The 72089-nt window shown below is 48.8% G+C and overlaps 1 protein-coding gene, 1 long non-coding RNA gene and 1 pseudogene across 2 annotated transcripts; all 3 read right to left on the minus strand.

Annotated features, from left to right (window-relative positions):
- Nucleotides 1-33479: 33479 nt before the first annotated feature.
- Nucleotides 33480-37364, minus strand: LOC136496796 (trihelix transcription factor GTL1-like; annotated as a pseudogene).
- A 2857-nt stretch (nucleotides 37365-40221) lies between these two features.
- LOC136495226 (uncharacterized) lies at nucleotides 40222-42042 on the minus strand. The gene is made up of 3 exons (XR_010768933.1): nucleotides 41974-42042; nucleotides 41498-41560; nucleotides 40222-41063 (listed from the first exon to the last, which is right to left on the minus strand). It is a non-coding gene; the product is annotated as an uncharacterized lncRNA (long non-coding RNA).
- Nucleotides 42043-44689: 2647 nt separating this feature from the next.
- On the minus strand, nucleotides 44690-45079 carry LOC136495974 (uncharacterized). Its single transcript, XM_066491738.1, has one exon. The coding sequence runs from the start codon at nucleotides 45077-45079 to the stop codon at nucleotides 44690-44692; it is 390 nt and encodes a 129-aa protein (XP_066347835.1).
- Nucleotides 45080-72089: the final 27010 nt, after the last annotated feature.

The following is a 72089-nucleotide window of genomic DNA, read 5'->3' on the forward strand; positions in this document are numbered from 1 at the left end:
TACGACACCCTCGTATAACACTCGATGTTAACACCCGATGTACCATAGATTTTAACAAGCTGAATATAGCAGCGATGATCAGATAGGTGAGGAGACCGGCGGCAGGCAGCCGGCAGCACCGACGACGCGTGCGGGGTGTGGCACCGGCGCCTAGCCGTTTCCGTCCAACCCAAGCCCAGCCGCTGCCCATACTTGGCGACGCAGTAGGCGTCGACGAGCCACTGGAGATCGCCGTCATGGACATCGCCTCGCCGGAGCGGCACGAGGTGCTGGGCGAGCTCACGTTCCGTAAGGGAAGCATCAAGGTGCAGTGCAGCAGTTCGACGAGAAGAAGAAGTTCAAGCCGCCGGCGCCGTCATGGTACGACCTCAAGCAGCTGCCGCGTTCTTCCGACGGCGATGTCTGGGACAGAGAACGACAGCACGAGTTCAGGAGCAAGATACAGCTACGCGTCTACTACGATGCGGCATCGTACGCCAGCGACTTGGAGCCATCGGCGCTGCCGCTCCGGTCGCAGGCCATCGGTGTCCTCGAGCAACCGGCCTCCGGTCAACGAAGCGCCCCAATGGCGGGCGAGGGACTGTCGACGCCTACTGCATCGCCATGGCCAGCAACTGGGCTTGCGTTGGACACAGAAAGGGCCAGGTCCAGTCCAGATCCAAAACAAAATTAATTTTAATTAATTATCTTGGTGCTTTAAGATCCGTGTAACTTTTTTAAAGAGGACCATGCGAGCAAAACTCTCTAACTAATTGTTAGTTCTAACCATATGCCGGTTTTCGCGCGCGGTAAGTTCTTGTTAACAGCCTCAGCAAATTCCTGGTATCACTTCTCTGGTAAGGCCTTGTTTAGATCGCGGTAAGGAATCAGTATTTGGCACTGTAGCACTTTCGTTTGTATTTAACAATTATTGTCCAATCATGGCCTAACTAGGCTCAAAAGATTCGTCTCGTAATTTACAATCAAACTGTGTAATTAGTTATTTTTTTAATCTACATTTAATACTCCATACATGTGTCCAAAGATTTGATGTGATGGAGAGAGAGTGAAAAAACTTGCAATCTAAACAAGGCATAAGTTGGTTTTAGGATTGGGTACTTAGTTACAATCTTTGAGATTTGACATACTAGTGTCCATCAACATGTGCTCTTGCACATGCCAGATATATTAGAAGACAAATATTGGAAGTAAATACATAATAACTATAACTAATAAAAACACTTATCTTTATTCGCACTCTCTCTTTCTCTCTCATTGTTCATTTTCTAACAATAATACACATATTGATACTCAACCTATATCCAGTTGTGATGAATTTACGAATTACTAATTTTTTTTATTCATATTCATAGTTTTTTTTTGTTCTTTCTCTGCGTGGAACCCCCATATGCTTTGCATTTAATTGAAACCTTATCATAAACTGTGTCTTTTGCTGCATGAATCTATATTTTAATATTGAAAGTTTGATCTTATTAATTTATTGTTTTTATCTCCTCAATTTAAATTTGAACTATTATGTTCTATTTCTATTTTATTAAAAGTCAGGATTTTAGCCAACGATGCATCTTAATTTAGTGTAATAATCATTGCTTACACCCAATGAATTTCAAAGACCAGAGAGGTCATAGCCATCTTTGATATGCACTAATCTTCTTCACTGTTGAAGATGTTAAATTATATGCGCGGTGGTGTTCTTTTAATATAAAAAGAGTGCTTACAAACCTATTCTTTGAGAAGTCACCAAAAAAAAAACCTATTCTTTGAGCTGTGTTTTCTGTGTGTTCGGCAAAATCTGGTTTATTATCTTATTATTTTCACTCAGATTACTTTGTGACTGTCATTCATGTGCCCAAACCGCAGTTGTCAATATGAAGATGATTCGTGTGATGTGCTGAATAAATTGATAAAAAGTAATCATATTGCATTGCACCAAGTTACTCTATTAGAATGAAAAAAAGGGGGAAAAAGTGATATTTTGGGCCACAATTTCGGTCCAAAACCTGGATGGGCCAAATGAATCCTGTGGACACTCCGAACGATCCTTCCCTGATCCTTCTGATTTTTCCCTCTGGCCCAACAGAAGTCTTCAGTTGAGGCTGACAACAGGCCTTAAAAGGCCTGGTCATGTACGACTTCTTCGATTTGGTTAATAGCCTAACGCCGTATTGTGTGGAGAGTGTTCGTGCGAAGCTGTGCGCTCCTACGCGACGGCACAAAACACTGCCGTCATACCACAGCTCATGATCTACAAACAGCCGCAAAGCGTTGCGCTGCTAATGCTGCACGACATGATCGAGTGCTTTACAGTTTTTATTACCTGCAAACCCAGCATTCCGAAGCTCCGAACCAGGGAATTTATACATGACCTAAACAGATCCGTTATTGGTTAGTCGTTAGTGGTGTCCAGGTAACCAAGCTTAGCATAGAACACAACTAGTAAAGCCTACAGAGCATGGGGGAAGGCACGGTAAAACTAGAACAGAGGGTGAAAGGAGGAGCATCACCCTGTTCGCTCGATCGTTTCTGTGGCTTAGAAGCTGGCTCATGCTGTTTTGTTATGAGAGAAAAACACTGTATCATGGCTGATAAGCAAGCGAAGAGGGTGCATATTATTGGAAAAGAAGAGGAGAGACAGATGACAGATCCATAGAAAATTGGAAAAGGGCGGAGCAGACCTGTCAACGTCAGAAGACGCCACGCAGCGACGGATCACTCTGCTGACAGAGGCAGTCGAGTGAGGAGTGACCCCAAGCTCCCAATCGGCGACCCATATATAAAACTCAGTTGCGGATGCACTAACTGACGCTGAAAGCGAGGGAAATCCATTGTTTCCTCGGCACTTCCATGCTGGAGCTGCCGGTTGCCGCCGCTCGGCACTACCGGGACGCATCATCGACGTCACAGACCGCTCATATCCGACTAAAAAAGAAGAGTTTTAGCAGGAGGAAAGCGGAAAAGATGCCACCAGAGGGCTTTTGTTTATTGCCCAGCCTAATCCGAGGGGATGCCACCCCTGGTGATGATGCTGTCATGGCGATGGCAACTCACATTACCAACGGAGGAGCCCAGCTATTCGAGTTCGATCCATGGGCACGCACGCACGCATGTGATGGTGACTTTTTTTTTTATAAGGGCATGTGATGGTGACTTTGGATCAAAGCATCACTCTCCCTAGCTCAGATGGCAATTGGCAAGCTAAGCTCCGATCATGAGCATTACTTTATCAGGCCAACTCCAAAAGCAGCAGCCAATCTGGTATCTGCATCTGATGAGATGTGGAATCATTATAAAATTTCTACCTGATAAGCCATGGGCGCATGGTCCTGTCCCCCTGAATCCGAACTGTAAAATGCAAGCAGTTGTGATGTCACTACTTGCAAAACTCTGTATTGCTGTTCTGAGCTCCAAATTTTTCATTAAGATGCTCATCACTGTCTCCAGAAATTCTTGGCGATGAACTTGTAGTCATGTTGAAGGTATTTGGTTTAGCAAATCTATTATCTTATTACACTGTAGTAGTTGCCGGTCCAACTCAGTTCTTCGGAGATGCTCATAGGGGTAGAGTATACGTGCGTGCGTGCGTTCATAGGGGTGAGTGTGCGCTCGTGTATTTGGTTTAGCAAATCTATTATCTTATTACACTAATAGTCGTTGAAAGGAACACCCACTTCACCAAGAGGGCATACAAATTAACACATTATATAATAAAAAAAAAGAAAAGAACATGCACAGTTGGATTTTATGATGGTCTAACAACTTAGATTAAACCAAAAAATGCATACCTAATACAATTAATAAATAATAAATGATAGATGATAAAAATTTGAACAAAACTATGAAAACTAATAGTTTGACTTGCAAGCGAATTGGAAAGAAAAAGAATATTGTTATAGTAACTACATGGATAAGTTCAAATGAAAAATCACAAAAAATGGCAATTTGATCTCCACATGTTGGGAAAAAACAACCATATAAAAATTAATGTATTACTATAAATACAGTTAAAAAGAGTAACGCCTTTCACTCCATGGGGCTAAAAGCCTAAAACTACCACATTGAACTTATTAGGTATTTTACATCCATAGTGTAATAGTCTAGGAGGTCTATCAAAAGATATACTCCCTACATCCTAAAATACAAGGTATCCATGATTCTTGTTCTAAATTATTAGGTATTTTAGATTACTCAACTCTATCCATAAGTGCATATTCCCTCTGTCATGTAATATAGTGTATTCCAAAAATTTTAAGACAACTTAAGAGAATACTCAAATGATGCATGTACCCATGACGCACTATATTTCAGTATAAGTTTTAGAAGTCGCAATGCACTATATTTTATAAGGACGGAGGGAGTACCTTTTAAACCCCATCCATGAATGCTTTTTTAAATATCATCTTGCAAAAAAGATCCTATAATTGGTAACCAAAATTAATGGCATGCATCATGTCTTTTAAAACTATGCATTACTATGAAATTAAGCAAGTTGATAACCAAACTAACCATATAGTAATGGGCAAGTTAATATTTTGCTAGATTTTTTATTTGGTCCTAAAGTTTCTTGGACACTTTATATTTCGGAGAAAGTAAGGAAAAATCCAATACAGATAGAACAGGCATGAAAAAAGATAATAGAGTAGAATCTAATCAACATCACAACTGGATGTTATCATGATAATAGAAAAAAAAACACAAGGAACATTTCTAAGAGGGGTTACATGTATCCACAAGAATTATGCAAGTCGGACACCGATGTGTCTAGCATAAAAATACATCAATTCACTTTCGATCCGCACACTTTTTCTTCCCCACTAGTAAAAAAAATTCGGAGACTATCACATTTATTTATTTGTGTAGAGACAGGCTAAAAATGTTTTCATTTTCTAAAATACCCCGCAAATTTCAAAGGAGGTTGGCCTATTTATGAGGACATCATAGTAAACGATTATATCTCAAAATCAATTAATAGAGACGAGTCTAAGAGATTTGTCTCTATGTTTTATTTATCATACTGCAAACGAAAAATTTGTCTAGTCTTAAGGCCCCATAGTAACATCAAAACTGCAGAGACGGACAGGGAACGAGCAGTTATCCTTCTGGCCTGCCCTCGGGTCCCACGGCATGCTTCTGGGGTGGTGTGTAAAAACAGATCAGATATTATCACAACTCATCAGAAAGCAATTTGATGCGGGATGGATTAAGCAATCGAATATTAGTTAGCTTGTTTGGGGGTGATGCCGCTGGTCCACTCCATTAAACTGAGACTTGCAAGTTACATCTTCCAGGGCCGTATAATGCTGTTCTCATCCGCATGAGAGAGAGAGAGAGAGAGAGAGAGAGAGAGAGAGTCGTGACGTGCCATTTTTTTTTTTTTGCCAGCCAAGGACGATACTTGCTACAGAGGCGATTCCCTATGTTTGGCCTAAAGAAAACGAGATGCTTACATCCTATCCGATCATATGTTTACATCCTATCCCACGCATGCATGGATTACAACAGAAGCGAGCACAGATTATAATGTATCAGGCCTAATAAGGTCTTGTTTAGTTATTCCCCCAAAAGTTTATATCATATCCCATCAAATGTTTGACACATGCATGAAGTATTAAATATAGACTAAAAAATAACAAATTACATAGTTTGCGACTAATTTGTGATACCAATCTTTTAAGCCTAATTAGCTCATAATTTGACACTGTGGTGCTATAGTAACATATGTGCTAATGATGGGTTAATTAAGCTTAATAAATTCACCCCATGCGACGCTCCATGTGGCACTCCCAAACTTTACACTCTGAATTTAAACAAGAGAGAATTTCTTATTTGACACTGAGAAAATGAGTCGTTCCTTTGTTGGCCCTGAATTTTTTTTTCCCTATTTGATACTCACTTCAACTTTCATCCCTAATTTGACACTACCGTCCGTTCTCTTAGCTTCTCCCGTTAGTAACCATGGGCCACGCTATCAGATAATATCTTTTGGGTCTAAATTACCCTCCTTCCTTTCCCAGGTCTCTCGTTCCTTCTTATTTTCTCTCCAGTGCGTCTCTGCTCCAACCCTACACAAAACCGGCACGGCAGATTGAGGCGACGGCCGGCCGTCGGCTCCCTCGGGCGAGGCGAGATGGCTGCGGCGAGCCCCCCCCCCCCCCCCCCCGACGGGACGAGATGGCAACAAGTGGGTGCGGGAGCTGTGCAGCGATGTTGCGGAGCTAAGGCGAGTGACGGCGTGAGGTTTCGCGGGGCAGAGACAGGGGCTCCACGGCGGGCAGCTCGGCGATGCTTGGAGCAGAGTGCGGCGGAGGCTATGGCGCGGGGGAGGAACAAGCTTAGGCGGCGCATTGACGCCTGTTAAGGGCCGGGGCAGCGCGGTGAGACGAGGCAGGGCTTGGGCGCTGCTCGGTCAGACCGGAGAGGAGCCGGGGTGCTACTGGCGCGTGGGGATAGGTGGCGGACGCCATTGGCGACATGCGCGAGCTGCTGGGGGAGATCTTGTGGGCATTGGGGGGAGACGATTTGTGGCGGGCCAGCGCGGGTTTGTCGGGGGAGCCGGTTGGCGGAGCGAGGCGCTCGTGCGGTCATGGTCGAGTGGCGCATTGGCGGAGGCGGCTCGGCCGGTGAGGCGGTGGAGCATGGCGCGCCGGGAGCGGAGGGCGTGGGTGCCGGTTGGGCGACGGGGATAGCGGCGTCAGGGAGCGGGATAAGCGCGTTGGGGGATAGGGCGGTCGTAGCTCGACTTGTCTTGTCGCGACCGCCGGTTGGCCGCCGGCGAGTCGCCGGTGGGCGAGAGCCACGCGGCGAGCGGCGAGCGGCGAGCGGGCGTTCGCGGCGCGGCGCTCCCTGGGCGCGGTGCACGTGAGGCAGGTGAACGGCCGGTTAACAGGGGCGGGTTTGAGCACGTTTAACTTCGAAATTTTGAACTGCGCTTCAAATTCTACCTTTATAAAACTTGTAGCCCTAACATCCAGGTTTAAATCTTACAAATGGATTTTGCCCAAAATCTAAACGGATTTGAAAATATGGAGCCCCAAAGTTTGTGGGAACGCATTCATTCAAACAGACAAAAATTTCAAGTTTGCCAATTTTCAGAGTTTTGGCCAACTTTGGCTCAAATTTTGAACGGCTTCTTGTTTGAATCAGGCCAAGGTGTAATGGACAAAGTTGTTCTTTGATCTTAGGGATCAAACTTCTATTACTGACTTTTCTTAAGTTCAGTTCAACTTTGAGGAGAAAACTGCTTGCCAACTTGCATGTGAATTTGAACTCCTGGGAACTTGCATGTGAATTTGAACTCATATGAACTTGCATGTATATGTGAACCGTTATGTTTTTGAAGTTAGTGTGGTGCCGGTATGTGAACTTGCTATATCATGTGTCATTATCATGTTGTATAAATGTTAAAATAAATGTTGTATAAATGTGTTAAAATGATGTTGTATCATGTTGAAAAAAAAGAAAAAACGGCTTGCCAGCTTCTGCAAACTAGCCACCAGCAAAAAAAAAAGAAAATAAACAAAGCAGCGAAGCAAATTTGAGAGGAAAAAAAACTACGCCCGCCTCTGATGCATGCGCCCAGCTGCAAAAAAGACCATCCAGCGCCAGCATCTGTATGCGTTTAGGGGCAAAAACGTCTTTTTAACAGCCAATTAACACCGTTAGCTAATGAATTTGACGGGTGTGTCAAATTAGGGATGAAAGTTGAAGTGAGTGTCAAATAGAGAACGAAGAAAATTTCAAGGCTAACAAAGGAACGACTCATTTTTTCAGTGTCAAATAAGAATTCTCTCTTTAAACAATGCCTAAGATAGCTCGTGGCATACTTATTACACCTATATATATATATAGTCAGTTTTTGGCTTTTCGCAACAGCAACAACTATTCAGAGGATATGCATGTATATACTCCTATGTTTGTAAGAATTTGAATGCTCTGCTGTCAGGTTGGTACGCAATGCTAATAGCAGTATAGCACTAGCACAGCCGTTTCATGAATCTGATGCTCCAGGCGAAGCAGGATGAGCGGATAAAATGAACCAAACAGAACGGATTTGACTTTTTCCAAGAAAAAAAGGGGAGCAGGGAATATAGACAGATAAACAAGGGGAAAGCGACGACCACCCCCGGCATAAAAAAAGCTGCCGAGGAGGACCGAGGACGCGATCACGCGAGCGAAACCGGCGACGCGCATGTGGCCGATCCATCCATGGATGCGGGCGAACACGGCGACAGCACCGACAGCCGCCCCGCCCCGCACGCACAATCAACAGAGCACTCCGGTGACGCCTCATTACGTCTTAACCAACAGTAGCGTGCAACTGCAATGCAGAATCTCGTACGTATAGCTGTTGCCTTCCTGGCATATATAGATCGACGCCGTCTCCACCCTCACGCGACCTGAGCTAACCATTACCAGCCAGAGCCAGCGAACCGAATTAACCGTCGCCCCCGTTCGGCCTAGGTTACGTTAGGTTAATTACGGCCCGGAATTGTGGTTGGATGGCCGGCATGCCCGACGGACGTGTGGCCCTGTGGGAGGGCCGGGGCCGGGGCCGGCACGCAGGCAGGCCAGCGTCGTCGCGCGGACGCTCGATCGCGTGCCATGCCGTTTTGTTGGTGCGCGGCGTGCGGGCGAGCGACGGGCGATGGGCGATGGGGGCCGGCGGACCGATGCGTGTTACTCCGGTGGTGGGGCCCGTGCGAGGTTAGCTAGCTAGGTAGTGAGGCATGGGTTGTAATGCACTGTGCGCGTGTTTGCCTGTGCGTGCGTGATATGCCACTAGTGCCCGACGACAGCGGATCATGGGACGACGGGAGTGATCATGCCATCTGCATTTTCCCCTTTTCCTAATCCTTGCAAGCTATACTAAGCCACCATCCATTCCCCTATCTATAACCAACAGAAGCAACCAATCGAATAAATGGAGGGTAGGCATGCACAAACAATATGAGTATATAATCCAAACACAGTCACACATGGCCGTAAAAACTCAACGAACTCATATGATATTTCTGTTAAATTACTGCGCTATATGGGGTCCTAATAATTGGTGAACGAGGTGCCCGGGCGGATGGATTAGATGACGCCACGGTTGCGTGCAGATCAAATTTTCTTAACTTTAACTAGGTTTATAAAAAATACGTGCAACATTTATGTCTCCAAACAAATTTATTATGAAACTATATTCAAAGATATATCTAATAAGACTAATTATATATTATAAATATTAATATTCTATTATATATAATCGGTTAAAGCTAAAAAATGTTGAAGAAGTGAAAATGTCTTCTATTTTTTTTTTTTACGGAGGGAGTAAGTACGTAGCTCGGCTAGCTGAGCTCTCTGCGATGAGCTAGTAGCGCCTAGCGCATGCATGTGACAACTAGCAGGCTAGTGATTGTTGGGTGGGTTGTGCGCGCCACCGAATTTTTTACTATTTGGCCCTTTTTTCGAAAGTTTCTCTCAAATAGACTCCTGGCGGAAACAATTCTAGAAATGGACCCTTGGCTCGGCGTCAGAGTGAGTGGCGCCGAGCTCGGCGCCACGGTCACTGGCGCCGAGGTCCTGGGCACGAGAAAATGGCCTGCCAGGGGCTCGGCGCCAGAGTGACTGGCGCCGAGCCCCCCCTAAATATCTACCGGCCATCTTCTTCCCCATCTCGCCCTAGCCGTCCCTGCCCGCGCCGTCGCCGCTCCACCGCCGCGCCCATGCCCGCCCGCGCCCGCCCGGCCACGCCCGCGCCGCGCTGCGCCTCGCCTGCCCGCGCCTGCCCGCGCCGCGACGTACGAGGAGCAATTCCACCTGCTCAACCCGACGTACGAGGAGACCCGCCGAGGACGTCTCGTTGCGCTGGGGCAGGTAATAATCTATAAGTTTTATTCGTACATGTGTTCGTGAAGTAACATGTGACTATGTTATATTTGATGCAGGACCTTTCGCACCTTCGTTCTAGGACCCACAGTGGGTTCTTGGACATTCGGTACGACGATAGGTACACTCCTTTCCTGCAAAGAGCTGGCCTGGATGTCATCTCCTTTCAGGTTCGTCGTGGGTTGCCCAAGTTCAACTCAGCGGCGATAACTGCGTTGGTAGACAGGTATTAAAGTGAATCATTGCCTCCATTCATGGCCATTTGTTCATGCGATTGACTTTTTGACGAGTAATCTTGCTTGGTCTTAAATATAGGTGGCGGCTGGAGACTCACAGCTTCCACCTACCTTTCAGGGAGATGACAGTCTCGCTTCAGGACTGTCAGAAGATGCTAGGCCTAAGGATTCATGGGAACCCAGTCACCGGGCAGTGCGGGTCAGAGGGATGGAGAGCACGAGTGGAGGCCTTCCTTGGGCGTGAGCTTGGCGAGCAAGGGGCTCGCACTTCTGGAGTTCCCATCTCATGGCTACGTACAGAGTTCGCACAGTGCCCTAAGGAGGCAGATGAGGAGACGGTTGGGTACTACTGCCGAGCGTGGATCCTACACCTTTTTGCTTGCGTTCTCTTTCCCGATGCAACGGGTGACAATGCGTCCTGGATGTGGATCCACTACCTCAGTGACTGGGACCAGGCGAGTCAGTACAGCTGGGGCTCTGCAGTCTTGTGTTTTCTATACCGGCAGCTGTGCGAGGGGTGTCGTCGGTCTATGGTGAACCCGTCACTTGGTGGATGCGTGTACCTGTTACAGCTGTGGATGTGGGCTCATTTTCTAGTTGGTCGTCCAGAGGTACTGGCTCGTTGTGAGTGGTTCCAAGGTCAGCCTCCAAGTCGCCAGCCGACGTGGGCGTACCTTTGGGACCAGGTCAGGGTTTCGCACACGAGGATAGACCGGGCGTACATTCAGTACACGAACGAGCTAGATTCGCTGACGGCGTCTAGTGTAAGTAAATTTTATTTTCCATGCTGCTATTAAAAGGATTAGTATACCATCTAACATCTTATTTGAACATGATGCATATGGAGTGGGAGCCGTATGGTGGAGAGGACGCACTTCCTTTTCAGCTGAGCAACGTATGTGGGGCCGACGACTACTTCTATAGGATGAGGTGCCCTCTAATCTGCTTCTATGCTATTGAGTACCACCTGCCAGATAGGGTTGCACACCAATTTGGACTGAGACAGCTTTGTCCTATGCCTCTGTTCTCGACTGGCGTTGACTTACACAAGTAAGTGTTTTGATATTTCAAATATCTCATGATGATGGTCCATTTCTTATAATATGGTGCCACGTACGTGGATTAATGTAACGATGACATACGTGCAGGTTGGATCATCAGAGGAATAAGAAGATTTTTGATTGGGAGAGGCACCACCAGTCCTACATTGAGGAATGGGAGGAGATGCACGACAACCTGGACGATAACAACAAGCCGCACACGAACCGTGAGTTCAGGCGGTACCAAGCTTGGTACCAGCGTTCGACAAGGTGCAGGCTCAGGCTACAGTGGACCAAAACTGACTACGCCAACATCGAGTCCTCTAACGATGAGGACACGACGTACGACCGGTCCACTCGTGCAGGAAGGCAGGTGGAGGCAGGACCGATCTTGGATAGAGTGGTAAGTCAATCGATTTATTTTGTTACGTTTAGTTACATAACAATGCATTAGGCATTCTTGGACCGATATTAGGAGTTATCTATTGTAGTTATTGCAACCTTCGAGCCGTATAACCCTTATAATAAGTTATATTCTTGCACAAAAGAAAACAAAACTAAATGATATCTGTTCAGAAGTCTTATTATTGAAAACATTGTTGCAGGGTAATACACTGAGGAGCTCAGTTGAAGAGATCGAGCGCGTTTGGCCTAGAGTCAATGATGACTACATACTTGGCTTCCTAGATATAAGATTAAAAATATTCTTTCAAACAAATCATTAATACGTTATATTCTTTCAATTAACATAGTTTTGTACAACAGAGGCTATCACGTTGCCGTGCGGCTGGTCGTTGTGGTTGCAGGACAAACACGACGCATGATGTGTACGATCCTTCCGCAGGAAGAGGAGCCTTGGGTTCCTCTAGTCAAGCAGCTACAGGGGACGAGGAGGAGGACGAGGAGGCCGCCGACGACGATGACATGGACAAGAGGCACGATGAGCTTGGGCCCTCTCAGCTCCATGACGCTCCATTGACTCATCCTACATAGCCTCTAGGCACTAGGAGACGCCGTCCGTGTGACCCTTACACTCCAGGCACCAGCGCTCTGGGTCACAAGGGTAGGGGTAAGAGTAAGAGACAGTGAGGGACGTGGTAGGTGTTACTATGAACTATTATAAATGTTGTATTTACTTTTCTTTAACTATTCAGGACTGTATGGACATTGTGGACTATTTGGACTTTGCATGACATATTATGTTGGTTGTGATATTCGTTGTGGTTGCATTATGCTTGTTGGATGATTAAATGTTTAGAATATATATTGATGTCTCTGTTTGTAACTGTGGATGCTTCTAATACAAGACCGTATCTTGTGAATTTTTTACGTGAACCTTTAATCATACTATACTTGTACAAAGGCACAAATGTAGTACACAGATTAACTATAAATTTATTACGTTTATAATCTAGGAATATTTGTACATACGCTGTGTACGAGAATCTAGGATTACCAAGCAACAGTGAACGAATCTATGCTTTTCAGACAATAAACATAGACTTTTCAGATACACAGACAGCATCGAATTATCACATCACTGATATAGACCTTTCAGATGCAAGGATAACATGCAAGGAAGCACAACTAAACTCTATCTCTACCATCCATCTTATGACTGTTTGATCCAAGGGCTAAGGTGAAGAGGCATACGGATCGCTGACATGGCACATTGACAGGCCTCCATTCCTCCTCCCAACCTATAAATAACCATTCACTCCCTCTCATTCACACAAACAATAAGGAAGAAGAACACTCCTCAGCATTTGCTTTCGTTGTAGTACCAATGTCTAGAGGGTCGTCCAGAGGGAGAGAAAAGGGGAAGAAAACTACCTAGGGGTGGGAGGGTCCTCTTGGTCCCGATTTCTTTGAGGAAGCTCTTTATGAGAGGTTTCCAGTTGAGAGCAAAAGTGATTTCATCAAAGAGGCACCACTGACAGGATACGATAAAAAGAAAGAAGAGTGGCCAAAATGCATGCATGGTGAGGACTGCCTAGTGCAGATGTTCACCGAGGGAATAGATGGAGGTCGTCATTTCTTCAAATGCCCGTGAGCATGGGTAATTGCTATTACTATTTGTTTCTTCAATATGTTTGTCTTGTATATCACTTACACGACATATTTTTTGTAGTCTTCCTTGGCCGAAGAAAACTGTGGGTTCAGTAGGTGGGTCGATCCTTGACCTATTTATCCACATGCGGAGTACATCTACTACCTACAAGACCGTATCTTCGATCTAGAAAGGGAAGTTAGCAGCAGTTACAAGGACGACGAACAGGACGACAACAACAATGGTGCTGATTCACAGGAGGCACTCTGCAATGATCCATATTGCACCTGCCCTAACCACAAGAAAAAGGGGTCTCCCCAATTACCCCCGCCACCACCACCAACAACAACGGGAGGCTACTATAGAGAAGGTGCAACATAATTTGCTATGTGGCCACACTACTAGGATAACTTTATCTTTTTCTTGTGGAGAACCCCAGGTTGAATTACCTAAGGCATGTTAGGTTTAATTACCGAAGATATGGTTTAATTACCTAAGGCATGTTAGGTTTAGTCAAAGAAAACTATGTATCCAGGTTCGGTACATGTAGTCACATGCCATTTAATGTGTTTCATGTGTTGATTTCTATAATGTCGTATGTCGTTAACTGTTTTTTGCAGCATGTGTTCAAATGGAAATAAGTCCGTATCATTAAGCGGAATATTAAGACCATTGATAATGAAAACAACCACATAATGAAAAGTTCGATAGTATGTCACATTACACAACATATTAATAGTATAACTAAGTGTCGACAGTAGACAAATGGGCAAATGCACTTCCAAATCCTCAATCTAAAACGTACTGAGTAAGCAACTCATCATCCGAGTACCAGTCCTCTACTATAACCCTGTTGCTGTGGCTAGGCTCAACTGCGTTGCTCTGACCTGCCTATCGCTTGTAGTAAGCGTCCTCCGCTTCATCTGCGGCTGCTGCGGCCTGAGTGAAGAACGCGTCGTCATCCTCCTCTGCCTGTAAGCCCGCCTCTGCTAGAGCGATGAGCTCACTCAGTCTGCTAGTGTCGTCGTCAGCCTCCTGCACCTGAATGCCCGCCTCTGCTAGAGAGATGAGCTCGCTCAGTGTCGGGTACCTTAGAATGGGGTACCCCAAGCAAAACATCAAATGGGTTGCCCCAGTCCCATCTAAAAAATAACGATGATAAAAGCAAAAAGGTAAGTCGTGGGCCCTCCCCGTCGCGACCAGGCCCACTGGGTCCTCCTCCTCCTCGCCTCGAGCCCCGAGAAGGAGGTCTCGACATCCTAGCGAGGCTCCCCAGGGAAGGCTTCGGCAGGGAACGCCGTCTCCGGCTCGCCCGAGGCTCTCCACAGAAGGCCTCGGTAGGAGGCGCGTTCTCCATATCGCGCGAGGCCTCTCGCGCGAAGCCTCGGCAAGGAGCCTGATCCCCGTCTCGCGCGAGGCCCCATTCTCCGTGTCGCTCGAGGCCGGCTCGCCTGCGGTCCGTCGCCCCCTGCCTCGGCCGACCCTCCCGACAGCCGGTCACGTCTCATTAATGCTTTCAACCACCCCCGTGATCTCAGCCGGACAGCGGCTCAACGTCACAGAAAGACCGACGCGACCCGAAGTCGCATCAGCACCATACCGGCCAGGACAGGGCACGGTGGGGGTTACCGGCCACTGTGTCCAAACACTATGACCACGATCAGCCGCCGTCAGCGCCTGGGACAGGATATGGCGGGGGTTACTGGCCACTGTGTCCTACCACTGTGTCCACGATCAGCCGCCCGCTCAAGGCCTCGGCGCTGTACACCAAGGCCTCGACACTGTACATCAGGGCCTCAGCAATATTGGGGTCCGCGCCTGCCGAGACCCCCCACCGCAGTACCAGCCTCGGCCCCGACCAAGTTTCGGCCTCGTGCACAGTCCGTCCCTAGCGGCTTATGGTCGCCGCCACGTCCACTCCGAGGCATTCCTGGGGCTCCCACGACGCACAGGATCTGATGGGACGACCACGCCATCCCAGTACTCCAAGGATGGGCCACTCCGACGACCACGCCACCACAGGAACAGGCCACAGGGCTTGGACATGCCGTCCCTGGTGGCACGACGCCGCATAGTAATATATGTACTGCCCTTGTCCCCCCTTCAACTATAAAAGGAGAGGACTTAGGCCATTTAGAGGAGGGACACGGGAGAACACACACACACGCACACCTTCCAGCCGCTTGAGAGCAACGTCTCAGGCGGCCCCACGACACCCTACCGAGACCTGGGACAAGTTCCCTCTCTCCCTTAGCTTGTAACCCCCTACCACGAGCACTTCGGTGCAAGGAATACAAGTTCTATCCCTCAGACTGGACGTAGGGCGCCGATTACCTGAACCAGTATAAACCTTATGTCTCTTTGAATCACCATCTGGAATCGGGAGCACGCAGAACAAATTCACTAGTCGGTTGAGGACCCCCCGGTCCGAAACACCGACAGTTGGCGCGTTGGGTAGGGGAGGTCTGCGTGTCAGTTTCGTCATCCCAGCAGGTTCCGGATGGCAGACCCCGTGCGACCATTGCGTCTCGGCACCGTAGTTTGGTTCGAGAGCCTAGAGTTCATGTCTCTAGGGCATGAGTACGACATGGTACTCCTCGCTCCTCGAGCCCCACCGCCCGACGATGAAGTTACGCACCGGCAGCCCAGGCGCAGGCGGCGCCCGGGCGGCCGCTCTCGCCAGGCACGACACGAGCAAGACCACCCCGACGCTACGCGAACCCGGGGCGGCACGCCGCTCCCCGCCGATATCCTACGACCAGCTGTTGGTACGGGGTCCCTGGCTGGGGACCTGTCTGGCCTGAGCTTGGACAAAGGGAAATCGCTGGTGGCTCGCGGTGATGCCCAGTCGTCAAGCTCCGCTCCACCACTCCCTGAAGAACTGGCCAAGGGTTCTACTGGCCGACGGCAGTCGCCGACGCTACCAAGCTAATACGCTCCTACGAAGGATGCCAGTACTATGCTCGGCAGACACATCTCCTGGCCCTGGCCTTGCAAACCATCCCCATCACATGGCCGTTCGCCGTGTGGGGGCTCGACATGGTCGGGCCTCTGCAAAAGGCCCCCGGGGGCTACACCCATCTACTGGTATCAATCGACAAGTTCTCCAAATGGATCGAGGCCCGTCCGATCAATCGAATCAAATCCGAGCAGGCAGTGCTGTTCTTCACTGACATTATCCACCGGTTCGGGGTCCCCAACACCATCATCACCGACAACGGGACGCAGTTCACTGGCAAAAAGTTCCTGACGTTTTGCGACGACCACCACATCCGTGTGGCCTGGTCGGCCGTAGGACACCCAAGGACCAACAGCCAAGTAGAGCGTGCCAACGGCATGATCCTACAAGGCCTCAAGCCAAGAATCCACAACCGGTTGAAAAAGTATGGCAAGAAATGGCTCGCCGAGCTCCCATCGGTCATCTGGAGCCTAAGGAACACTCCAAGCCGAGCCACGGGGTTCACGCCTTTCTTCCTAGTCTATGGGGCCGAGGCCATCCTCCCCACTGACCTGGAATATGGTTCCCCGAGCTGCAAGCCTATAACGAACAAAACAACCGCACAACCCGAGAGGACGCCCTTGATCAGCTGGAGGAAGCCCGAGACGTCGCGCTACTACACTCGGCCAAGTATCAGCAGAGCCTGCGGCGCTATCAGGCCCGACGCGTCTGAGGCCGAGACCTGAAGGTAGGCGACCTGGTGCTGAGGCTAGCACAGAGCAACAAGGGTCGCCACAAGCTGACCCCGCCATGGGAAGGACCGTACATCATTGCCCAAGTCCTGAAGCCCAGGACCTACAAGCTGGCCAACGAGAAGGGCGAAATCTTCACCAACGCTTGGAACATAGAACAGCTACATCGCTTTTATCCCTAAATTTCCAAGCATTGTATATATCGTTTCTCGAAATGCAATTAAAAAGCGCTCTTTAGTTGGTCTTTACTTTTTGAGAAACCCCCCGAGCCCACAGTAGGTCTCGGCAGTACAATAAACACAATAAGGGAGACTCGGCTCTGCCTTGGCAGAACCAAGCCTCCCTCGGGGGCTAGATGGGGGACTTCCCCTAGGTCCCACGCACCATTTTTTAGTTGCTTTTCGAAAAAATTCCTACGCCAAGTCTCTAGCAGGCTCTGACGAATCATTTGTGGAGACTCCTTGGACCAAGGTCTGTTTCCTAAGCAAGAGGCCGGCTAAGTCGCGAGACGGCCTACGCCCCTAGGCCACGGCACTCCCTCACTACCTCTCGCTCAAAGGATGGCTTAGGCCCCAAAGGGGTGTTCCGCAAACGAAATCGGATCAGGAGCAACAGAGGGCAAAGGCTCGGAAACATGAGAAAAACAACTAAGAAACACAGATACGTCAGAAATAAAAGCCTCGACGGCCACAAACGTTGCGATACAAAAATAACCCCTATTCTATCTTTACATAGCCCCCGGGGCCCAGATTAAGGCTCAGGGCCCCCAGCACCGGCAGAGGGTAGGGGAGGAACCACTTCATCTTCAAAGAGCGTCGCCAGCGCCATGCCAGGGCCTTCCGCTGCCTCCAGCAGCTTCGTGACCGCCGCGTGGGCCTCCTCGTCATCATCAGGCAGAACATAGCCATCACTGATGGCCGGGAGGTCGACGCCAAGGTAGTGAGAGGAGATGACGGCCATCGCCCGCTTGACACCCGTGTGTAGCGCCCCTCGGAGCCGCTCGCGCATCTGGCTGCTCAGCGCAATCAAGCGGCTCCCCAGGGAGCTGCCCGACTGAACCCCCTCAACTTCCAGGGCCTCGCAGGTGGAAAGGGCAGCACGCTTTAGCGCCTCGTGCTCCCCGATCTCGGTCTCGAGCACCGTTTGCACCGCGCTGGAAGCCTCGGCGGCCCGAACAACCTTCGCCTCTGACTCTGCACCACGAAAAATGAAATAAGGTCGAGCCAGAGAAAAAACAACCTAAGTTAGGGACGGGAGCCCACGGAGCTCACCCTTGGCCTTCAGCTCCCAGCGTCGGGCCTCGGCCTGGCAGGCCTCGGCTTTCGCCTTCAACCGCTGGGCCTCGACTCGAGAGGCCTCGGCCACTCTGGAGGCTTCACTCCCCAGCTCTGTGTCATACGAGGAAGTTAGGAAGCGAACATAAGGGGAAGAAAACAAAACAAGGGGACTCGAACTCACCCTCGACCGTCCCCCTCAAAACCACAGCCTCGATTTATGAGGCCTCAGCCGCAGCAAGGGCCTCATTCAGAGCGCCTTTGGTCAGCCGGTGCGCACTCTCCTCTGCCCCCAGCTGCCCGGTGAGGGCCTTGCCCGAGGTCGTCGCTTCTTCAGCCCGAGACCTGAAGGCATCCCGGTCGCTGACGGCGCAGGTAAGCTCCTCCTCCAGCTCCTTGATCCGCGCCACCAAGGGGGCGAGCTGCATCTGGGCCGTGGCCGCCTCGACCTTCACATTGACACAGCGAAGGCGGAGGTCCTCCACCTCTGCGCTTCGGGCCAACAGAAGCTCGTTAGCATCGGCAAGAAGGCCCCTCTACCTCTGAAGCTGGTCCCAGATTCCCCTCTCCCGCCGGAGGAAGACCGACTTCCTGAGGGACCGGGTCTCGAGCTCCTGAGGAGGCAGAGTAGAGGTCGTCGATTGCGACAAAACCAAGGAAAGAACAACGTCGCGCGAGAAAGGAAAACACGAACCTGAGCGACTCCGGGCAGTTCGTCGGCCACCACAGACATCGCCGTCCGTAGCGACCGTTCTGCCAGCTCGCGGTACTGCTCGAAGGTACTCCAGCGCCCGCCCTCGGCCGTGTCCTCGAGGGCGAACAAAGGCTCCCCCTTAGGGTCGTCCCGGCTCTGCCACAGTACCCGTGGGTGATCCCACCCGCGGGGCTCGGGTCGTACCCGCACAAAGGCCGAGCTTCCCTCGTCTAAGAGCAGCGCCGGCTGCTCCACGGCGTCGGTCTCCTCGGCGCCAACCACCTCCCGTGCCCGGGAGGTATCGTCGGAGGAGATCGGATAGACCTCCGTCTCCCGGGCACTCTCCCGCAACAACGGCGGGCCCTGAGCCAAGGGCACGGCCAAGGCCTCCGCCGTCGACATCTCCGCCTCCTGCACAGACGGCCTCACTGCCATCACGACGGCCGTGGTGACCTCGGGGGCTCCGGCCTCTGCAGTCACGGCCTCGGCGGCCTTGGGGGCTCCGGCCTCTGTCATTATGGCCTCGGTAGACGCAGAAGCGCCGACCGCGGACACTGCAGTCTTGGCGGTCATGGGCGCCGGGGCCCCCATCGCCTCAGCTCCGGAGGCCCCAGGAGCCTCGGCAACAAAGGGCACGATGGCCCCATCTGACCGTGTAGGGGCCGCCTCGGCAACCCTTCCTTGGGCAGCCGGATCCTGTGGGTCGACCCTCGCCGACGCCGTGCCGCGCTGGATGGCGGCTTGTGCCTCCGCCACCCAGTGGGCAGAGGAGCCGGGGCTCGCCTTAAGCGCTTTAAGGGGCGCCAAGGGGAGGTCATCCGCAGGCCGCTTCCGACTAAAGAAAATCAACCTACAGGGTCAGCACGAGACCAAAAAAGCGAATGGAAGACACCATAACCCCGCCAAAAACACACTTACTTTGAACGGGGCAGCCCCAGCTTCGCCACAGCAAACCTCCTCCGCAACGGCGGAGGCGGCAGCAGTGGTGTCGCATCCATATCCACTGGCGCCGGTCGGTCCTCGGCGGACCCCGGTGCCCCTTCGATCCTCTGCGGGGCTGGTGGCGTCGCCTCCACCGCCACCGGCTCCGCCGCGACCGCCGAGCTTACCGGGCTAACGGCGCGTTTGCCTAACGCCCGTGCCTCGGGCGTGTCGGCCACGGCCCCGGAGGGGGCCACCGCCGGCCCTGGGTCCGCTTCCTCTCCCCTTCCCGGGGGTGTCGGGCTGCTTACCGACGCCCCGGGCGCCACCTCCTCGACGTCCGGAAGGTGGTCTAGGGGGCCTCACCCCACCTCGCCCTTGTCATTCCCGTCCGAGGCCTCCGTCGACAACGACGTCGACAGGGACTCCTCCAATGGGAGACCTTCCTTCCGTTGCCGACGGCGGCGCTTATCCAACGCCTCGCGCGCAAGGATGTGCTTCGTGCGCTTCGCCGCCTTAGCATCCTTCTGCTTCTTCTACGCATCGGCGTGAGCGCGGTTAATCGCCCGCTGCCCCGCGTCCTTGGGAACGGGCAGCGGGGAGGAGCGCACGTCCCTCATCCCCTGAACAAACCACAAACGCGCATAAGGAAACAAGGGATAAAGGGAGATTGAGGAGGCTCAGAGGCTGCAGCGGCACTCGACTTACCAGCGAAAGAAACCCCCGCGATGGTCGCATCGCGAAGGGGGTCAGGTTGCCGCCCCTCAACTTCACATCTACCGTCTCTCCCACCCGACGGTGAATTTCCTCATCGAAGAGGGCGGAGGAAGACATCCGGGTGCCTTCGACGGGCTCACCCGGCCTCATCTCGAACAGCCGCCGCCGCCGAGCCATCAGCGGTAGCACCCTCCGGCGGTGGAAGGCGGCCACGACCACAGCGACGGTGAGGCCATGGTTCCGCAGCCTCGCCAGCCCCTCCAGGAGCGGCTCCAGCTTGGGCTGGTCGACCTTCAGGATGCCCCATTTCCATTTCTGCGGGCAACTCCCCACAATCCGCCCAGTATAAGGGGGAAGTCCCCCGTCGTCGTTGCGGAGGTAGAACCAACTCGTGTACCACCGGCGGTTGGAGGACGCAAGTTGGGCTGGGATGTAGAGGTGCAGGCGGTCCTGACGCACTTGGAGAGTGCAGCCTCCGGCCCTCGATGCCTTCCTCTTGCCCGACGTGCCCGTCAGCTTGGTAGTATGCCCCGCTCGGAACAGGTGGAGCCACAAATCCCAATGGGGAGCGATCCCCAAATACCCCTCGCAGACGGCCACAAAGATAGCCGCCTGAGCGATGGAGTTGGGATTAAAATTGTGGAGCTCCACTCCGTAGTAATGCGGGAGCGCCCGCATGAACCGGTCCGCCAGAATGCCGAGGCCGCGCTCATGGAAGGAGACGAAGCTCACGACGTAGCCATCGCGGGGCCTCGGCTCCAGCTCGCCGTACGGAGCAATCCACTCCGGCCTGCTAGGGTCTGTCACCGGGCGGAGGAGTCCACCGTCGACAAGCGACGGGAGCGTCTCCTCAGTGACATCCAACGGATTCCAGGGGTCCGCCTCGACAACGACGACGTTGCTGGCCATGAATGCGATGGAGGAATCGGGCGTGGCGGTGAGTTTTTCTCTCCCCCTCCACGCTCTTGTTTTTTTCTCGCTTTCTCCCTAGACTCGCTCTTCTCTCTTCTTCCCGGCACCCGCTGCTCTGGCGATGGCTCGACGGAGGTGGCAGGCAAGGTAAGATAAGGAGGGGCGAGACTCTTCGGGTATTTATGCAGGGAGGAGGTGAAACGAACGGGCGATGAAAACAGGGAGGTTTTCCTCGTCCGGCGCGGTTAACCACGAGCTGATTTCGGCGGCCCACGCGCCCACGTCTCCCGCATTAAATGCGTGAACAGTTACGTCCCGTCCATCACGTCGCGCTCGCCCACTACGGCAGCGGGCGTCGTTTCGCATCCCCATGAAACCGCCTCAAAAGGCGCGCTACCCGCGGCCGAGCCAATAGGGAGGACATATCCCGCGGCCTATTCCTTTCATAGGAAGGAATCGGGCTCTGAGCCCGTTACGATCCAGGGGTTCGAAGGCTAGACCCCAAAGGGTTTCGACAGCCGCCCCAGGATAACAGAGTCAGGGGCAACTGCGGGCGAGCCTATACGGGGCCGAGACCCAAGCGAGCGAAACGCCTGGGACACCCAAAATTGTGTCCGAGACCAGCAGGAAAGTATCCGAATGGGATCCCACCGTAGGGAGGCACCGAGCCACCGAGGCCCAACGAACGGCCTCGGCACCCACTAGAGAAATCCTCTGGTACTCTTGGAGTGTGTCTCTGGACCGCTAGCCGTCCCCTAACGAACGGGGTTCGGACCTCCACTCGGACTACCCGATAACAGCTCACCGGAAGTGCCACCGCTCGTGCCCATCGAGGGTAGCGAGGCACGTTCCACCCCTCCTTCCAAGCGAAAAGGAAGCGCGAGGGTCGCATAAAAAGTTAGGGGAACCCCTGACGGCCTTCTCGCCCTATGCGAAGGCTAGGGGGCTCCTCCTACAAATATGCCGAGACCTCATGACCCGGGCTCGCGCCCAAAGGGGCCTCGGCAAACAAACCCTCACGCGCGAGGGGCGTATAAAAAGTCAGGAGAACTCCCGATAGCCCTCCCACGCAGAGGCTAGGGGCTCTTCCTGCAACCTTGCCGAGACCAGAATGGGCTCGGCAAACTAACCCTTCGTCCGAACGAAAAGGACACGTGAAGACCAGATAAAAGGGCCAGAACACCCAAGGCAAAGACAAACAGTCCAAAACCGCGCTAGAGGTTTCGCTACAAACACGATAAAAGGGCGTCGAGCCCGTTATGGTCCAGGGGTTCGAAGGCTGGGCCTCCAAAAGGTTTCGACAGCCGCCCCAGGGCAACAGAGTTAGGGACGACATCGGGGCGAGCCTACGAATGGCCCAGACCCGAGCGAACGGTCGCTCGGGGCGTCCTAAGTCGTGTCCGAGACCGGCGGGGAAGTATCCGAATGGGATCCCACCATAGGGAGGCACCGAGCCACCGAGGCCCGCGAACGGCCTCGGCACCCACTAGAGAAACCCCCTGGTACTCTTGGAGTGCATCCCTGGACCACTAGCCGTCCCCCAGCGAATGGGGCTGGGGCCTCCACTCGGACTACCCGCTAATAGCCCACCGGAAGTGTCCATGCTCGTGCCCATCGAGGGTAGCATGGCACGTTCCACCCCTCCTTCCGAGCGAAAGGAAGCATGAGGATCATACCCAAAGTCAGGGGCCCCTGACGAACCTCTTGCTCCGCGCAGAGGCTAGAGGCCTTTTTCCCTGCAGCCTTGCCGAGACCCCTGCAACCCGAACTTGCGCTTGGGGGCTTGGCAAATGCAATAAGAACTACTCATTCAGACACGGAAATGAAGAAAGCCCCTGGAGGAGTAACTCCACTCCCCCAGGGCTCGAGGGCTACACCCGGCGGGTGCGCTCGCGCGCACCCACCAGAACCTCAAAAAACAAGCCCCCGATTCCTACGGGGCAGGTATGAACCAAGCCTCGGCAAACCCTCAGGGGGAGTGCGCGCACTCCCCCCGAGGCTCGGGGGTTACTGTCGGGTACCTTAGAATGAGGTACCCCAAGCAAAACATCAAATGGGTTGCCCCAGTCCCATCTAAAAAATAACGATGATAAAAGCAAAAAGGTAAGTCGTGGGCCCCTCCCCGTCGCGACCAGGCCCACTGGGTCCTCCTCCTCCTCGCCTTGAGCCCCGAGAAGGAGGTCTCGACATCCTGGCGAGGCTCCCCAGGGAAGGCTTCGGCAGGGAACGCCGTCTCCGCCTCGCCCGAGGCTCTCCACAGAAGGCCTCGGCAGGAGGCGCGTTCTCCGTATCGCGTGAGGCCTCTCGCGCGAAGCCTCGGCAAGGAGCCTGATCCCCGTCTTGCGCGAGGCCCCATTCTCCATGTCGCTCGAGGCCGGCTCGCCCGTGGTCCGTCGCCCCCCACCTCGGCCGACCCTCCCGACAGCCGGTCACGTCCCATTAATGCTTTCAACCACCCCTGTGATCTCAGCCGGACAGTGGCTCAACGTCACAGAAAGACCGACGCGACCCGAAGTCACATCAGCACCATACCAGCTAGGACAGGGCACGGCGGGGGTTACCGGCCACTGTGTCCAAACACTGTGACCATGATCAGCCACCGTCAGCGCCTGGGACAGGATATGGTGGGGGTTACTGGCCACTGTGTCCTACCACTGTGTCCACGATCAGCCGCCCGCTCAAGGCCTCGGCGCTGTACACCAAGGCCTCGGCACTGTACATCAGGGCCTCAGCAATATTGGGGTCCGCACCTGCCGAGACCCCCCACCGCAGTACCAGCCTCGGCCCCGACCAAGTTTCGACCTTGTGCATAGTTCGTCCCCAGCGGCTTATGGTCGCCGCCACGTCCACTCCGAGGCATTCCTGGGGCTCCCACGACGCACAGGATCTGATGGGACGACCACGCCGTCCCAGTACTCCAAGGATGGGCCACTCCGACGACCACGCCGCCACAGGAACAGGCCACAGGGCTTGGACATGTCGTCCCTAGTGGCACGACGCCGCATAGTAATATATGTACTGCCCTTGTCCCCCCTTCAACTATAAAAGGAGAGGACTTGGGCCATTTAGAGGAGGGACGCGGGAGAACACAAACACACGCACACCTTCCAGCCGCTTGAGAGCAACGTCTCAGGCGGCCCCACGACACCCTGCCGAGACCTGGGACAAGTTCCCTCTCTCCCTTAGCTTGTAACCCCCTACCACGAGCACTTCGGTGCAAGGAATGCAAGTTCTATCCCTTAGACTGGACGTAGGGCGCCGATTGCCTGAACCAGTATAAACCTTGTGTCTCTTTGCATCACCATTCGGAATCGGGAGCACGCAGAACAAATTCACTAGTCGGTTGAGGACCCCCCGGTCCAAAACACCGACACTCAGTCTGCCAGTGTTGTCCTCAGCCTCCTGCGCCTGTATGCCCGCCTCTGCTAGAGCAATGAGCTCACTCTGTCTGCCAGTGTCGTCCTCATCCTCGTCTCTATCATCACACAGCACAATCGGTGATTGAACAGTGCGACCAGCTTGTGATCTATGGCCATCTCACTTCTTCTCCTCATACCTTGCACGAGCCATCTCTGCAGCATGTTCCCCGCTGCAACCAATCTCTTGATGTATAAAATGCAATCAGTTAGCAACTCGATAATATTACATTTAAAACCAGGCAACGAAAAAAGGTTTTCAAGCACTCACTGGCACATAATGTAGCAATATGCTCGTTCAAGACCTGTATCTATACTCTTGTCTCCTCCCTTGCCTCATTCCTTGCCCTCTCCTCCTCTAACGTTGTCCGCCTCTCTAATCCCCATTTGTTAAGCCCAACATCGATCGGGTTACAAATACCGCGCTGTCTAGCAAACTCACGCATCTTTTCTTTGTGATGTTTAACGAATAGGTTGACGTAGTCAGGTCCATATCCCCTCTTCCGTGCAATTACTTGCCTCTTCTTCAGTTCATCCAAGAACTTAGCTTGACCATCATAACATTCCCAACTACATTTCCTAGTGCTCTGTTCAAAACAAATATTATATCATATATGTATTAGGAAAACAAACAAAATACGATTTCATGTTTACCAGAAAAATTACGAACCTCATCATACTCAATCATATGGCCGCAATAATGACCTATTCTAAGCTCCGAAGGGACTAGGTCATAGTTGGATTTTACACCACATTCGCACATGACAGGAGGTGCTTTGTAGATTACCCGTTCTTTCTTCTTTTCCTTAACCCTCCGCGGTTCTTCCGGCCATTGGTTCTTAGGACCATACAACCACTCCTTGAAACAACACTTCGCCATTGAATACACCTAAATAATGAGACATTAGTACATAAACACATATAGCTCAAGATTTTAACACATACACTTTGCACTTACTTCATGCTTGTTTGGACACACAAACTCCAACGTATTCTCAGGGTTTATCACAGCTCGATCTCCGCAATCGCACAGAGGAGGTTCCTCGAGTCGTCTAACTGCGGCTAGGTGCTTCTCCTTAGCCGTCATTGCCAGAGGGTTAGGGGGGTGGAACCCACCGCTTGAAGTGCTCATATGGATGTCTCCCTCTAAATCAATCGTCGAAAAAGAGGTACCTAGGATCAAACTTGTCTGCACCATCGATCCACTGAAAGAAAAAGCACCTCTCATGATCCTACACAACGAGATTCCAATAAAATATTAGTACCATACTTAAACAAATGAAGAAAAAGGATAGTACAAACAATTTCTTACATTAAACCGACTACATGTGTAGAAGCAACGCGCGGCTGTGTCCGGATGTTTCGATTAAAAAACATGGGCCAGAAAACCACAGTCACAGTTAGGGACAGGAAGGTCAGGAGGAACGGGGGCATCTTTGCTAGACGTGTCGGGGTATAATTCTCGAGGACGGCCCCGTTTTCGTCAAAACTCCTCCCGAAACATTTCTTGCATCTAACAAATAGGATGTAATTTAACAAACATAAATAAAAACATCACAACAAAATATCAATGAGAACCATAACTACAATACAATCAATTTCGTTCTAAGAACCAAAAGCTTTTAAAATTATACCCTAAACCTAGGGTTTCTCATTTCATCCACAACAATAAACCCATAACATAACTACATGCGGCTTGGTTTGCTAGCTTTTTTCATGCCTTGAAATGAACCTACGGTTGTATAATACATATATTGAGGGATAAAATGAAACCCTAAGTGATGACGATTCTTAGGTTCAAAAATCCGACTAATATGTACCGAATCGATGCGAGAAAAACAAGGAGGTGAGCGAGTATACCTTGCTCTCGAAGATCTACGGATCAAATCAAGGCTTTCAAGGTCCAATATGTCGATTCGTGAGGTAGGATGAAGTGGCGAGAAAAAAAAATCCGAGGAGAAATAAGAGGAAGAACGCTCGGGGAAGAAGTGTAGGCTGGGTTAAATGCAGGTGGCTCGGCGCCATTCAGACTGGCGCCGAGCTCGGCGCCAAGATCTACGGCGCCGAGCTCGGCGCCAGCCACTCTGGCGCCGAGCCCCTGGCAGGCCATTTTCCCGTGCCTAGGACCTCGGCGTAAGTGACCGTGGCGCCGAGCTCGGCGCCAGTGACCGTGGCGCCGAGGCGCCACTCACTCTGGCGCCGAGCCAAGGGTCTATTTTTAGAATTGTTTCCACCAGGGGTCTATTTGAGAAAAACTTTCGAAAAAAAGGTCAAATAGTAAAAAATTCGGTGCGCGCCACCGCCACAGGTGCCTAAGCTAAGATTCTAGCGGCACCTAGCAGTTGGGTGCGTAAACGTCGTCCCTCCATCCCGTGCGTGCTGCGGGCGGCAGACGGCAGTGACGCAGGGCGGGAGCCCTTGTCACTCGCAGCGCCCTAGGCCCTAGCTGCCTAGCTGTATCGACCCGTGCGCACCTAGATTGTAGGTGCACAGTAACAGGGGCTGCGTAGATTACGAATGACAGACACGGGATCGGGCGAGGTGGTTCATCAGAGCTCGGGTAACTAGCTGCCCTGATGGAAGCGGTTCTAGCACGTGCACGTACGGCTTCAAGTTCCCGCTGTCTGATCAACACAGCTGAAACTGCTGACCAAAATGACTACTCTATCTGCACACAACACCTCTGCATCTAAAGACTGACAAGATCGAGTAGAAGGGCGTGCAATTTCGACCGACGTCTACCGACATGTGGGACCGGCTTCGCCATGTCACCCTTAGACCTAATTTGAAAACTCCGATCCCACCAGAGTCCCGAACTTTTCCCTGGATGGATATCCATGACATATCATTCTAATTGTCATTCTAATTTTTAGTGAGGAGTTTTTCATCCCTAGATTTTGCTCGTACTAGTAATAAAGTTGTTACAGTGTAATAAGGCGGACAGTTCGTAGTCACAACAACGCAGAATTTACATGCGTAAGCATGCCAGCACACATCGAGGATTCGGGTCCATGATCGAGATATCGAGTTATTCGTGGGGGCGCATGCATGGGCCCTATAAAGCATGGAGGCAACGTGTGCTGGTGCGCAATGTAATGACACTTTTTTTTAAAATAATGATGTAATGACGAAAAATGGGACGAGGTAATAATAATAGCAAAAAAAAAAAAAAACGCCAACAACCGGTAAGTTAATCTGGCTGTTTTATTTGTTGGAGAATGGAGATTAAAAAAGGGAAAGAAAACTAAACGACAACAATAATATAATAATAATCCTGGCTGATGCATTGTCAGGGTGTGTCGCATCTCGCATATACACTACTTGTGCTGCTTCTAAAAAGTTATACTGGAGCGTACTATTTTAACGTAATTAAATTAACCTTTTTGACGCGTTCAACGTCTACAGTAAAACTGTCAAATTTACCCGATCAGATTCGCACACGACTGGATTCTCGGGTTAAAAGAAAACAAATGTAAAAAGGTGAGATGGCGGTGCTGGTGCATGTACTATAGTAATCTATCTGTTACTCCCTCTGGCTTGGTCCCACAAAGAATATTATTCTCACTATCTAAAGTCAATTTTTTACCTTGGCTAAATATATGTGAAAAATATTAATATTCATGGTGTATAATTAATAGCATTAAGTGAATCATTGAAGCACTTTCAGAATAAATTTATTTGTAGATACATATATTAATAATATTTTATTAAAAAAACTATCAAACTTTTCTTAAAAAATGACCAACACGAATGGCATATTTTTTTTTATTTTTGAGTCAGAGAGAGTATATTATATCTATATAATAGATTGTTAAAAAGGCAATGGGTAACTAAAATTATGAAATGAATATAAGAGAAAAATAATATGCATCATTAGGTTTTATGATGATCTAAGGATCTATATTTTTTTAAAAAAAATATACCACATATGTTTAAATATTTTTTTCTTCACACGTGTGATATTCCGAATTAAACAGTTTTATTCATGGTGTATAATTAATAGCATTAAATGAATCATTGAAGCACTTTCAGAATAAATTTATTTGTAGATACATATATTAATAATATTTTATTAAAAAAGCTATAATACTTTTCTTAAAAAATGGCCAACATGAATGCCATATTTTTATTTTTGAGACGGAGAGAGTATATTATATCTATATAATAGATTGTTAAAAAGGCAATGGGTAACTAAAATTATGAAATGAATATAAGAGAAAAATAATATGCATCATTAGGTTTTATGATGATCTAAGGATATATATATATTTTTAAAATATACCACATATGTTTAAATATGTTTTTCTTCACATGTGTGATATTTCAAATTAAACAGTTTTCTATCTGTATATAAAAGGACCAACACATGTATTTTTGAATCATATATAATCAAGTAATAATGTTCTAGTGACTATAAACTCGAAACTCTTCTCCTGTTTCAACAAAACCATCTTAAAAAAGATGAGAAAGACATCGAGACTAAGGCCAATCTCAGTGGGAGTTTCATGGGCATTAAATACGCTTACGTGGCACTGTATTGATGAGGAGAGAGATGATAAAAGTTTCATGGGAGTAGAGAGAGTTTCATAGAGATAAAACTCTTCTGCACTATTTTCAAAATATGGGTGCGTTGGAAACTGGGACATGAAATTCCCAACTGAGACTGGCCTAACACAGTTCATAGAGAAATTAGTATGTGAAGCTATTGAACCACACAGGAAGAATAATTTTGAGGTAACCCTATCAATTCGTGAATCCTTATTTTAAAATTATTTGTTCTCTTAAAGTTAATTCTAAATTTAAATTTGAGTTTAAAACTATTAGTTTGATCTCTATTTGTATTACTATAAATGAATTAAAAAGAAATCCCTTCCAAAGATATAGGTAGAACAAGTATATACAAAATTCAACCAACGTCACAACTATGGGAGGTATTATGCACATGCACAAGAGCTATGCAAGTTGGACATCGATAGCTAGGCAACCCATGAAAAACATTTGAACCACTTCCAATCCATGTGCCGCTCCTTCCCCCGCTGTGCTCTGTGCCACGTTATCACAACCTATTCTCACGTCATAGCTCTAAGCTCGCTGATTGTTCCTTGTGCCCTTTTGTTTTTAGTAGGAGAGTCTTAGCATCAGTATCAACATCAACAAAAAGGAAAAATAGACAAATTCAACTGCAACAATCATGGCTTACATGGCTTTCATGCGGTAACTAGTAGAGAAACATGTTCCGATAGCCGATATTCCGACAAAATCATAAAAAACATATCCAATTTTGATATATTACATTCAACCTGGTCCATTGATTCACCAGTGCTCACGTGTGAGGGACGGGCAAGCAACACAAATAGTGTTTCTTTGCAAGAAGCTAGTCACAAGCAAAAAATCACAGCATGACCGACATCAAGGTTGAGTGGCATGGGTAGCGTGCTTGAGATTAGCATCTAATCGGCATTAATGCTGGTTCTGTAGTATGTTTGAAGAGGCTTGGGGTGCCCATGGATGTTGGTGGTGCAATGATGGGACGACCGGTGGATGCTTGAGGTAGAAGTGGCTCTAGCAAGCATGAACGTAATTGTGATGAATCTTGTGATGGTTTAGGGTAAAAAAATAGGTAACAATGCACTCAGAAGGGAAGGTAAAAATGATAAAAAATAATAAATTTATAAGAAGGCCAAGTAACTGAACAATTTGTGAGAGGCTTGGATAGTAGTTTTCTTTAGAAATGGAGTTTACTAAGAGAAAACCAAAGGCCACCTTGATTTGGCCTCAATAGAAAACTGCACAACTACGAGATACAGGTGGGAAAAAAGCTAGGAAGAAACGAGAAAAACGATGATAGTTAAGGAATTGATCGATGCTAGTTATATGAAGCTCACGGTGATAGACGCAATAGGGACAGATGAAGAGAGAAAAAAAATATTATATTATAAAAAACAAAACTATTTAAAATGGTATTCTTAACTAAACATATATAATTAACAAAATAACACTATTTTGCGTGAATAACTTTGCTAGTAGTTTGGATAAGTGGCACGTATATAAGGCTATCTCCAACCACGACACCCAAAATACAAGACTCATTCGTTCTTTGAGTAGCGCTACAGGCAAAAGGTTCAATACATATTCGGCATCTTCTCCAACAATAAGACATAAAAGAGAATCCTTTCTGCAAATGGGTTTCCAGGAGAGATGATGCCCATATTTGGGTTGTGCCTCTCAGGGAACCCAAATATGTCTCCTGCATGGCTGCATAGGTACTCTGTTGGAAGGCTGATTTTGAATATCTTTCTACTTATTTTGGGTTTAGATGTCCATATAGTTCCTTGTCGGAGACGGTCCTAAGATGTATATAAACGCGGCTCAGTGTGAACGGGTGATGATGTCGTCTTGTTAGGCCGGGGGCCGCATGGGCGTCGTCATTATCAGGTCAATTTCCGCGTGCTAATGATTGATTCCCCCGGCTTCCGATCCAATCGGCACTCACGGCCATGCCCATCTTCCCCTGCTCCCTACTACCTTTCAATTTGGTTATATACACTGTTATTACAGATGTAACAGTCTTACAGACGTGCCGGTTTACGCGTCACTCGCCCCTTCTTTTGACCTCTTCCCCTCCTCTCGCTGCGCGGATCATGCAGGGTTTATTCCGGTGCGGTAATAACAAGGTAAATACACAGAAACGCGTTCACACGTACTACATACCCCGGTAGAGTTTTCAACGGAATGGATGGACGCAGCACTGCTGCTGTCTGCTGATGATAAACAAATGTTACGGAAACAGCGGTTAGGTTGTCAACGTGACGTGAGATTTGGTTTGGTATCTGTTTGTCCTCTGTGTTACTGTGTACTGTACGTAGCCTACGTAGGACGCACTTGAGGTTTACATGCGAGGCCCCATCCACCTGCTGGTCCAGTTTGCTAATACATGGAGTCCTTAGGGTCCGAGATGCAAACTGACACGAGCTGAGGGAGGAGGAGGGACGTGAGTCAGCGCTACACGTGCCGACATGCACATCACTTCACGCCTCGTTGTCCTGGGTCGAGAGAAAACCAGAAGAGCCGTATCTGTATGCTAGCATGTATAGCTAGACGTACTCCGTATGGGGCTACGGGCCGGGGCTGTACGAACAGTAACATTTCAACGGAACAGTTCCTTTGACCTGTCTTCAAGACGTACTCCGTACGTTACTATGGTAACTTGGTAAGGTAGGGGATGGCAACTGGTCCTGGTAGGTGTACACGGACACGCGCGGTACACCAACTGCGCTGGTCGTATAGTTGTATCTAGCTAGCTACTGACAGGACTAGTAGTCCTAACTGTGCATTCAATCGTCTGTCATGCATGCAAGCTGAAATTACAACTAGCAGCAACCTTTGAGGCAAAACCTTTTTTTTTGTCTTAGCATTTTGGAAAAGTCTCGTGCCATTTTCAATGGATGTGTCTATATATAACTCACTCGATCGGGCAATTCAAATCATCATCCATCATCCATCTCAACCCCCCCCCCCCCCCCCCCCCCCCAAAAAAAAAAAAAAGGAAGTCCATCATCCATCACACAAATGTTAGGCCCTCCTTTTGGTTGAACCCACGACCTGTGTTTGTCCTCGCCGTAACCTTTTGTTTCTTCTTCATTTTCCTACACGGTAACACCGTGGACACCCGACAACTCCGCGTAGAGGGCCACCATGTTACGCTTGAGAACCCACCCCAAGTCGCCAACTACCTAATTTTTTACTCAACTCAAGCAACCACCAGCCTGCACGGTGTCCATGTCCTTGCTCGCCATTGTTCTCCTATATAAAAGGTACCTGATTTTATGTTCTTATCAGGCAACATGAAGTTTTATCATTGTTTGGCTATAAAAAATTATAAACTATTTTGTTCTTTTAATTATACTAGTTAATTGCGCAAGATTGTTGTTTGAATTTCTAAAAAAATCCAAGCACCTGAAAAATAGCAACTCACATTGATCTTTAGCTTTTCCCATTTCATATGCAAAGCTAAAAAAATGTAAGAATAAATGTAATGCATACACCAGGAAGCTGTATACGCCACTACCTCATTTCCACAAGGAGCTAAAAAATTCAAATGCAACAGGATATGAAACTTACAGCGTTGGTTCATTTTTATTTTTTAGTATTATACTGGCAACGATAAAATTGCGTTTTTTTTTTTTTTTGCCACAAAGGGCATAGTACTGGAATAACAACACAATGTACACTGTAACAAGTAACATGATTTATATCCACTGCAAAAAAAAAAGCAAAAAAAATGTAATCCCCAACGGCAAAAACACCTTTTCACCTCTGCAAGCTCCAAGTTGCTTGAACTGTATGATTCTTGTATACCCGTATACAAACTTGTATACTGCCGTCGCCGGGAGGGGGGGTAAAAAAAAGAGAGGAAAACATCAGGGACTGACTGTTACATCGATGTACAATTCTTGTTTAACGCGATCGACGATGACCTATAAATAAGTTACCGAGGGGACTGACTCTTCCTTTTTTTGCTCTACCACTGCAGCCCCACTCTGCATCCTCCGGTTAAGGGGCCGCAAGGATGGGGCTCTTATTATACACGAAACAAATCAATAAATAATGAAATGGCACGGGGGAATTACAGGAATGAACAAGAACAGTGTGGTGTTGGTGATGGACTGATGATGGTGCTTGGTGGACTGGTAAAGGAGGAGGAGGTGACAGGTGACGGTGATGGTGATGCTCGCAGGTTTTTGGTTTGAACGCATATACGTTCGGTTTGAGAGGGGGTGCCGCCGCCAACGCGAGCGCACGGGCGCCTATTGAACCATGGCGATGAAGGTGCTGGTCGGAGCCGAGGTCGGCACCGCTGGCGCAGCAGTCGTCGCTGCCGGAGCTGGTGCTGTGTTGGTACCGCCCGGGTTCGGGCCTCTGGAACTGTATCCTGTACTGCATTTTGCCGTCGTCCTCGGCTTCCTCGCCGTCGTCGGTGTACTCGTCGCCCATGTCGTCGCTGTCCGTCTCGTCCTCCGTCGTGAACTCCCGAGGCTGTTGCTCGTTCAACTCCCTGACGATGTCTTCTGGCTTCACAGCAAGCACATATCCGGTCAGCCAGCGTCTAACGAGCACGAAACGGCGACAAAGGGGACAAAGAAACAGGTTGGAGCACACGGTGTCGTTACCTTCTTCATGCCGGTGTCGGTGTCGAACGCGGCGGGCGGCATCGTCGGCGCTGTCTTCTCGCCATTGCTGGCTGGCATCTGCGTGCCTCCGCCTGATCCACCGTTGTTCCTCTTGTCGTCGTTGATGTTCTTCCCCTCTATCTCCTGCCGGCTCGGGTTCAGTTGATCTGGGTAGGCGGGAGGAGGAGGAGCGGCGGCGGCGTTGGACGGTGCCGCAGCGGCTGCGCCGCTGCGGTGGTGTTTCCTGCTGTAGATGGCATCGAGCTGGTGGAAGTACGGGCAGGTCTTGGAGTCCTCGGGCCGCTTCTTGTTGCTCTCCTTCACCTTCTTGTAGTACTTGTTGATGTTCTCCCACTTCTCCTTGCACCGCTTCGAGCTCCGGTTGTATCCCAGCCGCCGCATCCCGGACGAAATCTCCTCCCAGAGCGGACCCTTGGGACCTGTCTCCGGGTAGCGCATGTCCAGGTCCATGCGCAGCTGGATGAGCGCGTGCACCTCCGTCTTAGGCCACCGTGATGACGACGCCGCCCCTCCATCCCCTCCTCCTAGCTCGGAATCGACGTGATGCTCCGCGACGGCGGGCACCAGCTCGAGTGACGCGCCACAGGTCGGACGCGCGCTGCGCGACGTGCCGGCGTCCTGCTGCGACGTATCCTTGGGCTGCTGTTGCGGCGGTTGCTGCTGGAGCGGCGCGGCTGAGATTGGCATCGACTGCGGTGTCGTCTGTGGCGACGGAGGCGGCGGCGGTTGCTGCTGACGAGAAGGTTGTTTCGGCGGCGGCGGGGTATGGACTGGCACCGGTGCTGGCATTGGGACGACAACGGCGGTAGCGGGCTGCACGGACTGCCCACCGATGCGCTGGAGGAAGGCGACGATGGCGGCGTCCCTGGACGCCGCGGCGGCGCGCTCCTGGGCGAGCTGCTCCAGCTCGCGGTTGAGGCGGGCGACCTCCTGCCTGCGCCACGCCTCCTCCCGAGCCGTGCGCTCCGCCTCCCGCTTCTCCATGGTCTCCAGGAACCGCCGCTGCATTTCCTCCTGCCTGTCGACGACCTGCTGCATGAGCCCCTCGAAGAAAGTCATCATCTTCTTGCTGCCGCTGGCGCTGGCGCCGCCACCGCCGCCGCGCTTCCGCTTGCCGAGGCGGTCCTGGCTTCCGCCTGTCTCCGCCGTCATGTCGTCGTCCTCGGACTCGTCTTCGGACTCCGAGTCCGACATGGAAGAGAAGCTGAAGCCTTGCAGGTTGAGGGGCTGGTGGGCCCCGGGCGGCAGCTCCACCGGTGCCTGGACCTGCACCACCGCCGGCGCCGCCGACGATATGGGCGCTGGCTGCATCGGCCCCGTCGGCGGCGGCGGCATTGAACTCATCGGCGGCGGCGCGGATACTGGCGACGGGAAGGCGTGCAACGGCGGGGCGGTGCTTGCTGGTGGCAACTGCTGCTGCTGCTGCTGCATCTGCGGCGGCTGTGGCGCGGCTGCGTGCAGCGCCTCCAGTTCGTCGAAGAAGCGGTAGCTCTTGCCGTCCTGCCTGCCGGCGCGTCCTTCCTTGGTGCGCTTGTAGTACTTGTGCACGTTCTCAAACTTCTCCTTGCACTTCTTGGCGCTTCTCTTGTACCCCAGGTCGGCAAGCTTCCTGAAAGCCACAGCAGTGACAAAGACACAAGGTTCCGGTCAGCCATTACTTGCGTGCAACCAAAGACTCGAGCAATCTGCGAGGAGGAAGAATTAAATGATGGCAGCGTTTACAGGAGGAAGCATCTAACGCAGTGGCACAACACATCGAGAGGCCTCTGGAGGAAAGAGACAAGGAGACGGAAAGAACTGGAAATTTGGAAGGACAGGCAAGAGGAGTGAGGAGCGAAAGCGGGCCGAAGGCAAGAGGATATGCTGCAGAATGGAATTATAGTTAATCACAGACCATCTCGTCTTTTTAGGGATCAGAGAGGATGTGAAGCTGATGATGCACTAGTGAATGAATGAAGGAAAATGGAGCGATGATGAGGAAAAAAATACTGGAGCGATGAAAGCAAGGAGGCCGCATTGGGATGGGAGAGGAAGGCTGCCTTCCTTCTTTTCCCAAAAACTGGAGCCATGAAAGCAGAAAACAGTGGCAGACTGCAGCCTGCATCGGCGGCAGCAGCTGCCTGCAGTCGGCACTCACCACACCGTGGTACGATCCCCAGGCGCCCAGATTCTTCACCCTACTACACCTACTACTCCTGCCTTCCAATTCTCTCTCTCTCTCTCTCTCTCTCTCTTCCCCCCTCCATCCAGTCTCGCTGAAATCGAGAAGCATTTGATTAGATCGAGAAGCAAAATTCGAGGGGGGAATTGGGCGCAGCGACGACGCAGGATAATTATCCATCATTTCATGTGGGGCGGCTGCTAAATTCCACGAAACCGTTAGCCGCTTTCCGCAGGGGAAAAAATCATGCCGGAGACAGGCTTCTTGAACCGGACTGCAAATGCGTTTGGAGTTTATCGCTCCTCTCACTCCTTTCTTTTACCTGGAGACGTCCTCCCACAGGGGGCCTTTGAGCGTCGCGTCGCGGAAGGTGGCGTCCATCTCCGACCGGATCCTGATGAGCGCCTGCGTCTCCTCCCGCGGCCACCGGTTGCTGGACGCGCCCGACGACCCGCCGCCGCCGCCGCTGCCGCTGCCCATCATCTCGTCGTCGAAGCCGCCGCCGCCGCCCCCGGACACCACGGCAAATTCTTCGTAGCTGGTCCTCGGTTGCTGCGGCTGCGGCTGCGCCGACGGAGGCCTGCTGCTCAGCGGCATGGGACCACCGGTGGCGGCCGCCGTCGGCGAGAAGGGGCCCATGTCCGGCGGCGGGGCCCCGAACTGTGAGCCGCCACCGCCACCACCACCCTGGTGGTGGTGCTGCTGCATGGGGCGCACCCCCGCCGCGGCGGTCCTCGGGATGAAGGCAGGGATTAGTATGGCCGCCCTGCTGGCTAGCTGCGTAGTACTTGTAGAAGTGCGCAGTAGGGGATGGCAACTCAGTAGAAGTAGCAATTGGGGAGGGAGTACTCCTACCTAGCTTGGCCTACTAGTACTGAATTGTAGCCATGCCAGCCTAGCTCCCTCTCCTCCTCCTCTCTCTCCCACACACCGAGCGAGAGTGGTGTGGGCGACGAGAGAGAGGGATAGTGGAACTTGGAGGGAGAGGATGAAATTGGAAAAGAGGGGCTGGTACAAGTAGGGAAGGGCCGGGGCGGGGGCGCCCGGCCGGAGGGCAGCAAGGAGAGCGGGCGGGGTTGGAGGAGAGAAGGATGAGGAGGGGTGGTGAAAAAGATGGTAGCGTGGACAACTGGAAAGGGTCCAAAGGGAAGGAGGGAGAAAGAAAGAAGCAAGCAAGCAAAGAGGCCGGACCGGCCGAGTGTGTGTGTGGGGAGGGACGGGACGGGAGAGGGAGAGGGAGAGGACGCCCTGGCTGGCTGGCGGCCGATGGAGAGAGACTGAGAGAGAGAGAGCAAGGGAGGGCAGGCAGGGCGCCTACAGAAGGAAGGGCTGGTGGCGCATGTCCTGCCGTGTCGTACGCATGTGTATCTCCATCTACCCCCTGCCCGATCTGCTGACACCCTTCCCTTCTCCCAGCACGAAACGCAACGGCGCCAGAGCTAGCAACGACCTCTGCACACTCGAGCGATCGGATCGACCGCCGGTTTACACGATCGGATCCTGCCCCTCCACGCGTACGTGTACGTATCGTATATATGCAGGCAGGCCTGGAACCGATCAGTAGTAGACACTAGTGGAGATCGAGCGATCGTCGGGTACTCACAGCCTGTTAGTGTTACGGGGCGGTGCCGGCCGTTTTATAGCCTGGGGCCCGGCCGGACGGCCATGGTGATGCATTGGATAGATATGGCGAAATTGATGAACCGGGACGCATGCGGACAAAACAGGGAGGGTGTGGGGCTGTGGGCTGCGCAGTAGTAGCTAGAGTGAGTGAAACGGAACGGCTGGAGGAGACGCAGCATACCTTGCCCCCGTGCCGTGGTGGGGAGGGCACGCGCGGACAACTGGGCCGTGGCCGCGCTGACATGCATCGCCCTCGTCCCCGTTGGAGCACAGCGCATGCACGCCCGGCCGGCCCCCTCACGCGCTGCATGCATGCATGCGTGGGGCTGAGGCGGCCGCGCGCCCGCACGCCGTGACACATCCCACTCCCACGTCCGCTCTGCATGCCCATGCCCATCTGTACCGCCGGGCCTCCTCCACGGCTCTATGGCTCTATCTATCTATCCGGTCCGCGCCGCCGTCGTCACGCAGCCCGTGTACAACGACCGTGGTGGAGATAGATAGAGTGACTGCGCGCGCGCTGGCCAGCAATTAAAGATCCTTGCGTGAGCTATATAGACCCTGACCCTGGAGATATACTGGTGGAGGGAAAAGATTCTTGCTTTGCCTTCTGACTTCTTCATGCATGCATGAACGCCGCTGCTGGCCGCGTACGTGTATATCCATCTTTATATCTATCTATCTACTACCTCCTATATATTTACCGGCGCCACCCGCGCCGCCGCCCACCGCCGCTGGTGTGGTTGGCGTGGATAGATATGTGGGTCTCCACTCTCTCCAGGCTAGCAAGGATCGTCACCACATCTCAGCCTCTCAGATGTGGTGATTCTCAGCAGGTGCCGTGCTCGCGCGCATGGTCAATTATAATATACTCCTATCTATTAGCAAACATGAATGCAATCATATACAGCACAGCTTTTTGCACATCTTGTTCCGTTAACTCAACCTCCATGCGTGTATTAATATGTGCTCATCATTAATCTGGCAAGATATGCGTATCTCCATTTCCTTTCTTGCTCAAACTGTATCTGCCGAGGTCTACAAGAGCTACAGCCTCGTCGATCGATCGTCACGGCGACACACGCACACGGCTGCCCACAGCCGTTTCTAGAGCCAGGATGGGGGGCGTCTGCGTCTCCTGTTTCTAGAGCCGGCGCCGGCGTCGCGAGGCTGGAGGGTAACGTCTTCAAACGGCAGAGGGAGACGAGCGCCCTAATGCCCATGGGTCCCAGCTGAAGCGGACGGTTGCGATGAGGTGGACGCGGCAGTACAACGTGGTTGGTGTGGGCCGGCCCGTCCTTGTAGGCCCATGCAATGGTGCGTGGGGCAAAGCGGTCAATTTCTCGTTTATTTGTGTGCGCGCACTTCTGCCTGTATCCGGACAAGCCAGCTCTACAAACTTATTATTACCCAGAAAAATCTACAGTACCTTTTGTATATGTATACACGCACTTGATATGTACGTATCTGCACCCAGGGGGCGTGTAGTGTACAGCTACCGCACCAGGTGGTTCCGGTAATATAGACTAATAATACGGTAAAACATTACTACAGAAATGGGGTGGCTGGTGAGGCTATGTAAAAGTGGCTCGGTCTGTTGCCTCTACTATATCGTCTCTATAAATCATGTATTTATAGGGACGGTTCCCAGACTGCCCTTACAGCCGTCCCTATAAATCGATTTGTAGGGGTGGCCGTAATACCAGCCGCCCCTATAATACCTGTTTATAGGGACGGTTCAGTCTAGAACCGCCTCTACAATATATTTTTCCGTTAAAAAAAATCAAATTTATAATTCAAATTCGATCAGAACACACACACAAATATATATATATATATATATATATATATATATATGGACAGTATATTCAGTAGCTAGCTACAAAATAAGTTATTCTGTAGCCACCTCCATTTACGATAATTTTATATACTAATTTACGATAATATCAATATATATTTACGATAGTTGGGTTACTATAACACACGGAGATATTTACCATAACGTTATAGTAAATCACTTAGTAAGGAGTTAATATAATCTCGTAAATTAACATAGTAATTATCGTAACTCAAAGTGGCTACAGAATAAGTTATTTTATAGCCAGCTACAGGGTAGTAGTTATATATATATATATATATATATATATATATATATATATATATATATATATATATATATCTCCCCATGTGTAAATATCCCCATGTGTTATAGTAACCCAACTATCGTAAATTAGTATATAAAATTATCGTAAATGAAGGTGGCTACAGAATTACTTATTTTGTACCCGGCTACTGAATCTCCCTATATATATATATATATATATATATATATATATATATATATATATATATATATATATATATATATATATATATATATATATATATATATATATACCACAAGCACAACAGCATAAGGTGATAAGGTGTTGGTACTGAGGATTTCTACCTAAGTGAACGTTACAAGTATGTATACAAACATATAAGCTAATAAGGATTGTCGATATGTATACGTCTTAAGAATCGATATGAAGTAACTAATCCATCTTGGCACTTAAGTTTACACTACTCCGTAACCAATATGTAAAACAACATGAAACTGGAAGGCATGGCTTTCCATTTCACCATTATGGTCACTGACATAGAGTTCAATTCACAGAGTCCAGGTATATCATCTCTTCAATCTGCAAGAAGGCAAGTTATAGTCATAGTGTAAGGCAGGATTTCTGAAACATAGCATAGCTAGAGTTCAATTCACAGAGTCCATTATATAAGTATCATTTCAAAGAGTAGTAAAACAATCCATTGCTGGCCGGATTTAAAAATAGTATCATGTGCATAGATATTTGAGCTGTCTCAGATAGGGAAGTTCTAACAATCCTTCAATCTACCAAGATTATTAACTAACCCTGAAGCTATTTTCACGTGTCCTGAAACACTAAATGCCAATATCGAAGGGTTGTATTACATCAAAATTCGTATGACATGTGCAAAAATATATTAGATCGAACCACTTCACTCCATACTTGAAATAGGATATGAGATGTCAGCCCAAGCATTATATTTGTTAAACCACTGATAAACATTTGTGCACGGCACAATAATACATCTGTATATAGCAACAAAAAATAGACCACTATTCTAGCAGTTAGCCAATAATGACATAAATTAGATCCCTAAGAAAGCACTGGGCACTGGCCGAGTCATTGACCACTATAGGACCTAGAGCCCTGAGATCCGTAAGAAAGCTCCACATCAAAATGAGGAAAATCTGCAAGGGACAAGAAACATAAGCAACTCCCTAATGGCATGATTGCACCAGGCTTTGGAAAGCACATATAAAAAGAAATAAACAAATACGTTAAGGTTCTCCAATTAAAACAACGCTAGAAAGCAATGAAAATGTACTATGTAAGAAATGCAGGACCTAAAAAGAGGAACCACTATTCTATGCATGTACTCATTCACGCGACAATAGGATAAAAAAAAATCATGATTCGGATAAAAAAATAAAGCTTGACATTAGAATAAAAAAAATAAACAGGATAGCAGATTTGGATGTTGCAGTCTAATGGATGAATCAAGAAACAAGGAAGAAAATAATAAGATTAAAAGTTGGAACTGAAAAACAAAGATGCCAGGAGAACCTAAACTAAAAAAACACATATATATTTCAATGATTAAAGAGCCAAGCAGAGTACATACATGTGCTATTTCAATGATTAAAGAGCCATGACATCTTTTTGGCTGTTGTATGCTGTCATTAAACTGAAAATGATACAAAAAGGAGATGAGGAAGTTTAAGGTGGGTAATTTTAGTCAGACTAAGGATGTAACAACAAAATGCAAACGAATTCAGTTTCAAAACCAATTTTCTTTTCTCCTTAAATCAACAAAATAAAATGACATGCACCATTGGTGGCCGGTCTTATTGTTAGTATGAAATAATAAGACTTAGACAATACATAACTATTATCTCTCAATAAACATGCCATTAAGGAACATGACTGGTGCAATATAAAAATATTCAAGAATTAGTTTTCCCTAAACCTAGCTAGCAGACATGCGCTACATGAAGCTGTGGCAACCTATCATACTCAATCAAATACCTTATCTTTCATGGGAGTGGGAAGAATGTGCAAATACTGCACAAGCAAGCAAGAGGAGCCACAAGAACTGACCAAAATGCTATCTCTGAACTTAGCCGAACTCCTCTCCTTCGTTCAGAAGCTCAGGACCTCGAACCTGCAATGCGACAACAAATAGTTAAGGTCAGTGCTCACATCAGCTGACAAAGCTAAATAGAAGTTCATACATATGACATCAGCTATATATATGAAAAAATATTCATTAATTAGAGCCCACAACAGTTGGCAAGGCTAAATAAAAGTTCATACATGGTGGTAGGCTTAGAACCACATATGACAAGGCTCTCAAGTACTCTGTCTGTCCCAATCCAAAAGACAGAGAACCTAATATATTTACGGTGGTGGGGATGGTATATATTGAAAATATTTAGGATAAATATGGCACGCACCACCACTATACTGACTCCATCTATCTATCCTTTGGAAGGGAAGCAGCAAGAGAAGGCTAGCGGCGACGTGCGCAGGCCAGGAGATCGTGGAGGAGACGCTCGCGGTCAGCGGCGAGGAAGAGAGAGAAACGAGAGAGATATTGGTGGGATCCATGAAAGGCTAAAATAACCCATAAAACTGTGCACTGAGAGAGAGACCTGTTTCATATTAAGTTTCACGTCTCGAAAACCAGGAGGTAAAACCTTCAACTGAGACTGACCTTAGTGACGAATTAGTGATGCGTCGCAAGCATCCGCCACTTGTATACGTGTTACCTTTATATGTGTGTGTGTTTTACATAACGTACATTTTTCAATCCATGGTATCCATGATAGAGGAGGTCCAATTTAATGGTCGTATATGCCAAAAAAAAAAAAGGTACATAAAAATATCAGGAGGAGCACACCCGTTAGGCAGCCCACATGCATCTTGTAACATACGCTACTTGCTCAAATCAAATCACGAGAGGGTACAGCTCAAGAAACTAATGGTCTACACTAAAGCATCAACAACACCGCGCTTCAAGGTTGGCGTGCGTACGTGGCGCACGCAACTGGATCGCATTCTGGCTGCCAGCCAAGCCATGGCATCATTAATCCCTGATACCGTTACTGTTACGGCCAGTTCTCTCTTAACTTAATCATAGGCTACTAGCTGTACGTTGATCATTGCCCAATCAAAGTTAGAATAAAAAGGAGGCTGGAGGCGCTGTTATTTGCGTGCGCTGGCGGGTGGAATCTAACACTCCTGGCGCACTCGGTGTTTCCGTGATTGCGCAGCGTGATCCATGTTACTAATATAACTCGGCCGAGGTAGTAATGATTGGTGATGGCCTAGCTTGTTGAGCGCAAGCGCGGCCATTATAAAAGCGGACCTCCTTATTATGGATAGATAAATAGGGCACGGATGAGGGACAAGGGATTAAACAAATTAAAGCGCTTTTAACTACCGACCACTACCGGACAGAGCATCTTTGCCGAGGGAAAATGCTCGAGCACTCAAAGAGTCTTTGCCGAGGGCCTAGCCTTCGGCAAAGAACAGCCCTCGGCAAAGACTCTTTGTTGAGGGCCAGACTCTCGGCAAAGACAAGCACACGACAACAATAATTCTTTGCCGAGGGCTAGGCCGGCCCTCGGTAAACCGCCTGACACGACGTCCATCCCCTGCCGTCAATTTTTGCTGAGGGCATCACCGTTAGGCCCTCGGCAAAGACTTTTTAACCGTTTTTGAAAAAAAAAATTTAAAAAATTCTTTGCCGAGTGCTCCTGGCCCAGCACTCGGCAAAGACAGTCTTCAAGCTGGCACTCGACAAATTTTCATTTTTTTTTGTTTTTTGACCCCAAATTTTTTGTTGGGCCCGCCTACATTGTTTACAACTTCATGTTCAAATTTGGTGCTTTTTCTAGTTTTTTTTGTTATATTTGGTTGATTAATTTGATTATGTTGATTTTTTTATATATAATTCAAATTTGACCTGCAAGTGCATGGAATATTGTAATCTAGTGCTTCGAAAAATGTTATTCATGGTATTTGGTGTATGTTGAGTTTCTATCCACGAACTCGCATCAAATTTCGCGTATCTTCTTCATGTAACATGACGAGCCACTTGCAGGAAAAATGTTTTAAAATTATATAAAGTGTATACGAAGTCCGAAGATCACGAAACTTGTCGAGGTGTCATGTTATCGCATGTGTAGGCTGTGGTAAAAAATTGAGAATGTTTCGAGCAAGTTGCGACGTCAGACGCATAAAACCCAGTCGTATGCACTTTATATAATTTTAAAACACTTTTCCTGCAAGTGGCTCGTCATGTTACGTGAAGAAGATGCGCGAAATTTGATGCGAGTTCGTGGATAGAGACTCAACATACACCAAATACCATGAATAACATTTTTCGAAGCACTAGATTACAATATTCCATGCACTTGCAGTTCAAATTTGAATTATATATAAAAAATCAACATAATCAAATTAATCAACCAAATATAACAAAAAAACTAGAAAAAGCACCAAATTTGAACATGAAGTTGTAAACAATGTAGGCGGGCCCAACAAAAAATTTGGGGTCAAAAAAACAAAAAAAAAATTGAAAATTTGCCGAGTGCCAGCTTGGCACTCGGCAACGACTGTCTTTGCCGAGTGCTGGGCCAGGGGCACTCGGCAAAGAATTTTTTTTAAAAAAAATAAAAACATCTTTGCCGAGGGCCTTGGATCTGGGCCTTCGGCAAAGGCCCAAAACCTAAAAACCCGGGGTCGGCCCAAAATCCTATCTTTTTCCCTCCGGCCCGCGCCCGCGCTCGGTTCCGCACCCCCGCCGCCGTCAACCTCGCCGCCCGCCGGCCCCGCGCCTGGCCACCCCTCCCTGGACCTCAGCTCCCACCGGCGGTCGCCCCACCCCCACGCCGGCCCTCCTCTTCCACCCTAGCCACCACCACCGGTGGCCCCTGTATCTGCGCCCGGCCGCCCCGGCTCCACCGGCGGCCGCCCCGCGCCCGGCCGGCCCTCCTCCTCCCGCGCCAGCCACCACCGACGGCCTCCCGCGCCTGGCCGGCCCTCCTCCCCCCGTGCCGACCCTCCTGCCCCCACGCCGGCCCCCACCGGCGCCCCCCTGCGCCACCCCGGCTCCACCGGCGGCCGCCATGCGCCCAACCAACCCTCCTGCCCCCACGCCGGCCCCCACCGGTGGCCCCTTGCGCCACCCCGGCTCCATCGGCGGTCGCCCCATGCCCGGCCGGCCCTCCTCCCTCGTGCTGGCCCTCCTGCCCCCACGTCGGCCCCCACCGGCCGCCCCGTCCCCACCGCCACCCCGAGGCCAGCCCTCAGCTCGGCCTGGTCGTCGGCTGGTGTTGGAGGGGAGGAGGCAGAGGTGAATTAGGAGGAAGAAGAGAAGAAAAAGAGGAGAAGGAGGAAGGGGAAGAAAAGGAGAAGAAGAGGAAAAGGAGAGAAGGAGAAGAAGAGGAAGGAGAGGAGGAGGAGGAGAAGCGGAGAAGAGAGAAAGGAAGGGGGAGAGGAGTACTCCGACGCCCTCGACCTCGTCGGAGAAGAAACTGAACCTCGCACTGCGACGCCCGACTCCGTCGCAACACTAGGTAAAACTCTTGTAATTGGCCTTCGTGCCGTATGTGGTTGTGTGGGCCTTCGTGCTGTATGTCGATATGAGGGCCTTCGTGCCGTTGTCGTTGTCGGCCTTCGTGCCGTTGTGAATGTCGGCCTTCGTGCCGTTCTTTTTTGATGGTTATGGAAACCTCACCGTGTAGGGGAGGTGCTGCCAAATTTTTTAACAAATACTAACCTGTTGCCTTTTTATATTGCAGAGGATCCATCGGAGGGGACCAGAGGACCCCGGTCATCTTCGTGGGCGTTGCGGGTCTGCCTGCACCACGTTGCCTCGCCACTGCACCGACTCAACACTACCCTGCTAGCCTGACCTCACCGGCACCTTAGGTATAACCCCTCTATTCGTATCATGTCATAGGTCGCGTAACCCAGTTAGGCGTCTCCCGTCCGAAACAGATACGGTCGGAGGTATGCAGATCTTTGCATATCTGCGACCGTATCTGTTTTGGATTGTCCATATTTTTTGGACAGCTTGCGGATGCGTAGATGAGGTTAGTTTCCATGGTCCGCTCTGGTCTGAGGCAGACTTTTGGCATCACCTCCTTGTTGTTCTCTGGATACACACTCTCCCTTGCAGGACGTGTATCGGGAGAACGGCGGGGAGGTGCTGCCGAAATTCTGTCTCGGATAGGGAGCGGAGCATGGAAGCTAACCTCATCTACGTATCCACGGGTGGGATTAGGACCTATCCTCACCTATTAGAGAGTAGGAACACCACGTAGATGCAATTGATGGTTACATTACTATGTGTTGTATATGTGGAAGGATGGAAGACCGTCAGTGGATGTACACAGGCCGGAGAAGCAGGAGTGACTTTGACATTGAGTGGGTGAATGGGACAGATGCTTTCTTGGAACATGCATGGAGCTCGGGTGTAGCTAAAGGACATTCTAAACTTTGGTGTCCCTGTAGCAAATGTGACAACAACAGAAGGGTAGACAAGGTGACCATGGGTAAGCATCTTGTGTACAATGGTTATACGGCTGGCTACCACCGGTGGATCCACCATGGTGAAGTAGATCGTATAAGAGCAGAGGTGGTGAGACCACGCCTCGAGGCTTTTGATGATGATGCCGGAGTAGCAGACATGCTAGATGACACTCACCAAGCTCACTTCACAGAAGGACGTGAGAAGGAGGAGATGGAGGAAGCCGCTAAGGCCTTCTACGAAATGTTGGACTCAGCACAAAAACCCCTTCATGAGAGTACAATGGTTTCTCAGCTGGATGCCATTGGACGTGTTATGGGGTTGAAGGCCGAGTTAAATCTGAGTCGCGAAGGCTTTGATAAGATGTTGGCCGTGTTTGGCAGCATGCTACCGGAGAAGCACATTCTGCCAAAGAACTTGCACGAGTCACAGAAACTACTTCGTATGCTTAAGATGCCATATGACAAGATACATGTTTGTCCGAAGGGGTGCGTCTTATTTAGGAAAGATCACAAGGATACAAAGTACTGTCCGAAGTGTAAATCCTCAAGGTACCTGGAGGTAGACTCTGGAGATGGCCAGAAGAGGCAGCTTACGATCCCCGCGAAAGTCCTACGACACCTTCCATTTGTGCTGAGGATTCAATGGCTTTTCATGACCGAGGAATCCGTAAAACAGATGACATGGCATAAAGAAGGTGTATGGTACAAGCCATGGATGATGGTGCATCCGTCCGATGCCGAAGCATGGACGTACTTTAATGACAAACATCCTGACAAAGCAGCTGAGGCTCGTAATGTACGTGTCGCGCTAGCAACAGATGGGTTCAATCCTTATGGACAGTTGTCTACCCCATACACATGTTGGCCCGTGTTTGTTATCCCCCTGAATCTCCCCCCCCCTCGACATCTCCTTTCAACGGCATAACGTCTTCTTGTCGTTGATAATTCCTGAACACCTAGGGAGTAATATGGGTGTGTACATGGAGCCTATGATTGATGAATTGATCGACACTTGGGAGAAGGGGGTATGGACATACGACCGAGCTACAAAATCATCCTTCAACATGCATGTGACAGCCACGCCCGAGGATGAGGTCGAGGACGAGGACGTCCGATAGACCAAGGATGAGGGGGCCGAGGACAAGGCCGTCGAGGGCGATAGTTCCGCTACCCCAACTGTCTACCAGCGAGGTCCCACGAGCCTCCCTCAGCCTCCGCTTCCTCGCAACCGGGCACTGATTCGCCCTATGGCAAAGAGGTAAGTAACTATAGATGTTATCACAACTACTTCATATGATAATGTTGGAAATCAAAAGAGGAACTGATAATTTTTCTTAATCACTTGTGCAGGGCCTGGTTGGTTTTGTCAGGTACTCTTGCACGCTCCTCTGCGAGCATCCTTGGTGTTTTGTGCAGGAAATGGTACCCCGGCCTTGTGAACGTGTCCGAGGACGTGCGGGAGCCAGCCTACACGTGGGACACGTACCAATTGGCCCCTGACGACAGGTACCGCAACAAGCTGGAGCAGGTACTGGCGGAGTTTTAGGTAAGTCTCTCTCGCACAACATTTTCATTGGGCAAGTCTTTTATTGAAATAATGAATGGATACATCGGTTTTGTATGCAGAGGTATTTCAAGCCAGAAGAAGAACTTGAGGCCCGAGCGGATCAGGCGTCTGCCGCTGCCTGTAGGAAGTACGTCGCCGACATGCACCACGAGGCGCGCGTGCAGGCCCACAGAGACTACTACGCCGTGGTGTTCAAGCAGTCCATCAGCAAGCCTAATGCAAGATAGGTGGAGCTGTCCCGGGCCCAGTACCTTGAGGTAGATGAAAAACATTAATAATGATTCGTTTTGAGATTAAGTCGGTTTAATTTTATCTTTTTCTATGTCAAATAATCGATGACTTGTAGGTGATTCCCTGGTGGTGTTGATCCCACTCCGTGTGCTGGGAGATGATCGTGGACAAGTGGTTGTCCAATGACTTTGCTGAGAACCACGCGAGGCAGTGGTGAAAGCTCTAGTTTGGTTTTGGTGAATTGATGAAACCCTAAGTGCTAACCTAGTTTATCAAGTGATCATGACATAGGTAGCACACTTCAAGTAGAAGAAGCTAATGAAGATCATAGCATGACAATGGTGATGGCATGGCGATGATCAAGGGCTTAAACTTGAAATGAAGAAAGAGAAAAACAAAAATCTTAAGGCAAAGGTATAAACCATAGGAGCTATTTTGTTTTGGTGATCAAGACACTTAGAGAGTGTGATCACATTTAGGTTTGATAGCTGTACTATTAAGAGGGGTGAAACTCGTATCGGAATGCGGTTATCAAAGTGCCACTAGATGCTCTAACTCATTGCATATGCATTTAGGATCTAGTGGAGTGCTAACACCCTTGATAACATTTGTGAAAATATGCTAACACATGTGCACAAGGTGTTTGCAGGGATGAGATCGGCGCTTTTGGAAAAATGAAATGTCTATTTTCTATTGCGCCGGATGCAAAATTCTTGGTGATTGGCACATTTGAGCAAGGGTGAAGAAGTTAAAGTTGAAATGGAGTTGGTCGAAATGATGCTGGCGTCGGTCTACTGACCGGACGCTGGGTCACTCAGCGACCAGACGCTGAAAGGCTGCGTCTGGTCGAGCTGGCAGAGAAGTCACCAGTTTCGATGTTGCACCGGACGTTGGACCTGAGATGCACCGGACGCTGGTTTCTGCGTTCGATCAAACTAACCGGTCTGCACAGTGGCTAAAGGTTGAGCACCGGATGCTGGCTGCGTCCGGTCAAGGTGGACCGGACAGGTCCGGTCAAAAAAACATGCCTCAGGGAGCTTACTGGAAACGACCGGACGCTGGGCCTTCAGCGTCCGGTCAGTTTTGACCGGAGCGTCCGGTCAGCGTCATAACCGTTGGGATCTGACGAACAGCGTTTGAAGGCGATGACACGTGGCGTCCATCGAGCGACCGGACACTGAGGGCCAGCGTCCGGTCAGTTTGACCGGAGCGTCCGGTCAGAGCGCGTTTTGCCCAGTGAAGGGGTATAACGGCTCTATTTGATGGGGCTCTATTTATAGCCCCATGGCCGGCTCAAGGGAAACATCTTTGGCCATTTTCATTGACATAGCAACCTTGTGAGCTAAGCCAAAGCCCTGCCACTCATCTACATCATTGATTCATCATCATAGTGAGATTGGGAGTGATCCAAGTGCATTGCTTAAGTGATTGCATCTAGAGGCACTTAGTGATCGTGTTTCGCTGCGGATTTCTCTTGTTACTCTTGGTGGTTGCCGCCACCTAGACGGCTTGGAGCAGCGAGGATCGTCGAGCGGAGGTGGTGATTGTCTCCGGCTCCGATCGTGGTGATTGTGAGGGGTTCTTGACCTTTCCCCGGCGGAGCGCCAAAAGGTACTCTAGTGGATTGCTCGTGGCTTGTGTGATCCTTATCTTGTGTTGGTTGTGCGGCACCCTATTGAGGGTTTGGCGTGTGAAGCCAATTAGCGTGTGAACCTCCAAGTGAGTGAATCGCCACAACGAGGACTAGCTTGCCGGCAAGCAAGTGAACCTTGGTAAAAATCATTGTGTTCATCATTGATTCCGAGGTGATTGGTCATCATTGTTATTCATCTTCGTGATTGATTGGTTCATTCATCTACACGGCGGTATAACCCTCTTGATCACTCTCTTTACTTTACCGCAAACTAGTCGACAAGCTCTTTAGTGTAGCTAGCTGTGAGAGCTTGCATGCTTGGTTGGTGTGGCTCTTTAGTTAGCCTTTGAGAGCACACTAACATAGGGTAGTGTCATTGCTCTTGTGTGAATTGACACTATCTAAACTAGAATTGTGCTAGGTGGCTTGCATTTTGAGTAGGCTAGCGCAACACTCGCTTTGCCTCATAATTGTCTAACCATTTGGTTAAGTGTTGTTGTAGAAATTTTTATTAGGCTATTCACCCCCCCTCTAGCCATTAGGACCTTTCAAGTGGGACCAGCGTCTGCTGAGGCGAGGTGCTACTCACCATCAAGGCAGCCACAGCCTCCCCGCCTACAAACAAGCATATGTAAGTGATTTCTTTTATTTTATTTGACGCTGAGTTCTGCCATATTTCTCACCATCTTGCCGTCTTACTCGCAGGAGGCTGCACACCCGGGCGTGGAGGTCTCGGAGTTCTCTGCGTGGGCTATGTCCCACATGGGCAGGGCGTCTTTGTGACAGAACCGACCAATTATACGAAATTAAGTAAGAAAATCATCCACCAAAGCAAACAATTGAGCAAACTTAAGCCCGTATAACCCGGTAGTCCGTGAAATCACGAAGGATTTCAAACCAACTCGTGTCCCAGCCATGATCGTAATAAGTTTAGCGGTCACCATCACATATTACATAAAAGTTCACGATCTCAGATACATCAGAGTTTAAACATAGTTATTACAAACCAGTTCGAATAAAAGTAGCGGAAGTCATTTGTTCAAACCACACACACACTCACGCGGAGTTTAAATATAGTGCCAGCGAATGATCATCTCCAACAAAAGCATCAGATGAGACGTAAGGAATGACCATGCCCATGGTCCTAAGCATCACCCATCGCAGGATAAAGGCAGTTGATACAGTAGCCGTAATACATCTGCCCATCTGCAACAAGTGGGAATAAAACCCTGAGTACGAGAAGGTACTCAGCCAGACTTACCCGACATAACCAAAAATAAATGACACCAAGGATTATGAAGGGCTTTATAGTAGGGTAGCTGACTCATTTGCAAAAAGAAGCATTTTTAGCATTTCCAGAACCTTTCTAAAAGCATTATTGCCAAGTTAATTATTATTAACCTGTCAACTAGATTTGCACCTATACTAGAGTAAACATGTGATTAAGCAGATAATGATAACCAATGATCATTAAACAACTTCCATACTATCATATTCATTATAACTGTCCAAGCGTTCCATAACATTTACTACGATGAAGTAACTCAAGTCAAGTGCTCACTATCCAGGAGCGATGGCGATTCGAATCGATTCCTAACCAGCTGGTGATTTGTTCCTTACACAAACCTCACTCACCCGCTAAAGTGAGATATTGATCACCGAGTCAACTTTCCAGGAATCTCGAGTTTGCCAGGAACCACATGTACCCGGGGGCCGACCGACTGCACTTTGGTCTTATCATCCCGCCCCCGTGTCCTACCACACCTGCTCTGGTACAGTGCGTTGCAGGCAATCTACTCGGCCCGAAAAATCTCCCAGCTTCGCGGTCGGAAGGTGCTTTATCCGGCCAGCTAAATGTAAGGCATGCGTTCAACATGACTCGAGGCCCAACAACGGTCGGTCCTTAATCGACACAGACGGAAAACACTACAGTCCAAAACTCTGCAAGTCTCCGTCCGGTCTCAACTTCATTTAACACTTAGTTATACCATGACTTCATAGTCATCCAAGCAGATCCAGGTAACCACCTATAGCTCGCAGGTGATAGGAAATCACCTGACTTCTACCGGTCTAAGCCAGCTAAGCATTGACTCGACTGCGGAAACCAGGGTAACAAGGATATAGTATGACAAAGGTAAGCAAGGTATAATGCAGCAACGGTTGCAAACAACTCCTGAATGTAATGCATCAATTTAAAGTAAAATATTTAATTAAATAATCGCAAACCGGGAGAAAAATGCTCCGGGGCTTGCCTCTCTCGAATGAGCTCGGATGGTGATCAGGGCACTCTGGAAGTTCCTCAATGTCCTCCTCGTTGGCTTCTGGCACTTCCTGCTGCTGCACCTCGAGCTGCTCCTCTGGCTCCTCGGGTATGACGACTGGGTTCTCGGTTTGCGATCCTGTATGATGCAATGCGCGTAAGTGAGTATGCAAACGGTGCATCGAATGAGATGAATACAATGGATATGTTTGAATGCAAGGTAGTCAACATCATCCAAGAAAACATACTACAAGCACATGTCATCTGCTGCATTCTCTTCTACTACCAATATGTTAAGTTAACATATCTTATGAAATGCTTCAAAGATACACCAAAGCTTTGCTAATTTCTTAATCACACTTAAAGCAACACTTGCTTAAACCCTAATTAATAATAGGTTTGAATAGCAACATATAATTCTGATGCTCCTAAAAATCTGAGAAAATTACAGTAGCATAATACTACCCTAAACAGACTACCATAAAAATTTCATGACATTTGGATAAGTAAACTATCCTACACAAAAATGACAAGCTATAGCATAAAAATGAGCATAAAATTACTTTGTACTATGAAAAGTGTCAAACAATAGAATTAATATTTTTCCTAGGTTCTTCATAGCCTATGATGACTGTACTAAAATTACCACATGCATGTTTTATACAAAGTTTGCTCTCTAGCAAAAATAACAAAAATCAGCCATTATAGGCACTTGAACTACACCTCAAAATTTTCCCACAGCACATGCATGAAACATATTTTTCCTAGGAAGTACATGACCTAAGAAGATTAACGAACTTGAAATCATATCTTTCTGCAGACTATAGATTTTTCTACATATTTTTCAAGTTATCAGCAATATCCATGATTAAATAAAATCCTACAGAAAAGTATCCCAAAAATGACATGCAATAATTTTCCTAAGTAGATCTGATGATAAGGAACCTAGCAAAATTTGTTTCAACAAATTTGGAGCAAGTTTGATCACCCAAACAATTTTCAAACCATTTTAGATTTCAGATAATAAAGAATAAAAGGGAAATCCAATCACTTAAACAGTACTGGGCCGGCCCGAAAAGATCCGACGGGCCACGACACAGCGCAGCCCAAGCCTGGCTCCCTCTTCGGCTCAGCGACTGACACACGGGACCCCCATGTCATAGACACAGAACAGGTGAGATGGCACACGTCGGCGCGGCGATGGTCGAGCTCACCGACGGTGATCTCCCCAGCGAAACCGACGGCACCAGCGTGCCCTACGTGAAGAACCGCATCTATTGGTACTCTAACCTTGCTCTCTATTGACCCCTAAGCACCCCAGCCACGGAGCTCGGTGGCTCGGCCATGGCGCACGGCGGTGCGCGGCCGCGTTCCGGCCAGACGGGGCCAGCGGGGACGGTGACATCATCACCCGAGCAACAGTGCGCGACGGAGAAGACAAGGCGGGAGCTAGGGAAGGAAGAGAGAAGCTGTGCCGTGCTAGCCACGGTGAGCTCCAACTCCGGCGAGTTGTGGTGGCGGCGAAAACTCAATTGGGCCACTACCTTGGGTTCACCGGCTCGACGGTGAGATGGAATAGCTAGGGGAGGTGAAGACGGAGCTGAGCGCTAACTAGAGGTGGCGATTTCACGGCGGTGAGCGCGCTGGGCGATGGCGCTTGCTCGGCGTCGATGGAGGAGCCGGCGCGCTGTTGCTGCGAGAGAGCGCTGCGGCGAAGGAAAAGAAAATGGGCGGGCGAGTTGGTCTAGCAGGCGCGCGGGGTGCTCAAGACTCGGCCAGCAGCGTCAGGAAGCTCGTGGCGCGTGGCCAGCTCGAGTAGAAGGCCGGCGACGAGTGTCCCTCCACGCGGCGGTGAGGTTCTGAAACGGTCGGGTACTGTAGCTATGATTCAGCGATCAATGAACTGACTGACAGCGCCATTTGGTGAGGCTCTAACTCCTAATCCGTTGGTCCTTAGCGAAAATAGTAGAAATGAAAGTTATAGCTCTAAGTACCAGCTAGAAATCATGTTACAGGACCAAGACCTAAATCTCACTGGATCACAAGTTATATCGAGCCAAAGTTGAGTACATGAAACTGGAATCTGACTTTTGACTTAGAAATATTCTAAGTGTTGAGTCAGCACCACAAATCCGACTTGTGGGCCCAAATTGAACATGTTGTGCTCATTTTCATGACTTGGTCACAAAATAACTTTTGTTCCTTATAAAATTTGCTACAACTTTGCTTTAGGTTGCTTAGACATGCAAACATTCTAAGTGGTACTTTTTGAACAGTCAAACCAAAAAGTCCTAGGGTCAAAACAAGTCAAACCATGATTTGAAATCTTAATTGGGCAAAATGATCAACATGAACATTGTTCCTAATGACTTTCTAAGCATAGCTAAGATGTTTAACAATATATTTAGCTATACCATAGATTGGTCATACAAAAATCAAGCACTAAAGGTATTGAAATGATGAAAAACACTTGAAATGATACTCTTGTTTCATAATCATGTTTCACATGTTTCAAGTGATATGTGCTTATGAATGGATGAATGATGATCATGATCAGGAAATGCAAGTGCAATTAGGTAAGACTAACACCAGGGGTGTTACAGTCTTCCTCTGTCTCCTTCGACCCGTCTGCCCCGCGTGAGGTGTACTCCGACCCGACCGTGCACACTATGGTCCTAGAGTACACCTCAAAGGTGAGGGAGGTCAATGGAGAAGATTACGATGTGCGCACTGAGCCCATTGATGCAGAGACCATCATGAGGCTTGGAGGAGGCAAGAAGCATGGGCGGCTGTGGATTGCAGACGGCGCCACCGACTCCACCACTGTTCCCTCTCTCGACGTGCTCCGAGCACGGAACACGAGCTCCAGCCAGCCCATACGCCCACGGCCTACTCCGTCACTGCAGCGGGTCGACGCTCTCGAGGTACGTCCTTTTTTACTCGTCGTACGTTCATCTTTGCACACCTAAGTTACATTTGCATTACTGAAACATTGAAGTTTGTATTGCAGGCCGAGCTGCAGGCCCAGAAGCTCGTGGTCGAGGCTCAGAGCGCGCAGCTGCAGGCCCAGAGGGAAGCGTTCATGGCCCAGGAGAGGAGGATGCAAGAAATGGAGGCCTTCATGCGGAGTGTCCAGCAAGGGGGTGTACCTTTGCCGTTGGTAGCTCCTCCACCGCCTACTTCTACAGCCACTCCTGTAAGTATAAAAGTTCACTCTTACTAGATGCTTCCTTGACATACAACCATGGTTGACATACAAACTTACTAGATGCTTGACATAGAAACTTACTAGATGCTTGATATAGAAACTTACTAGATGCTTGCACTAGCTATGACATACAACCATGCTTGACATTCTCAATTTACTAGTTGCTTGACATAGAAACTTACTAGATGCTTGCACTAGCTATGACATACACCAATGCTTCACATAGAAACTTACTAGATGAATCTCACACATACAACCTCTTATCCTTTTTGCAGCTTTCGTCGGCGGGTTCGAATAACCCCGCTCATGCGTCACCGAATGATGGAGCCTTTGCTTCACCATCGTGTCATAGGCCGTCTTTTTGAGGAGTTGTGCTTCGTCATGTGCTTGGACTTGAGCTTCACATGTGGTTGTGACTTGTGCTTGGACTTGATGGACCGTGGTTGTGAATTTGTGACTTGTGGTTGCGATATGTTGTTATTTGAGTTGTGGTTGTGATATAATGTGGAAAATGGTTTTGTTATGATATATATGTGATTATTGTGATGTTTGTGATATATATTTGAACTGTTTGTGTCAGTGGAATGCAAAAAACAAAAAAAATTACAATTTCGGTTGATTTGCCGAGTGCAATGGTCATGGCACTCGGCAAAGCTGGGAAACTTTGCCGAATGCCAGGACATTGCACTCGGCAAAGATTTTTTTTTAAAAAGCAAAAAATCTTTGCCGAGTGCCAAGCTGGGGAGGCACTCGACAAAGAGATTTTTAAAAAAAATTAAAAAATGGCTTTGCCGAGTGCGCGCCGCCGTGGCACTCGGAAAAGAGTTTTAAAAAAAAAAAATGTCTTTGCCGAGTGCCTTACCGGCGCGGCACTCGGCAAAGAGTTTTTGAAAAAAAATAAAAATGTCTTTGTCGAGTGCCATAACTGTCGGCACTCGGCAAAGGCGCCGTTGCTGCTTTTCTTTGCCGAGTGCTGCCGTTGACAATCGGAAAAGGCTTTGTCGAGTACCCGACAAATGACCCTCGGCAAAGAGCCTCTTTGCCGTTAAATTTTTTTCTGAAGGCTCTTTGCCGAGGGCTTTTGGGCCTTTACCGAGTGTTCTGGGCCCTCGGCAAAGAGTGCGCCTCCGGTAGTGAACTGATGAGTCTGATTTGACAAACTTTATAATACGTATCGAACAGAAGTGACTTTGCTAGTTGCTATATACTTCTACGTGGTTGTCTTCAATTCAGAAATTGCGCTTGCGGCCGCGTGATCGAATTGGAGGTGTTTACATTTACACGCATGACGATATTCTGAACTCCGTGTGTGCAGCTGGAAGCATGCATGCATGCCATTCGCATGGTCGGTGCCGTACCGTATGCAAGACGCGCAAGGCACATCCATCCATATTTGTCGAAGCAGGCAGGATGTGATGATCTCATTATGCTTGGTGAAATGAAAACAAGCATTACAAAGTCACACACGGCAGTTTTTACAAAACCAGCAACGTGACAACGCGATCGGGTTAAGTTTTGACATTTCAACGTATGTATAGTACTCTGTGGTAGGTACGGCTAAATTATAGTGTCTGAAGAAAAATAATAACTCGCCAATGAATAATGCAATCAATATTGTGGGAGCCACTGTATTCTAGTAGTAGTATTTCTGAAAGTTTAAGTTGCGCTGTTTCAATAATCAAATCAGCGAGCAGTAATCGTATGCTGATGCTTATGCTGAAATGTCAATCATGTTCGTTGATATTGAAATTTGGCTTTATGCTGATGCTTATGTTGAAATGTTGTGAGAGGAAAATATTGTTTCATGGCTGAAAAGTAGTTTTGAATCGTACACCATGAGTAAACGGTTAGAACGTAGCTGTCATGGTTAGCCGCGAAATGGTGCCCAAGTACAGTTCACAAAGCTCAACTTACCAGCTGTAATCCTGTAACAACGATGCAGCCGACAATCATGGATGATATGATTGACAGTTGCATATATACTACAATCCAAATCAGGCAGACTAGTTTTGTCTGAATAAACCCATTAAAAAAACTGATTCGGTTCAGCTGTTAGCAAGGTTAATCATTTACAGGGATGCCCAGGATAAAATAAACTAGCTATCCTCCATGCCTCGCATGACACAGATTATTCTCCAAACAATTAATATGATCCGATGATACGTACGTGAACATACAAAGTCGCCTCTCTTGGCGCAGCAAAGTCAAGCGTCTCCTTCATTGCGTTGTTGGCGTGGTCCACATTCGGTTTAAGTCATAGAAATATGATGATGGCGCTTTCTTTTCCCGTTATCGCACGGCTCTTTTTTCAACCGGCTGCAAGAATTTGGGAATGCAGGCGGGACGCCGCTTTTCTCCTCCAGTACTTTTGACATCAGTTTATTGCATTCACTGCTCTCGTGGTCAGGCTAGAGTCAAATCGTAAGCAGACATTTTCTTTCAGCAGTGCACCAGTAAATTAATCTCAACGGTGCACCAGTATATATCGTGTGCCCTTTTATGAGCTTGAATAACACAACCAGTAGGTACGAGTACGGCGTCTCTACTGGAGCAGTTGGGCAGGCCTCCACTCCATCCATGCCAAACTGTGGAGTTTACAGGAGGTTGCTGGGCTTCATTTTTCCGGCCGGGTTACCCTGCCCTTGCACACAGCACCATTCATGTTCTGCCTGTCCGGGGACCATGGGCGACGCATAGTTTGCCGTGGAAGTTACGGGCCCCATTCCGTGCCTGCCAACAAGATCGGGCCACCCCATCCTTCCTCCAGTCTGTATTCTCTTTCTGTAGCGTCGCGACCTCGCTCACTCTCGCGCCCCCTCCTTGGATGCGTCGCGCCATCTCCGATCATCGGTCGGGGACCACGGCTGCTGCCTGCTGGTCTTTTTCTTCTCTCCCTTCGCTCTCTCCCCGCCCCGCCCGTTTCGGCTTCCCGCTTCCTCGACCCATCTCTTCTTTCTTTATGCGCAGACAGATCGCATCTGGGCGTCCAGAAACGAAAACTGTATTGTATTCAGATTCAGACTCAGATCGGTTAATTATCTAACCCTCACTTCGGTTCACGTCTAATCCCTGTTGCTCCAGCCAGCCACTGATGAAAATTCAGGCAAGCCAGCCATAGAGATGGCGGTGCAGTTGAGTTCCCAGGAGGACACACACAGGTAGCGTCTGCTGGCCCAGGCAGTTACAAAACGCAACTTGCGCGCCCAGCCACGGCCAGCTCGCGCTCTATCTACAAATGCTGGCTTTTACTCGGCTAGCTCCGCGCTCATGTGGGCACATGACCCTGTTTGTTTCTCACAAGCTTCTCCATCAATTTCACCAGCCCCGCGATCGCGCTTTGCGCTGTGCGATGCGTCGCAAAAGGTAGCGCTTTATCCCCCAGCAGAAAGGACGGCGTCCGTCTTGCATTGGGTGCTGGATGGATGGATCGATGGACGGCCGGGTCGACGAACGAACCGCACGCAAACACGCCCACAGCGCACCGGCACCGCCGCGCATGTTACCCTGTTCCCCCCTGTCTCGCTAGCGGCTAGCTACGAGTACCTAGCTGTGATAGAGCCCGACCCCGACCCCTTTCTAGCGTTTAGCAGCATTTGCCAGGACCGGCCCCGGGACAGTGCGGTTACGTTCAACTCCTGTGATGCGTCTGATCTGACCGGAGCTACTAGCATCTCCAGCCAGCCCAGCCACCACCCGGCCGGGCGCGCCCGGCGCGGCGCGGGCCGTGGAAAGCAAAGGAAAGGAGCAAATCGCCAGCGGACAGCGTTGGCCGGTGGCGTTCGTCGGTCGTTGTGTGTGCGGTCGCGTCGCGTCGTCTGGTGGCAGTGGCACACACACGGCGCGGATGGCCAGACAGCGGTGCCGCGGAATAAAGCCGCCGGGGACCTCCCCTCGTGCGGCTCCGCCATAGCAGCCCTAGCACCTGCCTTTTCTCCCGGGCCCGATCGACGTGCCAAACTCCCGCGCGCGCGGGGCACACCGGCCCAATTCGACCGTTGGCACGCAACATTCTTGGGGGGGCTGGCCGACTGAGGATCCAGTTCCAAGTGCGCCGGTGGCCGGTGCCAGCGCTCTGCCAGCCCTGACACATTCGGGTCTGGTCTGGGGCAAGTACCAACCGGTGTGAATGGACGCGCGCAAATGCGCAAGTTGATGCATGAGTCCAGGGTGACTGGGTGAGTGCTAACTGCTAACATGCCAAGTGGGGCACGCTCTGGTCCGGTCTGATGTTACAGATGAGTTTATACTACAAGAGAAGAAAGGCAAACGAGCCTACTGACGTTAGAGTGACGAAGTGAACTCGTCCAAGAACAACCAACGCCGCCCATGACTCCGGAGTCCGGACGCGCTCCGGCTCACGGGGCGTGGTGTGACAGCCCGGGACACTGTCCCCATCGGCGTTAGATGCGCTGCTCACCGGCGAATCGAAGATGACAGAGAGCACTGATCGATCGGATCGTGCGCATCGCACCGCTCCACGCCAAGTCATCGGTATCATCCACTGATTTATACAGTCACTCGTCCGTTCGCTCGCTCCCTCATCATCATTATATTCACCTCCCTGCCTGATACATATCTCCCATCCATCGGGCATTCGGGCGACGGCAGCAGCCAGCTACTAGCTGGAGGACCAATTACGTGACGTGAAAAACCGCGCACACGTTCCGCGTGTGCCTACGCCCACGAAGCGGCGATGAAGGCGTCGGCGAGGCAGAGAGTTACCGACAAGGGCACGCCCGGTTTACAGGAACAGTGACCCACACGGGTCCAGGGCAGATGGGCTGGGGTCACTGTTCACGCGAGTAGCGGCACATGCCAGAGCATGCCCGCGGTCCCTCGCTTCGCTCGGCGCGCGCAAGCCAGGCGGACCAACAGGAGCTAGCGCTAGCTGGGCATACGGGGAATTAACACCTTGTAATCCAACAAACAAAACCCGTCCATCATCACAGGCGAATCTAACAACAATCACAGGGTACGGCCGCCGCGCAGAGAGAGAGAGAGAGAGAGAGGGATCCATCGATCCGTCCAGGAATATAACCACGTGCTCGTCCAGCCCCGTTTCAACAAGAGCTGTAGTAGTATATGATTCCTCCTGATGTACATACGCCGCCATCTCATCTGTGAATTTGGTTCCGCGAGCTTCCCGCGCATCATGTAGCTAGCTAGCTATAGGCCGCTATAGCTAGCAATGCCGATCGCGGCACGCCTGTCCTCCGGGTCCGCATGCGTGCCGGGCGCCGTGCCTGATACCGTGTTTCTTTTTCAGATTTGCTATTCTATAACCTTTTCTTTTCTTTTTCTCCCGCGGCACGTGAAAACCGATCGGCAGAATCCGGCAGGCGCACGCAGCGACCAGCTCGTTTTCATCGCGGTTCAGGCTATTTGCGTGCCCATTTATGGCCCCGGCCGGCCGGCCGGCCGGCTTGCCCCTTCGACTCTGACGGTCTGACCACCGCATCGCAGAGATCGATCATCGATCTGCTTGCTACTCGTGCCTGGATGTACTACGTCCTTCGTCAGGCAGTCTCGGTCTCTCGGAGGCAATGCAACTGGGCTGGACACGCGCGATCAGCTGGGCCGGGCGCGTGCATGAAAGCGAGGCACCAGTACCGCCCCGGCGGTGGTACAGCGAGCGCGCCATGATTAGATCCGATCACGGGCGTGGCCTCCAGATCTGACAGCCAGGATTTGCAAGTGAGGTAATCGACCTCGACACTGGCCGTGCCTGTGCAGCTGTGCTCCCCGCGGATTTGACACCTCGTCCACGTTTGCATCGGTCGATGGATCCATCCATCGGTGGACGTTTTCTGCCGGCTGGCGCCTGTGGTGATCTCTGTTAGCAAATTTAGGATCAAGGAGTAGATCTAGCAACGGCCGCCGGATGAAACGAACGGCTGAAATTGGTCAGGCTGAAGGTGGGAAGATAGATTCCCGGCCCAAGTTGCGACATGGGCACGGAGGAGAGCCACGCGGGCTGGTGGGCCGCTGGCCATTTCTGCCGTTGTGCCACGTGCGCGCAAGCAGGCCTCTAAGCCGAGCAGGCTTCGGGCCGAATGCACAGTAATTTTAGAATTTGTTTTATATTTTTAGAAGTATTTGTTTGATAATTCTATGTTGAGTTTGAAGTTCAATCTTTGCTCAAATTTCGAACCAACGAGAGAATTTGTGCAGAGAGAAGTTAAGTACATAGAAATGCTTCTGATAATATTAATTTTAAGATTATTTTTTTATGTTTCCGCTGCAATAATGTTGATTATCTCCTAATTAAATTCGAACCAACGGGAGAATTTAATTTTGAAGAGTAGTTATATGTTTTTCAAGTTAAGAACATGAAAGTTCTAGTTTGATTTTGGTGAATTGGTGAAACCCAAGTGTTAACCTAGTTTATCAAAGTGATTATAAGATAGATAGCACTACTCCAAGTGGTGAAGCAAATGAAGATCATGGCATGATGATGGTGATGCCATGGTGATGATCAAGTGCTTGGACTTGAAAAAGAAGAAAGAGAAAAATAAAAGGCTCAAGACAAAGGTAAAAATTATTAGGAGATTTTCGGTTTAGTGATCAAGACACTTAGAGAGTGTAATCACATTTAGGATTGATAGTCGTACTGCTAAGAGAGGTGAAACTCGTATCGAAATGCGGTTATCAAAGTGCCACTACATGCTCTAACTCATTACATCTGTATTTAGGATCTAGTGTAGTGATAACACCCTTGAAAATATTTGTGAAAATATGCTAACACACATGCACAAAAGGTGATACACATTATGTTTAGCACTTGGGAGAAAGAGTTCGAAACTTCACCAACGAAATGTACAGAAAAGATAGGGTTTCACAGAGTGCAGCGGACGCTGGTCACGTGGTGACCGGACTCGGGAGAGCAGCGGCCGATCAATTATAAAAGAAGGTGGTACTCTCGGTCTGAGACCGAACGCAGGTGACCGGACTCTGGCTGAACACTGTTCAACGTTCGGTCATGCTGATGTGGCGGCGCACAGTGAAGAAGGTGAGTGATCGGACGCTTGGCGAGTCCGGTCGGGCGCAGACCGAACGTGTCCGGTCACGAGTGGAACCTTACTGGAAACGACTGGACTCCAGTGTTGGGGCGCCCAGTCACTTCGAGCAACGCGTTCGGTCACAACTTAAGTGTAATGATGACCGTTGAGATCGGATGATCGACATTTGAAGCAGGGGTCCTGCGTCCGGTCGCCCCGATTTCTCAGTGAACAAAGAGCCAACGGCTCTATTCGTGGGGGCTCTCTATTTAAGCCCCCATTGCCGGTCCTAGCTCACTCTCTTGGCCATTTGCATTGACACAGCAACCTTGTGAGCTTAGCCAAAGCCCTTCCACTCATCTTCATCATTAATTCATCATCTTTATGAGATTATGAGTGAATCCAAGTGCATTGCTTGAGTGTTTACATCTAGAGGCACTTGGTGTTCGTGTTTTGCTGCGTGGTTCGCTTTGTTACTCTTGGTGGTTGCCGCCACCTAGACGGCTTAGGGTAGTGAGGATCGTCGAGCGGAGGTTGGTGATTGTCTTCGGCTTCGATCGTGGTGATTGTGAGGGGTTCTTGACCTTTTCCCGGTGGAGAGCCAAAAGGTACTCTAGTAAATTGCTCGTGGCTTGTGTGATCCTCATCTTATGTTTGTTGTGCGGCACCCTATTGATCGTTTGGCGTGTGATGTCAATTAGCGCATGAACCTCCAAGTGAATGAATCGCCATAACGAGGACTAGCTTGTCGACAAGCAAGTGAACCTCGATAAAAAATCATTGTGTCATCATTTGATTCTAAGATGATTAGTATTCATCCTAGTGATTGATTGGTTTATTCCTCGACTCGTAGGTATATCCATCTTGCTCTATCTCTTTATATTACCACAAACTAGTTGTCAAGCTCTTTAATATAGCTAGTCGTGAGAGCTTGTTAGTTTGGTTAGTGTGGCTCTTTAGTTAGCTTTTGAGAGCACACTAACTTAGTATAGCAACATAGCCATTATGTGGATAGAGACTATACAAAATAGAATTAGGTAGGTGGCTTGCAACCCTAAGTACAGTGCTAGTGCAAAATTCATTTCGTCATCTTATTGACTAATCATTCGTCTTAGTGTTGTTGTAGAAATTTTTAATAGGCTATTCACACCTCCTCTAGCCATTAGGACATTTCAGAACAATATTATAAGTTTATTCTTGAGTTTTTTTCCATGTATTAATTCTATTTCTGCCAATAGTGATGTGAAATTAATGTAGAAGAATATTGTATTTATGATATTGCTATTTTTCTGACCAAAGTTGATGATAACAAAGTTGATGATAGCAATATTATAATTTTTTATTTATGTGTTTTATGCATTAATTCTATTTTTAGCCCAACGATTATGTAGAATTAATGCAGAAGTACCTTGTATGTTTTTATCTTAACCGATGAGATCACTCAGTTGCAAGCCAATGGGCTGCTCTACTGGGCTATGTGAAGGAAAAGTTTTTGCGCCGTTCTGCTTTTTGGTCGGTACGACAAATATGAAAAGGAAACTCAGCAGGCCCAAAATGAGTTGAGCCAATTTAGTGCTCTTTTGGGTCAAAATGAGTTTAGCAATTCTCTCACTTAAGTTTCCCCTGTTACTTAGTTTATTAATTTTCTGATTAAATTGCAACCCATGGGAAGATTTAATTGAAAAATAAAATATAATTGAATGTTTTAGTCGTCATGACTAAGTTTTCATTACTATAAATAGTATATTTTCCCATCATTATGATAAGAGTTGCAAGATTAAACATGTGTGTTACAGAGTATTCGGATTTATTTCTTAATTTAATGTCTTGAATGTTCAAACACTTCCTATGTCCTGAGAGCTAATTTCGGCATTTACGTCCTATTTAGGGAATTATCCCGCATGGGGAGAAAGTTAGTACTTAGGCTAGTAAATCATGTATGACGAGAGAAGTTTTGTGATGACTCATGTGTTTTAGTGAGAGAAGTTTGGATAGCTTTTATGCTATCCTAGTATTGACCATGACACAATAGAAATGCACCGTAATGGTCAATACTAACCAAAAGATAAGAAAAACATGCGAGCGTGACTTGCAGAAGTACTGCTAATAAAAGACATTGTTAAGTTCTTGAAGTGAAATGAGTAAAGTGTACTCCTATACGAATTAAGAAATAACTTTGTTTGCATGACATAATCATGTGAATGAAGTAAGTTATAAGTGTCTCCTCGTTCACATGAGTTCTGAATAGTTCTCGAAGTTATGGCAGTAAAGTTTATGCCACATTTTGAGGGGGAGAATTGTGAGATCAATTAAGAGTGAGATAAAGATCAATTAAGAAAAATACTCTTAATTAAGAGTGAGATAAAGATCAATTAAGATGAATGTGACCGTCGGAGGAGTGCAACGGTCATAATAACGATACCACTAAGCAGAGAAATAGCTAAATTCCTGGACCTTTTATAGTTCAGATAGATAGATAGCGTAGTCAGCCAGAATTCATACTAGAAAGATCAATTAAGATGAATGTGACCATCGGAGGAGTACAACGGTCATAATAATGATACCCCTAAACAGAGAAATAACTAAATTCCTAGACCTTTTCTGATGACTATGAAGTCTATGTTAGTGAAGAAATTCAAATGGAGGGTGATCCCACCTCATTTGAAGAAGCCATGAGAAACGCTCACTCATCTAAATGGTAAGAAGCTATGGAAGTCGAAATGAATTGATGAATACCAATGATGTTTGGGATTTAGAAGAAATTCCTAATGGAGCCAAAACAGTAGGCTATAAATTGGTCTACAAGATAAAATATGACTCCAAAGAGAATGTGAAAAGATATAAAGCACGATTTGTAGCAAAAAACTTTACGCAAAGAGAATGAATAGATTACAATGAGAGTTTTTTCTTGAGTCTCATGCAAGGATTCTTTTATAATCATAATGGCGTTAGTGGCACATTACGATTTAGAGTTACATCAGATGGATGTAAAGATAACATTCCTCAATGGGGATTTGTATGAAAACGTTTACATGGCACAATCCAAAGATTTTGTCGTGGAAGCAAAAGAACGTATGTGATGCCGCCTGCAGAAATCCATTTATGGGTTAAAACAAGCCTCTAAACAGTAGTATTTAAAGTTGATGAAACAATAAGAAAGTTTGAGTTTAAAGAGAATGAGAAGGACAATAGCGTTTATGCAAAGTTCAAGAATGAAAAATTTATTTTTCATATCCTGTGTATAGATGATATCCTACTCACTAGTAGTGATGTTAATTTGCCATTGGAGAAGAAGAAGTTCTTGTTCTCAAGTTTCAATATGAATAATCTTGGTGAAGCGTCATTAGTTCTAGGAATTAAAATTCACCGAGATAGAAGAAAAGGGGTATTAGGACTATCGCAAAGGCATACTTAGAAAAAATTATAAAGAAATAAAGTATGCATGCGAGTAAACCTACGTCTGCTCCTATAGTCAAGGGTAATAGATTTGAGAACCTTCAGTGTTCCAGGAACCAATATGAGATCGATCAAATGAACATGGTTCCATATGCTTCAGCTGTTGGAAGCTTAATGAGTGTACAAGTAAGAACTTATCCTGACGTAGCTCACGTATCTGGGATATTTTGGCAGAAGTCCAGTCCAGATATAGATCACTGGAATGAAGTTAAGAATGTCTTGTAACTTTGCAAAGTATTATAGGCCTCATGCTGAGTAAGACAGAACAAGTACTCTCAAATAGTTATCGGTACAAATGTTAAACTTCGACGAGATGTGTAGTGAAATCCACAGTAGTTGCTAACACTCGTAGTTGGAGTTTTATTGTGGAAAAGCTCTAAAGAAATAGTTGTGGTATCATCAATGATGCATACACATAGTATAGCTTGTTATGAAGCTTCAGGGATAGGCAAAAGTGATTAACGGAATTTGTACCTTGAATTAACAATGGTAGACAACAGCAATAACCATTTAAAGTAGTTCACTCTTATGACAACAGGTCAAGTGTGCTGCCAAACACATTGACATTAAGTTATATGTTGTAAAGAAGAAAACCCAGAATTATTTTGAAAGCATTGAGCATATAAGTACCAAGCAAGTACTTGCAGATCCGCTTACCAAAGGCTTACCACCCAGTGCGTACAGAGAACACACAGTCGACATGGGTTTATAGAAAAGCCTATGATTTCTGGATACTAAGGGCCTAGAATAAGTTAAAGATATGTTTCAAAATAGAAAGGTGTATTTGTAGCCTGTTAATCTGATAGTGCTGACTATTATGACAAGACATGCTCTATACACTAATCTGTAATGAAATGGGTGCCAAGTTAAGTATTTTAAGTTTAAGACTAAGCTTAAAGTATAAGATGAGATCAAGGGGGGAATGTTAGGATTGATCTCATCCGACTTGATCCAACGATTGAGTCGGACCCCTTGACCGCGTCCTGATCCGGGGCGCTCAACCGACTCCTGATCGGCAGCCCCCCGTCACATAGCGCTATAAAAGAGAAATGTGGGGGAACGAGGTTGGTTGACGCCACTAACCCACTGACAAACCCTAGAAGACCACATCCGATCGCGGGCGCGCTGCAGTGACGGGAAAACACCACCGGCTGCACTGCCGTCCTCTGGATTCCACCGCTCCACATTGCATTGCCACTGCCATGGCGACTTCTTCCTCCACTACCTCCTCTGCCAAGCCGAAGGTACGGGCCTCTCTCTCTCGCTAGGTTTCGCATCGATGAACTATATCAGGGGCGGATTTGGGCCTCGGGCTACAGCCCGGGGCGAGGCCCATGAGCAGTGGGGAATTGCTTTATAAAAACGGCATAAAAAGGCCTTTTAGCCCATTAGCCCACCCCGAGGAGGCGAGGAGGAGAAAGGCCAGCAGGCCGTTGCAGCAGTTAGCCCGGGGTGGAGCCCGTTTCTGGATCCGCCACTGAACTATATGATGTTTATGTCAAATTAATGAAGTCTAACCCGCTAGATCTACTCCTAGTTGATCCTAAATTTTCTAACAATCTCAACATGACACCCCGTCGTCCGTCGCTCCCCGATCGACGATCCCTAGCTCGCGGCGGGGCCCACAGCGTCCAGGTGAACCACGCCGTGCACGGCGGCAGCTTGGAGTACATAAAAGGCACGGCATGGCGCAGGCAGCTGCTGGCGCTGCATCGGCAGCTAACTGCTGCAGATGTAATGATCTATGGATCAGAGATACATACAGTATATATAAAACGGGCCCATGAGGCCATGACTCGGCCATGATTCCGAAAGTGGCAGTTGCAGCAGGCCTGCCTCAAAAATCCCTGGAACTGATGTGGGAGTACTTTGCTGCCTCTTGCTCGGAGTACTTGTATATTGCAGTTCCAATACCATGACTGATTGTCCTAATCTAATCTCTCTCTGGTATCTGAAGCACTGCTCTGCGTGCTTTATGGCCGGCCGGCCGGCCCGCCGGCTGGCTGCTGCTGCTGCGTGCGCTTGGGCAGGCACGACGCCGATCGGTGGATCGCATGTTCGTCGTCGTGCACCCGCCTCGTTTCGAGAATGTTTGCGCCGGAAAGGAGGCCCTCGTGCCGTTTTCTTTTGTGGTTACTGTTGCACGACAACCGCATAGCACTGGTGGGAGTGGGGGTGGGGGTGGGGCGGCCTGGGAGGGGCTTTCTTTTGCTGATCCAACTCAAAGGATGCCCAACAAAGCGGCGTGCCTTGCCTGCTGATATCTCCAGGAATCTTTGCTTTCCCGGCTTCATTTCGATAGGTCTGATCAAAGTGCCATTTGCGTTTCTGGACTCGTACTGACAAAATGCTTTAGCCCAACGAAAACGACTCGTCGTGGTACTGATACATACACAGCACCTAGGCCCGTTCGCTTGGAGGAATTCTGAATGAATTTAGAGGAATCTGCATGAATCTGAAAAAATCTGTGAGAGAAAAATACTGTTCTAGATAAAAAAAAGAAGCGGATCAAACCAGGTTTAAAGGCACGCGAACGGAGCCCTACTTGGTAGCGCGCCCGCGCCTGTGTACAAAGGAGCTCAACACACTCACGCGGCTGCTACAGGGATAATGAGACTGAGCGTTTAGTTTACAGGATGGCTCTGACAGCGAAATGAAATGTGTCAAGAAGCAATGTGTGGCGTGCCTTGACAGTTGGAGGAGGTCTTTCTACTCTTCTACGGTGTCAAGAAGCAGAGTTTATGCCGTTGTAGACGGTTACACCAACTGCTCGGAAAGAAGATGCATCGCTGCTACTTTTTTTTCTGCAATGCGAAAGAAAGTTGATGAGCTTTGTACTGTAAAGTTACCGGAGCTGGAGAAAAAGAAGGGGACAGCAAGCTTGGATGCTTTAAGCCTTTATAATCTGGCTTCTGACACAAGAAGAATCGGTTTTGGAGCGTCATGACTCCACGGCTCATGGGCCATGCACGACCAGGGCCGAAAATAATTTGATGAAGATACACGTGCTTTTTGAGGAGGATTAGTAGCATTACGGCCCAACACAGTGTGGCCCGTGGGAAGGCTCGGCTGTGCCTTGAAAAGGCCGGTTTTTGCAAAGCCGAGCAGCGTTGCCAAATAAAAGGGCACCGTGCGACATGGCCTTTGTCCCCTATTATAACGAAAAGGAGGCCCAAATATTGGGCCTACTCTTTTATTATTATTATTTTCCCCTTTCTTGATATCACTAGTCAAGAGTAATTCTTCTAAAAAAGACTAGTCAAGAGTTCTGCTAGGACCCTATTTGTTTCCACTTATAATCACCGAACAATGGGGATTTTTTTATTCTCGATTGTGCTAGTTCAAAGTTCTAAAGTGGTGGCTAGAAGAATTATAAATAACCAAAGCATTTGGTGGGATTCTTATTTTTTTCACCAATAATGCGATTACTTTTTCCCATCATGGGAAAACCTTTCATTACCCAAAAGCAACAAAATTGCACATAGTTTAAGCTTTGTTCAGAAACTAACCAACCGTAAGACGTTGCTCAAACTACCGATCTAGAGCAAGGCAACTAAAGACTAACATAACGTTCTATTTACATATAACTAGCAAAATATGTAGATAGGTCATACAAAGATTCACCACATGGTTCACAAGATGAAACAAAAGAGGCTTAAGCGTATGTTGCATAGTTTTCAGAGTTCACACATCAAAAAGTTTCATCATAGTCCACTCATGCGTGTTACTACTTATCCGAGGATGGGTTGCGATTCATCTGCAAAACGACTTATTGATAGCGCCGTCAGTACAAGAATATAGTCCGCAAGACTTACCTAAATATTAATACCAACAAGTGATAAATTTAGCAATAGCAAGGATTGAGGCATATGCAAATGGAATTTGCATCAAAGAATTTAATTTATCAAGTTGATGAAAGCAAAAAAAATAGCATATACTATGTTTTCTAAGTCAAGCACCAATCAATTGCATAATGGAAGTTCATCCATATTATGAGCCCAATCTTCCATAAGTTCGTTTTCAAAACTCTATGTTGAAGTCAAAGTAAGAGAGATTGCTCTATAACAATGAGTGCGGCTATTCGAATAGGTTCATACTTTGTAGGGGTATATCTATTCAAAATTCATACCATGTAAGAGTGTATAACTGCCTACACGATACAAAGGCGTAACAGAGCGCTAGGATATGACAAGAGACGATGGGAATGGGCCCTGTGATCTAAAGTGGGATGGACGGGAGAGACCAAACAAACTGTGCTTCACATTGTCCCGCTCAAGACCCAACCCTAGCGGACTCCTTGCCGCCGCCGCTCCCAGTGGCTTGTAGAGGACAAACGAAGTCTCTAGAGGCTAACGAGGAAGTGGTGTGTGGTCTCAGATTCTTGTTTGGGGTCTCTATCATAGGTATCGGACCGAAGAACTTAGGAAGAGGAGCTATAGTGTGGGGTACGGCCCCCGGTATCCACAAGATAAGACATGGGTCACACCATTAGAGGTGGCCCACCCCACAAGATCAAGGCGTGCATGGCACTACTCGACGTGCACCGCAAGATATTATATAGTACCAAATAGGATATTTTCTTTGTAACCCTACCCCTCCAAAGTATATAAGGAGAGGCAGGGTCCGCTAGTCGACATCTTGATAGATCTACATACATCTCAATGCAATACATCAGAACACATGATGTAGGTATTACGTCATACTGACGGCCGAACTTGTCTAAACCTTGTGTCTTGGTGCTTGTATTACCATCTCGCTTCTGATCTCGCTCACCTCTACGACAAATCTACCATCGTGGGATACCCCTCAGTGGACTGCCGAGCATCTTTTGTCGACAGTTGGCGCACCAGGTAGGGGTGTGCGCTTAATCCATGGTGGGTCAGATGGGATCTCAAGATCGACGCCGCTCGTGGCAACCTGACTTCCTGCGGCGGCGGCCTTCAGCAGCCCTACGGGCTCGACATGCGGTGCATGCGTCACCTCCTAACGACATTGGTATATCAAGCTTCAGCTACAACATGCCACAGGAACGGGACTCCTACTCCAGCAAACCTATCGACGAGCGCGACTACTTAAAACTACATGGACTCGGACGATGCATGTACCATGCAAGCTACTTGGCTTCGTATGTGTATTCATCAACGACAACAACCTAGAAGATGACCAAGAACTACCCACTTCGACCACCTGTCGTGTCGCAATGATGATCGCCGCGAAGAACGGCGCCGTGACAACCGCGACCGCCTCCACGACGACAGCTCGAGCGCCTGGCAATTTCATCAATGCCGAACAGATAACGCCATATGCCGCCGACCAGACATTCTATCTAAAGCTAAGTCACAACTTTAATATTCTTCTAAATATTCTCTAGTCTTCATATATCGCCGCAATGTTTCTCCGAGCTGTTTTCTCCATGTTTGCTCTCCAAACGATTTTCTGAACCCCCGAACAGTCATGTTGACGCTCGGATGTCCCTAGAGACAGCCCTGTCTCTGGCTTCTCCCAACACATGCTATGGGCTCCATGCTCTGCGTTATGGGTGGTCGTCTGCGATTCCTTGGTGACGCCTGTTCCTCCTACACGTGCACGGGCTCCGCGCTCGACGTTATGGACTATAGGCTAGCTAGGGCTAGAGACTCAGCTACATACTAACTGGTCGGGTGGTTTATATTAAATATAAATACATCTTCGCTCCAACTGATCGCCGAGCTACATACGCTATTTTTTTCTCTGAAGTTAATATATTTTTACATCATGTACTACCCGTTCTACATATTTGTATTGCAGGATCATCGTCTAGGTGATCGGACCACCTGGTGCTCGTACTTCTCCACTGATCAACTGGTTGGACCGCTTGGTTCATGGACTCCGTCGCCGACCAGTTGATCGGACTGTTCACCGATCATTTCTACTCAATGCTCACTTCACCGCCGATAAGTTGACCAGACTGTTCGTCGCTCGTGCTTCATCGCTAGCTACATCGATTCCTCCTCGACGCTCGGATTCTTCATGCTCGAGGACTAAGTGGACACACTTCACCGCACGGACGTCGCCAGCTACGTCGGTTCTCAGACCTCACCAGCTTCGCTGGGAACTCCTCGATGCTTGGACGTCGTCAGCTACGCCGGTGCTTGGACCTCACCAGCTTCACTAGGAACTCCTCGGTGCTCGGACGTCACTAGCTACGCCGAGGACTCCTCAGTGCTCAGACATCGCCAGCTACGCTGGGGACTCCTCGGACATCACCGGCTATGCTGGGAATTCCTCGGTGCTCGGACATTGCTAGGGACTCCTCGGACATCGCCGGCTATGCCGAGAAC

This window comes from Miscanthus floridulus, chromosome 12 (assembly GCF_019320115.1).
Source record: "Miscanthus floridulus cultivar M001 chromosome 12, ASM1932011v1, whole genome shotgun sequence".
In the NCBI taxonomy this organism is placed as follows: Eukaryota; Viridiplantae; Streptophyta; class Magnoliopsida; order Poales; family Poaceae; genus Miscanthus; species Miscanthus floridulus.

What these genes read in the sequence shown, in the direction of transcription:
- LOC136495974 (XM_066491738.1), bottom strand. Translation starts at nt 45,079, where the DNA reads ATGGAGCCGGGGTGGCGCAAGGGGCCACCGGTGGGGGCCGGCGTGGGG.